Raw genomic sequence first — 72,089 nt, 5'->3', positions numbered from 1 at the left:
GCTCATACTTTTTGTTTGTAAAAATGTTTTGTATCCTGGATCTGGACGTAATGTATGCAATGTAAAAATGTTTTCGTGAGAGCCCTAGTGATCATAGTCTAGACTCGAGAAAGAATCCTAGTTCGCTATGATCAATACTCTGATACCAAGCTGTCACACCCTGGCTTTGCGGAAGGGTGGGTTTATTTGGTGTGACTTCTTAATACCATAGCATAATCACAACAATGCTATATGAAAATAAAACCATAATGTTCATCCATTAATTCAAGTTTAAAAAGTAAAACACGACAACATAGTTTTCAAAAGACGACACATGCAACGGATTGCAACATGACATAATAAAAATCTTGTTTGTGACACCCCGTTGAAACATTCTCACTCATACTAGCTTGACAGTGACTGCCTTAACTTTCGGGACGAAAGTTCTTAAAACTTGGGGATAATGTGACACTTCGGGTTTTCCCGGACAACCTTCTTGATGTAACATTTCGTGTACGTATATTATTAAATGAAATCTATGAATTATCTGTTTTTACGTGTTGCATGTATGTATATTATATATATATGTGTGTGAGTTACAAGTGAACCGAGACCCCAATGATCCGACTCGAGACCACTCCCGGTCTCGAGTGAACAATGAACATTTAGGCCGGATGGGCAAAACCACTCGGAACCAAACCCACTAGGGGTGTACCGGCTTGTAAAAGGGTATAAAAACCCAAAACCCTCACACTTTCTCCTTTACACTCTCATTCATTTCACTCCCACACTCTCACACTCTCTACCTCTCACGAAAACCCTAAACCCTAACAAATCAAGATCACCCTCTCCTCCTCTCCTTCTCGGATCCAACCGGCAACAAGAACATCTTCGGATCGGCTTGGAATTGTCACTCGGGGACTCCACCTCATCACTTTCTTGCACACCTTTTGAGCTACACAACAACCGGTTAGTGCTTTAAGCACCTTGCTAGATGTTTAAGTGTTTATTAATGTCACTAGAGTGAATGAATAGCATGATGATTGAGTGTCTTGAATGAGAAAATGGGTGTGTTGTCCGGTTTTGTTAAGATGAGTTGTTAAATGGCTTTGTTATCTGATTAATGTTAGAGGTTTGGTTAGATGGTTTTGACCGAATGATATGCAAGATTGTTGATCTTATGGGTTCTTGGTTGCTAATGAAACATGCTAGACTTAGGAACCGAGAATGATGATACCGATTATGTCCGTTTATGTTAAGATGATTGTGATAAATGTGTGTTCTTTGGTCTTAATAATTCATATGAGGAACTTTATGATTTTGTGTTTAAAGTGGTATGAACATATGAAGAACAACATGAATGTCATGAAATTATTTGAATATGCTTGTTTTGATCTGTTTTGATTGTAATTTGGACAAGAAAACATGTTTATGGCATCTTATTGGTTAGTACAAAATTTCATGAAAACATAATTCTATTGGTTAGTACAATAGGACAGGTTCTAGAAGGATTCAGGTGCACGTAACTGAGGTTGCGAGTCGGAACCCTTGGTTGCGACTCGAGACCAAACCAGGTGCACGTAACTGAGGTTGCGAGTCGGAACCCTTGGTTGCGACTCGAGACCAAACCAGGTGCACGTAACTGAGGTTGCGAGTCGGAACCCTTGGTTGCGACTCGAGACCAAACCATGATGAACCGAGACAGGCTTCAGGGACTCGAGACTGGGCTCGAGACTTCTGAGATTGCGACTCGCAAGCAGCACACTCGAGACCAAAACATGATTCTTCGAAATCTCCCGGTTGCGACTCGAGACCGAGTATTCTCGAGTCGAGACCACCCTTGTCTCGACTGGGCCGCCTAAGTGTTATTGGGCCAAGACTTGTTGGACTATCTGTTGACTGGACTGCATGTGTTTCTGTTACTGTGTGTTTGCGAAGATGTTAGGGCAGGTCCAATAACCCAACTGTTGAATGTATGCATGCTAAGTGTGTCTCTACGTGTTTACTATACGTGATTACTTGTACCCCAACTTGACTTATATTTGGTAACCATGCTAGGACGTGGTGACCAACGTGTTTGACCAAGTAAATAATCTACCGAGCAACCCAAGGTGAGTTCACAACCTAAAGCATGCGTTCCCGATGGTTTGGGAAACGGAACTACAAACAACCCTGTCCCCTTATGAGGGATACAACTTACTTTCTTCCCTTGTTATTGGGAACCTTTAGTTAATTACTGTTTATACGGATTGCAACAAACGGCACTAAACGTAACTCTATCACTCAAGTCCCTACTACATAATACCGATTAGTCGCCGGGGCCAGGCGAACGGGTTATTAGTTGATAGCGCTATTTAGGTTTTACCAACCTCACACCGTGCCATGGTTTGGGATCGGTCGTGAACTAATGTACTCAGGCATCCGTCAATGATGATAGAACATTGACATCGGGGCATACTGCGGAAACGCAAACGGTTACCTAGTGTTCGGTATTGGAAAAACAGTTTAGTCGCTAACTTTTGGGGTAGCTCCCCATGGCATGTATAAACGAGTAAATTAACTGGTGAAACAAGTTTTTGGTAATTAAAACTGGACAACTAGTGAACTCACTCAGCATTATTGTTGACACCTTACTGCATGCTTTGCAGGTAACCAGTGACTGAGGAGCTGCTGCTTGGGAATGTGTAGTGTTCGTCAAAACCCGTGTGTTGGGTTTTAATTATCTTGAACTTTGAACTATCCTTTTGGTTTATGCTTCCGCTGTTTTTGTTTAAACTAATTATCGAACTTAAACTACGATGTTGCTAACTACTTTGGATAGCAATTATTTTACTATTAACCAATGCTTAGTATAATTGGTGGCTGGATCCTGGTCAGTCACGCCCTCAAGCGGATGTTACTCCGCAGGTGGAATTTGGGGGTGTGACAGATTAGTATCAGAGCCATTGGTTATAGTGAACTTGGTTTTAAAAAAAAAAGGGGGGGGGGAATCTTTTTGAGAAAAACCAGACTATAACCCGTGACTCGTGACGACACTACACTCCAAGTGCAAGGCTCGACTTATCTGACCTCATAGCTCGGACCCATATTTACTTGCTTGTTTGTCTTATGCTTTCTGCTCTACTATACGTACTAGTTTGCCTAATTAGATAGATACACCTACCCTCTTCTATCTCATTCTCGCTATGTTACGACATCACACTCATACTATGTTTTCTGGTTATGAAGACAATGAGTGGACGCGGATGGGGAAACGTCAACATGACTCAGGCTCAGTTCACTAACCTGATCAACACGGTGGCTGCAGCTTTCGCAGCTCACCCAGGAGGTAAGCTCGTTGTTTTAGGATGTTTCGACCCTACCGCCACATCGTCTTTTTACCGCTAAACCTATTCGTATCGCTCCCATAACAGGTCAGCATGCGCCTGTGCAACCACGTGTCTGTACTTTCAAGACCTTCATGGATTGCAAGCCTCTTCCATTCAATGGCACTGAGGGTGCCATAGGTCTTCTGCACTGGATCGAGAAGGTCGAAGCTGTCTTTGCTGTCTGTGAGTGTCCCCCTGCTAATTGGGTGAAGTTTGCTACTGGTACTCTTGAGGGAAGCGCGCTTTCGTGGTGGAAGGCGCAAATTCAAATGCTTGGTTTGGAGACTGCTAATGCTACTGCATGGGAAGATTTCAAGGATATGATCAAGGAAGAGTACTGTCACCGGGATGACATCCACAAACTCGAGGACGAGTACTATGGTCTCAAGATGGTTGGGTCAGAGATTGAGACCTACACCAAGCTGTCCAACGACTATGCTGCACTTTGCCCAAACATGTCCCGACCCATGTATCGAAGGATCGAATTGTACATCAAAGGCTTAGTCCCAGAGATCAGGAGCCATGTGACCTCGGCCAACCTCACTACCATACAGCCCGTGGTTCGTCTTGCCCACAAACTCACCAACCAGGCTGTGGAGGAGGGCAGGTTGCCCAAAAGGATCAGTGCTGCGGAAGGAACTTCTAGTGATGGCAAACGAAAGTGGGATGGAAATCAGGGCAAGGATGCTAACTCTACTCAGGCCCCAGCCCAGCAAAGGAAAACTGAAAACAACAAAGGCACTCAGCAACAGGGTGGCTACCGGGGAAGCTACCCTAAGTGCAACAAGTGTAACAGGCACCACAATGGGGCATGTAACAAAGGTCAGTGTCAGCGATGCAACAAGATGGGGCACGAAGCTAAGGATTGTAGAAGTCAGTTTCCAGCAAGGCAGAATCAGCAACAACCCCAACAGCAACAGCAGCAGGGAAACAACCGCGGATGTTTTAAATGTGGGGCAACAGGGCACATGCGAAAGGATTGCCCTGAACTGAATCAGAATCGTAACAACAACCAGGGAGCTGGGAACAATGAACAAAACAACAATGCTGGGAATGGTGCTAGGGGAAGAGCTTTTGTGATTGGAGCTGGAGAAGCAAGGAACGACCCCAACGTTGTGGCGGGTAAGTTCCTACTTGACGATCATTATGTTTCTGTGTTATTTGATTCCGGAGCCGATGCTAGTTATGTATCCCTACGTATTAGTAAGAAACTTAAGCACCCGCCCGCATTATTAAGTTCTAAGCACATCGTCGAGATAGCTAATGGTAGAAACATCGAGGCCTCTCACGTAATCCACGGCTGCAAGCTAGAATTGTCTGGTCAAACGTTTAGTATCGACCTTTTCCCTGTCAAACTTGGAAGCTTCGACGTCGTCATCGGCATGGACTGGTTATCCAAACATCGCGCTGAGATCCTCTGTCAAGAGAAAGCGGTTCGTATTCCTCGCTGTTCTGGCCAACCCCTCATTGTTCAAGGTAACAAAGGCGGAGAAGTCACCGGAATTATCTCGCTTCTAAAAGCCCAGAAGTGTTTACAAAAAGGGCACACTGCTATCTTAGCACTCGTCACCGACACCCACGAAAAGGAAAAGAGGATTGAAGATTTTCCAGTAGTACGTGACTACCCCGAGGTATTTCCTGAGGAACTACCTGGACTCCCTCCCCACCGTCAGGTCAAATTCCAAATCGAGCTAGCTCCCGGAGCAGCGCCTATAGCTCGTGCGCCTTATCGTCTAGCCCCTGCAGAACTGAAGGAACTCTCTACGCAATTACAGGAACTATTGGATAAAGGATTTATCCGTCCTAGTTCGTCGCCCTGGGGAGCGCCAGTACTCTTTGTTAAGAAGAAGGATGGCACATTCCGAATGTGCATCGACTATCGTGAGCTGAACAAGGTTACCATCAAGAATCGTTACCCTCTCCCGCGCATTGACGACCTATTCGATCAGTTGCAAGGATCGAGCTACTATTCTAAGATTGACCTGCGATCAGGCTATCATCAGCTGAGAGTTCGTAACGAAGACATCTCCAAGACTGCGTTCAGGACTCGTTATGGTCATTACGAGTTCCTTGTCATGCCTTTCGGAATGACTAACGCGCCTGCAGTTTTCATGGATCTCATGAACCGAGTGTGCAAGCCTTACCTAGATAAATTCGTGATTGTGTTTATCGACGACATCCTGATCTACTCGAAAAGTCAAGAAGAGCATGAACGACACCTACGCCTTACCCTCGAACTCTTACGCAATGAGCAATTGTACGCCAAATTCTCGAAGTGTGACTTTTGGCTTCGAGAGGTCCATTTCCTTGGGCATGTGGTCAATAAGGACGGGATTCACGTCGACCCCGCTAAGATCGACTCGATAAAGAATTGGCCTACGCCCAAGACCCCAACCGAAGTTCGCCAATTCTTGGGATTAGCAGGATACTACCGCAGATTCATCAAAGGATTCTCAAAGATTGCTCAACCCCTCACGACTCTTACTCAGAAAGGCATTGCTTACAAGTGGAATGAAGCTCAGGAGTCGGCCTTTCGAAGGCTAAAGGATAACCTCTGTAGTGCTCCTATTCTCTCGCTGCCTGAAGGCACTGACGACTTTGTGGTTTACTGTGATGCGTCTATCCATGGGCTCGGTTGCGTGTTGATGCAACGCGAGAAAGTTATTGCCTACGCTTCTCGACAACTTAAGACGCATGAGAGAAACTACACTACACATGACTTGGAACTGGGAGCAGTGATTTTTGCTCTTAAGATATGGAGACATTACCTGTACGGTACCAAGTGCACTATCTACACCGATCACAGGAGTCTCGAGCATATCTTTAGGCAAAAGGAGTTGAACATGCGACAACGCCGATGGGTCGAACTCTTGAATGACTACGAATGTGCCATCAAGTACCATCCGGGCAAGGCCAATGTCGTGGCAGATGCCCTCAGCCGAAAGGACACTATACCAAAGCGCGTGCGAGCATTGCAACTTACTATCCAGTCTAACCTCCCTACTCAGATTCGAAATGCTCAGGTTGAAGCATTGAAACCGGAAAACATCAGGGCTGAGTCTCTGCGAGGATCGAGACAGCGACTAGAACAGAAAGAAGATGTCGCTTACTATGTAACAGGGCGCATTTGGGTTCCACTCTATGGAGATTTACGTGAACTCGTGATGGACGAAGCCCATAAGTCCCGCTACTCAGTACATCCTGGCTCGGATAAGATGTACCACGACTTGAGGACTACATACTGGTGGCCTGGCATGAAGGCACACATAGCAACATATGTCGGCAAATGTTTGACTTGCGCAAGAGTCAAGACAGAGTACCAGAAGCCAGCAGGCCTACTCCAACAGCCAGAAATCCCGAAATGGAAATGGGAGCAAATTTCCATGGACTTTGTTACAGGGCTACCTAGGTCTCAACGCGGAAATGACACTATTTGGGTAATAGTAGATCGATTGACCAAGTCCGCACACTTTCTGGCTATTAAGGAAACAGACAAGTTTTCTACCTTGGCGGAGATTTACTTAAAGGAAGTAGTTTCGAGGCACGGGGTGCCAACCTCAATTATTTCCGACCGAGACGCTCGTTTTACTTCGGAATTGTGGCAAGCTATGCACAAATCCTTTGGCTCACGTTTGGACATAAGCACCGCCTATCACCCACAAACGGATGGACAGTCCGAACGCACCATCCAAACCCTAGAAGACATGCTTAGAGCATGTGTGGTCGATTTTGGCAAGAATTGGGAGAAGCATCTATCGCTAGTGGAATTCTCCTACAACAACAGCTACCACACTAGTATTCAGGCAGCACCTTTTGAGGCATTGTACGGTCGTAAATGCCGGTCACCTCTCTGCTGGGCGGAAGTCGGTGATAGTCAAATCACGGGCCCAGAGATGGTGGTAGATACAACGGAAAAGATTGCCCAGATCAGACAACGCATGGCGGTAGCTCGTGACCGTCAGAAGAGTTACGCTGATAAGCGTAGGAAACCACTAGAATTCCAGGTCGGTGACCGGGTTCTACTTAAAGTCTCACCCTGGAAGGGTGTGGTTCGCTTTGGAAAAAGGGGCAAGCTTAATCCGCGATATATCGGACCATTCGAAATTACCGAGAAAATCGGTAAGGTTGCTTATAGATTGAACCTGCCTGAAGAACTAAGTGCGGTACACAACGTTTTTCACGTATCTAATCTGAAGAAGTGTCTATCAGATGAAACGCTCGTAATTCCTTTCAAGGAACTAACCATTGATGAACAGCTACACTTTACTGAGGAACCGATTGAGATCACGGATCGAGAGATCAAAATCCTCAAACGTAGCCAGATACCTCTTGTACGAGTCTGTTGGAACTCGCGACGTGGCCCAGAGTTTACCTGGGAGCGGGAAGACCAGATGAGGCACAAGTATCCCCAGTTGTTCCCAAACGAAAACCCCAGCACTGAAGCTACAGCCGAATTTCGGGACGAAATTCCAAACTAACGAGGGGATGATGTGACACCCCGTTGAAACATTCTCACTCATACTAGCTTGACAATGACTGCCTTAACTTTCGGGACGAAAGTTCTTAAAACTTGGGGATAATGTGACACTTCGGGTTTTCCCGGACAACCTTCTTGATGTAACATTTCGTGTACGTATATTATTAAATGAAATCTATGAATTATCTGCTTTTACGTGTTGCGTGTATGTATATTATATATATATGTGTGAGTTACAAGTGAACCGAGACCCCAATGATCCGACTCGGACCACTCCCGGTCTTGAGTGAACAATGAACATTTAGGCCGGATGGGCAAAACCACTCGGAACCAAACCCACTAGGGGTGTACCGGCTTGTAAAAGGGTATAAAAACCCAAAACCCTCACACTTTCTCCTTTACACTCTCATTCATTTCACTCCCACACTCTCACACTCTCTACCTCTCACTAAAACCCTAAACCCTAACAAATCAAGATCACCCTCTCCTCCTCTCCTTCTCGGATCCAACCGGCAACAAGAACATCTTCGGATCGGCTTGGAATCGTAACTCGGGGACTCCACCTCATCACTTTCTTGCACACCTTTTGAGCTACACAACAACCGGTTAGTGTTTTAAGCACCTTGCTAGATGTTTAAGTGTTTATTAATGTCACTAGAGTGAATGAATAGCATGATGATTGAGTGTCTTGAATGAGAAAATGGGTGTGTTGTCCGGTTTTGTTAAGATGAGTTGTTAAATGGCTTTGTTATCCGATTAATGTTAGAGGTTTGGTTAGATGGTTTTGACCGAATGATATGCAAGATTGTTGATCTTATGGGTTCTTGGTTGCTAATGAAACATGCTAGACTTAGGAACCGAGAATGATGATACTGATTATGTCCGTTTATGTTAAGATGATTGTGATAAATGTGTGTTCTTTGGTCTTAATAATTCATATGAGGAACTTTATGATTTTGTGTTTAAAGTGGTATGAACATATGAAGAACAACATGAATGTCATGAAATTATTTGAATATGCTTGTTTTGATCTGTTTTGATTGTAATTTGGACAAGAAAACATGTTTATGGCATCTTATTGGTAAGTACAAAATTTCATGAAAACATAATTCTATTGGTTAGTACAATAGGACAGGTTCTAGAAGGATTCAGGTGCACGTAACTGAGGTTGCGAGTCGGAACCCTTGGTTGCGACTCGAGACCAAACCAGGTGCACGTAACTGAGGTTGCGAGTCGGAACCCTTGGTTGCGACTCGAGACCAAACCAGGTGCACGTAACTGAGGTTGCGAGTCGGAACCCTTGGTTGCGACTCGAGACCAAACCATGATGAACCGAGACGGGCTTCAGGGACTCGAGACTGGGCTCGAGACTTCTGAGATTGCGACTCGCAAGCAGCACACTCGAGACCAAAACATGATTCTTCGAAATCTCCTGGTTGCGACTCGAGACCGAGTATTCTCGAGTCGAGACCACCCTTGTCTCGACTGGGCCGCCTAAGTGTTATTGGGCCAAGACTTGTTGGACTATCTGTTGACTGGACTGCATGTGTTTCTGTTACTGTGTGTTTGCGAAGATGTTAGGGCAGGTCCAATAACCCAATTGTTGAATGTATGCATGCTAAGTATCTCTCTACGTGTTTACTATACGTGATTACTTGTACCCCAACTTGACCTATATTTGGTAACCATGCTAGGACGTGGTGACCAACGTGTTTGACCAAGTAAATAATCTACCGAGCAACCCAAGGTGAGTTCACAACCTAAAGCATGCGTTCCCGGTGGTTTGGGAAACGGAACTACAAACAACCCTGTCCCCTTATGAGGGATACAACTTACTTTCTTCCCTTGTTATTGGGAACCTTTAGTTAATTACTGTTTATACGGATTGCAACAAACGGCACTAAACGAAACTCTATCACTCAAGTCCCTACTACATAATACCGATTAGTCGCCGGGGCCAGGCGAACGGGTTATTAGTTGATAGCGCTATTTAGGTTTTACCAACCTCACACCGTGCCATGGTTTGGGATCGGTCGTGAACTAATATACTCAGGCATCCGTCAATGATGATAGAACATTGACATCGGGGCATCCTGCGGAAACGCAAACGGTTACCTAGTGTTCGGTATTTGAAAAACAGTTTAGTCGCTAACTTTTGGGGTAGCTCCCCGTGGCATGTATAAACGAGTAAATTAACTGGTGAAACAAGTTTTTGGTAATTAAAACTGGACAACTAGTGAACTCACTCAGCATTATTGTTGACACCTTACTGCATACTTTGCAGGTAACCAGTGACTGAGGAGCTGCTGCTTGGGAATGTGTAGTGTTCGTCAAAACCCGTGTGTTGGGTTTTAATTATCTTGAACTTTGAACTATCCTTTTGGTTTATGCTTCCGCTGTTTTTGTTTAAACTAATTATCGAACTTAAACTAAGATGTTGCTAACTACTTTGGATAGCAATTATTTTACTATTAACCAATGCTTAGTATAATTGGTGGCTGGATCCTGGTCAGTCACGCCCTCAAGCGGATGTTACTCCGCAGGTGGAATTTGGGGGTGTGACATTGTTCATACGACACAACCATAAGACATGAATTAAAAACACAGTTTAAGACTTGTGACTCGTCCAGGCAAAAGTCACAATCCTTAAACTCGGATGACATCATTCCTCCTACGTAGCTTGATGACATAGCATACCTTGCCAGATCCCTAATTTCCTGAAATACATGTAATTTTGAAAAATCAACAAAAAGTTGAGCGAGTTCATGTAAAAGTGAGTATGTTTATAAATCGTTAGAGTACATCCCAAAGTATAAATGTTCCTGGTATGTAGCAATTAAGGAAAAAGAGATCACCACTGGGTTGCAAAGCCACTGGTATGTGTGAAGTGATGCAGGAAAACTCAAACCTAGCAAATTTGTACCGGGCCTTGGCTGTAAGACACAGTCACCTCTATGGGCCTCCCCGGCCTCACGGGTGTGGGCTCGCTACACCCAAATAGATCTATCACTCTTGTGTCCCTCGGTCCTAACTACGAGGATTAATGGCTTTAAGTGTTGTACCCACCACTCACATGATCTATACGTCCTAACCCTCATTAAGCTAACCATACCATGTATAAAAATGTTCTAAATAATTGCAACATGTATTTCACCCCCGAAGTTATAAAACTGAAAACAGTTAAGAGAAAAGGGGGACATGAACTCACAGAAGTGCGTCTCGAAATAGTCGATCCCAAATCAACCTGATGCGTGACGACCTACACGTACTAACTTCTATTAGACAGACGACCGTGCCTTGGCTTAAGGTTTAACGTTTTTGGGAAATAGTTAGACAACTATTTCGTATTTACACTCCTTAATTATTTAATAAGTATATTCCTTCCCAAGGATGGGGGTATTAATACATGTGTGTTTTATACTTTGTTTAAAATGTTTTAAATTTCCAAAATATATATGTTTTTCCCAAAAATATTATATTTTATTCCTTAAGTTTTCCCAAAATAATATTTCACCAAAAATATTCTAATAAGAGTATTTTTCCAAAAAATACATAAGTTACATTTTTAAAGTTCGCGTTGTATTACGATACTTGTATAACTTAAATATTTATTTTGTGAGAGCATTGATATTATTTTGGAGGTCGTAATTTCATGATATTTCAAGTAATATTATTTTTACCCTAAAATAATATATCTAGTTCACCAAATAATCACATAGTCACATAAGCGTTTTACTATAAAATATATATATTCTAAATATATATTTAACAAGTTTTATTTACGAAAATCCACCTTCGGTACTTGGTTATTTTTGTAATAAAAATCATGGCGAAGTTTATATTTGAAAAACAAGTTAAAAATAGATTTGTAAATATTGGATAGAAAAATATTTCTAAGTGTTATATTTCTGGAAAAATTTCGCCAGAGTTTCCTCTGTAACTGGAGGTGTCCATGCTTTTAGCATATCATTTTCTTTTTGTAAAATCAATCAACCAATTTACCAATCAACAATATACAATATTTATTCATCAAATCTTGACAGAAATAAGACTAAACCATAACTCATGAACTTGAAGGTTTTGTAAAAATATGTAGTAAATCACCATCACATTTAGTTGGTCTTGTTATCCTTAAAAACATGATTAGTTTCTTGTAAACTTCATTTTTAAAGAACTTGAAGTTTCACAACTTCTAGTCAAGATTTACAAAAATATTTCTTTATGAAATTTCATTGTTACACAAGTGTTTACACACTTGTTTAGTTACTATAAATGCTTCTTGTTCATAAAATATCCGGGTTTTAACAAAACTAGTATTTTCCGCTTGGTTCTTCTGAAAAACCACTTGTAGATCTTTAGATCCACAAGTTTACAACTTCATTTTACAAGAAAAATTATGTTTATTCAAGTTTCAAGTTCATGGTGGATGGTTTCATCATCTTTCACATTTCTAACACTAACATACTACTAGTTCATGTTCTTGAACATGATCTAGTATGTCTAGATGATGATCCATCCCACTTTTAGTAGCAAACAACATCAAATATTCACAACTATACAAGATTCACATGATTTACCCTCATATCTTTTCTTTATCCACCTTATTCATCTTATGTTCAAGACTTTAAGTTATGTTCATTAGTGTTTCTTAAATTTTAACCATTAAATCAACTATTAACCACCATAAATAAGATCAAGATGTTGATTAGAAGCACTTACTACTAGCACAAGGCTATGGAAGAAACAAGATGTAAATGTGGTGGATAAAAGAAATCTAGAGCGGTTCTTGAACTTTCGAGAGCACCGAGCTTGTTTGTATGTCACCTTGCTCCTTTGGATGTATGAGAAATGATTGAACAAAGTTTGGAAGTGGTGGCGGTGTGGTGGAAGGGTGGCGGCCGTGAGGTGGTTATGGAGGGAGAGAAAGTTGTTGTTTGGTGAATGTTTGAATGAGAGAGAGTGATTAACTCTTGATCAGATTTATAAACCAAGTTTCTTGTTTGTCCACCATATAATATGCTCTCTAGATATCCAACAAAACAATAAAATAATCAAGGAAAACACAAGGGTGTGTCCCACCCTTGTGACCGTCGCAAAGAGGGGGGGGGGTAAGGGTTGGGGTGTAATGGTTAAGTGAGGATCTAGTTGAAATCAAATGGTTTAGTTAGTATGTTAAGTGTTGTTAACTAATATAAAGGGTGTTAGGGTGTTCGGGGACCCTAACTAGCTCAGAAAAGCAAAAACAATGTTTTGGGCAATATTTTTATGTTCCGGGTAAAGTCCGGTTGTTCGGTTGGATATTGATCCGTTAAAGTGCTAAGTAAAGCTTTTAAGTGTCGTTTATATTATTTTTAGTGACACATTAAATTCTCGACACTTTGGAAAGCGTCTAGGAATATTTTACCAAGTTTTTGCACTTTACTAATTATGTTAAAAGCTGAATTTTTGTTTGTAGTGTAGAATTTTGTAATTAAAGTGTATTTTAGGCACTTCCGGTCACTATAACTATCACCTAGTGACACAGTTCTATGGTTCTCTCCTCCCTACACTCCCTACTAGTGTACTAATCTATTCCCGGCTCATACTGGCCTCAAAACAATGTCTGTCTAGTGCTGGTAATGTCAGCATGTTTACTGGGTTATCAGCTCACTGTGCTAACTGTGCTTTTGTACATCAAGTTTGTCACTATTGTTTGTGTATAATAAATGAAGTGACAGTAATAAAGTATGATGCATGAGTATGTATGTATCAGAAAACAGAAAGAAGTTTATTCATAATTGTAATCAAGCACAGTAATTAAGCACTAATTAAATATTAATTAATTTGTACGGATACCTGGATTTGTGAGGGTTGTCACAACATTTCAATCTGTTTTGGGGCCTAAAGTAGGGATGAGAAATTTGGTACAAAATACCGGTTATGTACCTGTACTGACTGAACATATAAGGAAATTAGTTATGTTGATGCCAGGAATGGACCTAAAACTGGTATTCACATGTTGAAGTCACAAGAGGCTCAAGTAGTTTTTACTTAGCCAGGTAAGAAACCACATCATTCAAGTCCATTTACAAATGAAACATTTAATGCAAAAGACTTTAGCCTTCAGCCCTCTTTACATACAAGTTTAGGTTGTTAAGCACTCAATAGTGATGAGCCCAGAAAAAAGATAAATTAAGAAGAAAATACGCTACTGATTGCTAAAATACGAAGATGATAAGAATGTTCAAAGATAGTTCATTCACCATTTATCTTAAATTTCAACCCATCAACTATATAGGGGTGATGCCTCCCTTTTATTGGCTATGTTGCATCCAATTTGTACTGTGGGATTTGTTGCAACAAAGGATGTGTTGCAGTGCGTGATCTGGACCGCCATTGGTGCTTCAAGGTCTGGTTGTTTCAACCGGAGGTAGCATGCTCTATCGTGAGTAAGACGGGAGTGTCTATAGAGACATAAAGTATTATAGGTGTATACGTAGAGAGAACACGTAACAGTTTCCATACCTTACACGCTGAGAGGAGTATTTATTAAGGCCTTGGAGTTAGAAAGTGCAAGGCGGGCTGGGACAATAGGGTTCTCAAAGCCAAGGTGCAAGTCGAGCGCATCTTTTGTAGAACAATTATGAATTTAAATAAAGAGTCGGGTCAAATATACAGTATAAATACAAGTTACTTTAACTTTCGCCACCGCCGCAACGCGCGGCGGGTCACAATCCTAGTTGTTTTTAAAATCAAATGTTTTTAACCCTTTTTCAAAACTGGCTATCTTTTTAAAATTGTTCCTTTTTAAACCGTTTGTTTTTTAAATCATTCTTTTTAAATTAATTTCTTATTTAAGTTTTTTTTAAATGATTCATTTATGCCGTTTTTTTTAAATCGTTTGTATTAAAACTTTTACATTTCGCTTTTTTAAGTCGTTCTTTTCTAAATTTAAAAAAACGACGTGTAAACAAAAGAAATGGAATATTTGAAAAAAGATAAACCATTTTAATAAAAAAAATTTAAAAGATTGTTCATTTTTCAATATTTTTATAATGGTTTTTTTTTTCAAATCTTCCATTCCATTTCTTTGAACCGATTGTTTGTTCAAATTTCGTTATTTTTTTTAACCATTCGTTTATTAGATTCGTGTGTTTTTAGAAACTTACACCTGTTAGCTTATTTTTTTTTGTAAGGTTTTGTTTTTATAAATGTTGGTTTTTTAAAATCTTCGTTTGTTTTAACCACTCGTTCATTTAAAGTCGATCGTTTTGAAATCCCTTCAATTTCTGAAAGCGTTAATTTTTGAAGTTCTTTGTACCTAAAGACTATAAGTGAACTCAATAAAAAGTTTCAAAAGATTTTAAAACGGTTCTAAAAGGAACAGTTTAAAAAGAAATGCTTTTAAAAATAAACGACTTAAAAAAACAAATTGTTTAAAAAGGTTAAAAATGATTTTAAATAAACGGTATAAAATGAAATGTTAAAAAAACTTTAAAGGACAAGCGACTTTAAAAAAATGATTTTAGAAAAACAAAAGTTTTAAAAAGGAATTATTTTTAAAACTATAGACGGTTTAAATAAAAGGTTAAAAACAAATGATTTTAAAAACGACGTTTATAGAAAAACAAACAGTTATTGAAAATACACATTTATTTGTATATTTAAAACGTATTTTGTTAAATAATAATCGTGAAAATAACGAAATAATAAAAAAAACTTGAGTAATTGCATTAATATTCTTTTAAATATTAAAAGAACCATAGTTATTAAAGGCGTTAGGCGCACCCAAGGCGCATAGGCCTCGCCTGGGACCTAGGCGCAAGGCACAAAAAAGCGTGCTTGAGAAAAAAAGCGCACAGTAAAAAAAATTAAAATATTTTTGTATGAATAGAAAATTAATACTATTCTTCAAATAAAATAAACTAAAGCTATTATATAACATTTAATATCCTCTATTTAGTACCAAAATTTATAAAATGCTAGTTTATTACTGTAGAATAGTAGTTCCATTAGATAAAAGTAGAAATCTAGCTGTAATTTTTCCAGAATTTAGAGAAATTGGTCGGAATCTCCGCATGAACCATCACATGGAGAATTAAAGCGCAGTTGCATTGACTTAAGTCGCAATTACCTCGCCTCGCTAAGAAATTGGGCTTAGGCACAATAGGTGATGGCTTTTAACAACTATGAAAAGAACTTTGTAATTATAAAAAATAACCCTTGAGGTATATAATAACCTAATTACCCTTACACTTAAATGCAAAAAAAAAAAAATAACAAAGTTAGTGTCAGGGGCTAAAAACGTTATATAATGCAATATCAATGTCTATACGTTAAAAAATGTGTTTCTAGGTTGGAAGTGTTAAACTGACTAAACCACATAGGTCAAAACACTAATTTACTCTATGCGATTTTAATACTATTCTTTGGATTGGTGTTTTTCAATTAGTTTTTAGTAATTTACATATACATAGTCCCTAAATATAGTTAACTACATAAACGTTCCCTCTAATTAATTTATTTGAAAATGAAACGACATAACTTCTTCATTTCAACTCTGTTTTCTTCACCGTTTTCGCTTATGGGTTCATAATTAAATTCTCTATCTTTTCATCTTATCAAATATAACTTTTCATTTCATGAAAATCCTTCACTAAGCCCAAATCTCCTCTCGGGTGCTTGTTTCTTCAACGTTTCAACTCGTTTTTGCTCCCGTGACCCTGCAAAGCACAGAAGGCACCATAATATACAAAACCAATCATAAAATGACACAAAACAACTCAAATTATTATACAAACTATACATGGAAACTAATGCGTCCCGCGACCTGTATAGGGGTCCTCCGTAGCGTGGCGCGACGGCCCTGCGTACCAAGAATACGGTTTTGGCCTTAACTTCTTGGTTTCAACTCTGTTTTCTTCAACGTTTCGCTTACGGGTTTGTAATTAAATTCTCTATCTTCACATCTTATCAAATATCCCTTTTCATTTTATGAAAATACTTCACTAAGCCCAAACCTCCTCCCAGATGCTCGTTTCTTCAACGTTTCAGCTCGTTTTCACTCTAGGGACCCTGCAAAACACACAAGACACCATAATATACAAAACTAATGATAATGACACAAAACAACTCAAATTATTATACAAACTATACATAGAATCAAATGTAATTTGCATTACACCAATTATCCTTTTAGCAATGAAATGAAATTTTGATTATCAAATACTTGTCGCAAATACTCGTTATGAAGTCTATTACACAATCGGTTGGGGTGTGACACATAATACGTCCATTTCACTGATAATTATATGTTATCATTTTTAAAAAGAAATCAGAGTCAACCGTTTCAATAGCAAAATCATTTTTTTACTTTTATTTTATAGTTTTCACTAGGTTAGAACCCTGTGTATTACACAGGTTGAATAAATGTAATTTTATATATTAAATAATACAAAGTTATATCTTTATGAACCACGTATATTGTACGGGTTAAATAAATGTAATTTTATATATCAAATAATAAAAAAAAGTTATATCTTTAAAAACCATGTGTATTACACAGATTAAATAAATGTAATTTTGTATACTAAATACTAAAAAGGTCGTATCTTTAAAAAACCCGTGTATAATTAGGTTGAATAAATCTACCAAATAATAAAAAAAATTACATCCTTAAAAACCCCGTTTCTTACACGTGTTGAATAGATCTAAAAAAGAGTTATATCTTTAAAAACCATGTGTATTACACATATTAAATAGATGTAATTTTATATATTAAATACTAAAAACGCCGTATCTTTAAAAACCGGTGTATAGTCGGGTTAAAAAATCTACCAAATAATAAAAAAAATTATATTCTTAAAAAATCTTGTGTATTACACGTGTGGAATAAATCTAATTTTACGCAACAAATGATAAAAAGTTATATCTTTAAAAACTTGGTGTATTACACGGGTTATATAAATGTAACTTTGAATAGTAAATAATAAAAAAATTATTGTTAAAAACCCACATTTTACACAAGTTGAATAAATATAATTTTGTATACCAAATAATAAAAAAAAAATTATTTTTAATAAATTAGGATAACATTTAATATTAATTTATTATTTATATATTTAATATAAGACAAGTAGGAAAGAGAGGTATTTGTTTTAAAAATATATTAAATTAACAATTTAGATTTGAGGATAATATTTTATTAAAGTATGATAAGATTTAATATTAATTTATAATTTATTTAGTTAATATAAGATACGTATAGATTTGAGGATACTTTCAATGAATGACATGTGTTCAAAAGTTGGTTTCTTTTATTATAGTAGATAGATTTAGTTGATATATTACTTTATTATCAAAATAAAACTAACAAGAGCCTCTGATTACATATATGGTAGTTTAATTGTATCACCAAGTTATTTTATATATATATATATATATATATATATATATATATATATATATATATACATAGAAACGGGATCGGGAGAAAACGCTCAAAAATGTGAGAACGGTGAGAATGTATCTTGGCCCAATACGTGTCTCGCGGCATAGAGAAGGGCGGAGTGGCTTTTTGTCTTTTCATTCTTCTTTTATTTTCACAACGCGATATAATATTTTCTTGCGTCTAAGTTTTTTTTTTGGCGTTAATTGTATTTATTAAACTTTTTGGCGTTGAAGTAATTGTTTTTGTGTCACATATATAATTTTTTGGCGTTATATTGTTTTCTGGTTATTTCTTTGGCGTTTATGGCATTTTATATAATAATTCACTACGAGTAATTAATATTTGCATAAGATTAAAATAAGACCAATTTTTCTTTTGGCGTTATTGAATTTTTTGGCGTTTTAATACCCTTTTACAAGGTGCTTTGCCAGCAGCTGTTCTCCCAGTTTTCATTCTACTAGCGTTTTTGTGTTTGTAGTTTTTGGCGTTTTATATATAATGTATTTTATTTATAGAGAATTAGATAACAAAACAACATATAATTTGATATCAATACAATATAAAATGAAAACAAAAATAACTAAAAATGGTAATCTAGTTTTTCTTTCCAATTTTCAATGTCATCAGCCTCTTCCTTCTTGAATTTGTTTTTGGCGTTTTGAACCTTTTCTGAATAATTTAGCTAGATGCCAACTTTCCTTCATGAACCCCGTCTTTTTCAGAAGAACCTGCTTAGTGGCATCCTGTTTTTTGGTGTGATATTCTTGTTTGGTGGCATGTCATTAAAGATCAACTCTTGCTTGATGCTATTTGAAATAATGGAGTTGTTGGGATTGAACCCTACAAAGGAACAGATAATAAAAGCCAAAACTGGATCACAACAGTAGATTCAAAATAAGCAGATGTTTGGTTGCAAGTCTCTCCCCTTGAAAGTGGTTTTAACATCTGCTGACCTCCTATCCACTGATCATGCAATCTGCTGACCTACAACTACTGACCAAGACAAAGTCTGATAGAAGAACTAAAGCTCTGCTGCTCAATCTACTGCCTTGGATCAAGCACTGCTGATCATGACAACATCTGCTGGGCTCACAGCAGTGGAAGGATGCAGCAGCAGTTTATATTTGGTTTATGCATTGTAATGTAATATCAGTAGTTAGCATAAGCAGTATTTGTATAGATCAGTTGTTAGAGTTTGTTAGGAGGTTAGATGTCACTTTCATGGTGACGTCAGCTTAGATGCTCAGAGGTTTGCAAGTGCCTATAAATAGAACAGTACTCTGTACTGTTCTATTTAGCTCATTCACCATCTTCTCTCTGCACGAACAAACACTGAGCTCAGGCTGAGGGGGGGTTTGCATATCATACACACATTGTAATCAGAGTTTAAAAATAAATTTAATCATTTGATTCAGTGTTAGAAAATGTATGATTGATAGCATTTCTTCTGTTTGATTGTGAAAAGTTTGGTTCCATTAAATTCCGCTGCACTACTCTTTCATTTGTCCATCTAAATTCAAACACAAATCACAATCAATCCAAACTCAGATCCTAACAATTGGTATCAGAGCTAGGACAGTCAAACTTGATCTAACAATCATTTTGACGTAAATAGTTCAGCTCGAAATTGTTGATACTGATCGTTTGTTCGTTGTGTTGAAAAACAGAGTAAGGTTTAATCACCGATAAAGTTGATTAATCAGTACCTGTAAAACAACCAGAAAGATGTCGCAATCTCAAGATGATAAAAATAACATTGGCTCTTTGTTTAAACCACCTATGCTGAAAAGAAATGAGTACAACATCTGGGAGCGAAGGATGCGTCACATCCTCGCTCAACAAAACACTGGATGTTGGAGGTCTGTCGTTTTCGGTCCTCATGTTCCTATGGTGCCAAGCGCAGAGGACGCCAAAAAATCCGTTCCTAAACCATCTGAAAATTACACTGAGTTGGATTTTCAGAAGTTTGAACTGGATGCCAAAGCGTTTAGCATCATAGCCTCTGCACTCCCCAATGAAATCTATGCTGGACTGTTACATTGTGACAGTGCAAAAGAATTGTGGGATGCATTGAAGGAACAGTTCGGAGGAACAGAGGAGGTTATCGAAAACAATAGGGAAATTCTGAATCAGCAGTATGAAACGTTTTGTCACATCAAAGGGGAATCACTAACCCAACAATTTGAACGTTTCAGCTGTCTCATCAGTGAACTAAGGCTTGTTAAGGTTACATTTCCAAATGCAACCCAAAATAGCAGGTTCCTTAGATCACTGCCAGAAAAATGGGACACAATCGTTTTTTTCACCAGGAATTCAGCTGAATTCAAAGATCTGACCCTAACCCAACTCCATGGTAGACTCCTGACCTACAAAAGGGAGTGGAACCAAAAAAGGAGGTTGCAAGAGTCTGGTAAAGTTGCTGATGATTATTCATTCGGCAGCACAGCTCTGTTTGGTCAGGAAGAATCTGGCAGTAGTAGTAAGGATCAGAGTTATGATCATTTTATTGACATAACAGCTGGGGGGACACTTCGTCAACTCTGATTCTCACTCTACAAATTATGCTTTCACAGCAAATACTGAGAACCAGATGTCAGATAATTTGTGTTTTGAGCTGAATGATTTGCAACATTTTGATCCCACTGACTTAGAGGAGATGGACATATTGCATCAGTTGGCCTTGCTTAGTGTAAGAACAAGCAAGTTCTATAAAAGAACAGGGAGAAAATTTCCAGGGCTTCATGGAAATTTAAGGGTGGGGTTGGATAAATCTAAAATCAAGTGTTACAAGTGTAGTAGGCTAGGTCACTTTGCTAGAGAATGTAGGAGTCAAACTACTGGTCCCATAATAACTCGCCCTAGCACAAATCCTAGACCACAACAATAAAACACTGTGCACTATACCCATTATGCCCCTGCAGCACATGTTAACACTGCTCATTATGCTGCAACCCCTTGTGCCGGTGCATTATGTTCAAACCACTGTTCCACAAATTCAGTATGTTCAAGCCCCTGTCCCTCAGGCATAAGTGCAACCTGCTGCACCTCAAACAACTGCTCCAACTGTGACACAACCATATCAGCAAAGCTTTTTCACACAAGGCTTTGTTGATTGGAGCAGCATGCCTGAGGAGCTTAGTGATGAAAATTTTGCTCTATATGCTTCTAATGATGCTTGTAATGATGAATTTTGTTTGATGGCATTAGAGTCAATATCAGAAGGGGATGAAGCTGAAGGTGAACAGCTAAGTGCTGAAACAGTGGATGAAGTTGCTGAAGCAGTGGTTATTGCAGTTGCTGGTGAACTACTGCTGGAAGAAAATTCAGAAATCCTGATTGAACCACTGACCGACCCCTAATCCAAAGAAGACAAAGAGGAAGAAGAACCAAAGGAAGCTGGTGATGAAGAAGAGAGAGCTGATGAAGACGATAATCATCGATGTGATTGTGCCATGATGGCTGCTGCTAAGGTATCACCTCAAGTTCTTGAAAAACTGTGTTCAGACAACTGTATTATTGCATTTGCTAACATTAAAGAGGTGAATGAAAACCTTAGAGATAAAATCTTGTCTGATGAGGTCAAATTTGAAAAGTCATTGAAAGAACTGAAAAACAAATTGACTGAAAAAGATAAAGAGATCAGCAGTTTGAAAGAAGAACAAAGCATAACCAAAACTCAACTCCAAACTATGGTAGAAAAATACCAAGTTTGCAAAAAGGAGATAGAGTCTACCCAGATCACCTGTGAAAGGTGGGTGGAGTCTTGCAAAGGGTATGAGGTTATGCTTGAGAAACAGCTTAAAAGCAATGTCAAGTTTGGTATAGGTCATAGAAAATATGATGACATTGCAAGCACCGCTGCAATACAAGCTGTTTCTTCTGAAATCATACCAACCAACAAAAATGGCCAAGAGGTTAAAATAACCGACAAACTTGGTAACAAAATTACTCTGGAAAGATCTGTGGGATCCTCAACTTTTGAGGAAATTGAGAAATACCAATTTAAACCCACATGGTCTGATGAGTGTGATATCCTTGAAAATTTCAAACCAATGCATTTCACAACCACTGATGGTGTCAAAGCTCCAAAAGCAAGAGTCATTCCTATCAAAGATATCCCAACAGAGGTTCAAAACTCTGTTGCAAAGGAATCTGAGAAAAGGAAGAAAAGAGAAAAGATCAAAAACTTGTTTTGTGAATTATGTGAAAAGAAGAATCATCTAACAAAAGATTGTTTTCATCTAAAAGCATATGATATGAACAAAACAAGCAATATTTCACTTGCTGCCAGCTGCACCATCTGTGGTAAAAATAACCACAAAACTAAGGAATGTGTGTATCTCAAAAACTTTGATGAAAAGAAGAAAGAGTAGACTGTAAAAACATCCTTAAGTTCATCAGCATCATCTGTTAAGTTCACCAAGAAACAACCACTGTTCATCCCTGTCCAAACTGCTGTCACAAAACAGCTGAACCAAACATCTGTTCAAAGGGATGTACAGGTGACAGATGCACCTCCAGCCAATCAATTCAGAAAAGGCAAGGAAAAAGCATCATACCAAAGGGTTCCACACGTTTATGAGACTTACAAAAAGCCCTCTAAACCAAAAGTGATCAGGCATCCTTTTGGTTATCAACAGATGATAGGTCAAGACCCCCAACAGTGGTTAGAGAAATACATTCCCAAAAATGTACAAACCCCTGAGCTAACCACTGTCCATGCATCTGCCTCCATCCCAGACACTGTTGAGACCCCATCCAAAGCCCTATTGGCTTTGGAAACGTTTTTGAACTAATCCTTTACTTCATGTGCAGGGAGCTTCTGCATGCTTAGATAGTCTTTGGTATGTAGATAGTGGAGGCTCCAGGCACATGACAGGATGTAAAGCCCTTCTTCAAGATTTCAAAATCCATGGAGGGGGTGATATATCCTTTGGTAATAGTAGTAAGGGAAAGGTTCTGGGGTCTGGTACTGTAAAGTCTGGAAATGTAAAATTTGAAAATGTCAATCTTATTGATAATCTGAAATTCAACCTCCTGAGTGTGTCTCAAATGAGTGATAAAGGGTTTGGATCATTCTTCACAAAGGATTGTCGGACCAGAAATGGTTAGTAAGATTGAAGCAATAATCAAGAAAGGCTCAACAAAACTTGTTGCTCAAAGAAGTGGCAATGTTTATGTTGTTGACATGTCAAGAGAGTGTCCCAGAGCTGATGCCTGTCTGTTCTCAGCTGCCTCAAACAAAGAGACAGAGCTATGGCACAAAAGACTGGGATACACAAATCTCAAAACAATCAATGAAATTTCAAAAAATGGCTTAGTAAGAGGCTTGCCACAAAAAATGTTTTCATGTCCTGAACACTGTGTTTCCTGTTTAAAAGGAAAATAGCACAAGAGCTCTTTTAAGTCCATTGAAGAGTCCAGAACAACCCAGTGCTTGCAGATGCTGCACATGGATTTGTTTGGCCCAGTGCAAGTCATGAGTCTTAAAAAGAAAAGATATTGTTTGGTTATTGTTGATGACTTCTCTAGGTTTACATGGACCTTCTTTTTACACTCTAAAGATGAGACTGCAGGCATTTTACAAGACTTTGTGATACAGGTTGAAAAGCAATTTGACCTTCCAGTAAAAGTCTTCAGGAGTGACAATGGCACAGAATTCAAAAATAAGGAGTTGGATGCCTTCTGTGTGAAGAAAGGGGATTGTAAGGCAGTACAGCATCCCTAGAACACCAGAGCAAAATGGAGTTGTTGAAAGAAAAAACAGAACATTGATTGAGGCTACCAGAACCATGCTTGCAGATTCAGGTTTGCCATTAACTTTTGGGCAGAGGCAGTAAACACTGCTTGCTATGTCCAAAACAGAGTGTTAATCAACTCTAGGCACACAAAGACTGCTTATGAAATTCTGTATAAAATAAAGCCATTAATCTCATATTTCAAAGTTTTTGGTTGCCCATGCTTCATTTTGAACTTAAAAGATTCTATATCAAAATTTGCAGCCAAAATCGATATGAGATATCACTTGGGATACTCATCCACTGCTAAGGCCTACAAAGTGTTTAATACACGGACCAAAGCAGTGGAAGAGACTTTGAATGTAAAGTTCAATGAACTTTCATCACTGAAAATCCCTGCAAATCCTGCAGAATTGTTTGATCTTGAAAAATTCACCTTTGAAAATACTGCTGTCAAGACTAACACTGCAGGTCCATCAGAGGATTCATCACCAGAATATGGATATGAAATCATCATTCCTCAAAAGTCTGCCTCAAGAGGGGAGCATCAGTTGTCAAAGCTTAACCACTGCTACCTCAACAGTTGTTGACCAAAGTAGCCCCTTAACCACTGCTTCCACCTCATCAAACACTGCTGACAAAAGTCCTCAAACAGTGGATCAAAGTCAGCAGATGTTCACACCTTTACCTCCAATGCCTCCACCTTTGAAGCCACTACTGGGTCATCAAAGTCACAAGCAGTGGTTAGCTCAGATGATACACATCTGCAGCCTTCACCATAAAATGCCATCATTCCCTACCAAGGAGAGCTAATCTTCTTGAAATCTCATCCACCAGATCAAATCATTGGCATCATCAATGAAGGGGTGCTCACAAGAAAGCAGTCCCAAAACATTTGTCTTTTTGTTGGCTTTCTATCACTCTATCAGCCAGTCAAGTACCAAGAGGCACTGAAAGACAACAGCTGGGTAGAGGCCATGCAAGAAGAACTCCAACAGTTCAGAAAACAACAAGTATGGGAGCTTGTACCACTGCCAGAGAATGTAAGTCCTATTGGCAAAAAGTGGGTCTTCAAAAACAAAACTGATGAAAGGGGTATTGTTGTCAAGAACAAAGCCAGGCTTGTGGTTCAAGGCTACAGACAAGAAGAGGGAATTGATTATGATGAAACTTTTGCTCCTGTTGCAAGACTTGAAGCAATCAGACTCTTTCTGGCCTTTGCTGTCAACCACAATATCAAGGTGTATCAAATGGATATAAAATGTGCATTCCTCTATGGTAAGATTCAAGAAGAGGTATATGTCTGTCAACCTCTAGGTTTTGAGGATCCATTTTATCCAGATCATGTCTACAAGCTAAACAAAGCTTTGTATGGCTTGAAACAAGCACCCAGAGCCTGGTATGAAACTCTTTCCACCTTTTTACTCTCCATTGGTTTCACCATAGGCAGGATTGATAAAACACTGTTTTTAAAATGGAGAGGAAAGGATTTGATGATTGTCCAGATTTATGTGGATGACATCATTTTTGGAAGCACATGTAATAAAATGTGTGAAGAGTTCAGACAACTCATGACAGCTGAGTTTGAAATGAGTGCAATGGGTGAACTTCAGTGCTTTCTTGGTCTCTAAGTAAGGCAGCTGCAAAATGGAACTTTCATCCATCAAGGCAAATATGCCAAAGAGCTCTTAAAGAAATTTGATATGGATGATTGTAAGCCATGTAGTACACCCATTGCAACCAACAAATTGGTCATGTCTGAAGACAAGGATGATTTGGTTGATCAGACCTTATATAGAAGCATGATTGGGTCTTTATTGTACCTAACTGTATCTAGACCAGATATCATGTTTGCAACATGTGTCTGTGCAAGATCTCAATCAGCCCCTAGAAAGTCAAACCTTATTGCTGTAAAAAGGATATTCAGATACCTCAAAGGTGCTCCCACACTTGGTATCTGGTATCCAGCTGATGGTAAAATTGAGCTTTCAGGTTTTTCAGATAGTGACTTTGCTAGATGTGATAAAACAAGGAAGTCCACTTCAGGAGGGTGCCAATTCCTAGGCAATTGCTTAGTGTCTTGGCAAAGCAAAAAGCAAGCAGCTGTTTCCACATCCACTGCTGAGGCAGAATACATAGCTGCTGCAAGCTGTACAGCCCAACTGCTCTGGCTTCAGAATCAGTTACTGGATTTTGGTATCACTGCCTTGAAGACACCACTCATGTTGGACAGCCAGGCAGCAGAAAATATCATCAAAAATCCAGTTTCCCATTCAACCACCAAACATATCGACATCAGACATCACTTTGTGAGGGATTGCTATGAAAAAGGTTTGATTTCTCTGCATCATGTTCCAACTAAAGATCAGCTGGCAGATGTGCTAACCAAAGCATTAGACACATCTACCTTTGAAAGCTTGATCTCTAGGATTGGTATGCTCAACATGGAATAACAGGCAAAATCCTGTTTTTCTATGAATAAAAGCATCAAAATGTTTTCAGAAAATCAAAAATCCATCCTTAAAAATAGCTAAAAATGAATTTTTCATTACAATCCTAAAAGTCTGCCATAACCACTGATTGGGTTCAAAAGTCTGTGCTACTACAAAAGTCTGTCCACTGCTGCAAGTCATCCCCTGTTCTCATTTCTCTTGATAACCACTGATGATCATAATCAGTGTTGCATCCACTGCTGAGCTATCTACTGATAGTGAAAAGTATCCACTGTCCTCCATTCCCATTGTAACTACTGCTTTCACCAGTTGTTTTCACAAAAAGTACTGTTCAAAAGTACCGTCCTTCACTTCACCAGGGGATGGCATGCGGACAGTACTTAGTGGTCAGACCTTTTGTAACTGCTGCCACGTCAGCATTCACTCTTCCTCTATAAAACCCCCTTTCTACACCCAAACAAGGTTTCACTATCGAATTGAATTCTCAAAAATTCTCTTCTCAAAGCAGTTTTCATCACATTTCTTCAAATCACTCCACAATCTCATCTTCGATCCTCATCTTCAAAATGACAAAATCGAAATCTTCCGCTTCAAAAGGTGCCTCTCAAAAGGTGCCTCTCAAAAGGCTACCTCCAACGACATCCCATACAAACCATCTCACAATCTACTGGGTCTTCTCACAAAACCCGGCAATATCGATACATTTGATTCCATCCTCGATATTATCAACGCTTCAAAGTACAAAACTTTGTTGACCGCTGATGCACCAATTTACCTGCAAACTCAGAGAGAGTTTTGGAAAAATTGCATCCTTGAAAAACAAGGAAAAGATGTCATAGCCATTAACTCTTCTCTGCAGAAGAATGCAGTCCGAATAACACCGCAATCCATATCTGAAGTCTTTCAACTCGATGATCTGCAAGGTAAAGACTCTTTCCCTAAAAACGAGTTAAAAATTGACTTCACTGAGAGAGGGTATGCAGACACAATGATGAAGAGGGATACCTTAGAAAAAGGTTTCTTCCCTTCTGCAACCAGATTTTTATTTCATACCCTTCTCATGTGTGTTTCAAACAAAACCACTTCTTTTAATGAAATACCAATGAAAATTCAAAACATGGGGTATGCTATTTTACAAGGCGAAAATCTTAACTACTCCAAGGTAATTTTCAATGCTTTGGTTAAAAATGTTGAAACAAAATCATTCTTACTGTTCCCAAGATTTTTAAGTTATTATTTTGAGAAAATGTTCAGTAAGGATGATATTGCGGTAATAAACCAAGGTGACTCTTTTCAAATGAACAGCTTAACTGCTGAAACTTTTTCAAGAATGTCAACACCTTGTAAAACACGAGCAGAGGTGCCTGAGCAGATTTTAGCAGCAAACACTGCTCCTCAGGTATCTGTTGTTGAGCCCACTGCTCAAGGTGATCAAGGCAGTCAAACAACTGTCTTGAAACCCACACCTAAAATCACCAAACAGCCACAGAAAAAGAAAAATCAAAAACCCACCAAACCCATCAAAAAGGCAACTCTGGAGGATGAGATACCAGAGCAACTGCCTGTGATTGCACAAAAATCACAACAAACCACTGCTGCTACTTCCTCACAGCAGTTGGTAGAAATATCTCCACCTATACCTGAAACTCCTCCTGTCTCTTCACAAAAAGAACAGGTTGTACAAACAGGGTCACCACATCATGAGGCTCTGGAAGCACTCGTTTCCATCCTCCACAGCCCAATACCCGGGGCAATTCCTCTTTCTAAGCCTACCCTCACATCCCCATTTCCACCAAACACCAAACTACTGTTGGATGCAATTGATTTGAACCTAGCACAAACCAGTCCTTCGCAATCACCTGTTTATGAGAAAATACCTCAACAAGAGACTGGTCTTGATGTATCAATCTTTGCTAACCCACCAACACAACCTGAGGAGGTTACACCCCTTGAGTTACAAGTAACTCTTGGTGGTATTCCAAGTGAAGCAGCCACTACAAGTGTTGAACCTATAGGTTTACACTTGGACAGTGGTTACATCAATAAGACTTCCTTGGAGGCAATTCCTTCTATAACACCTCTGTTATCTGCCAGTGAGTTTGCACTAACCACTGGTAACATCAAAAGATTATCAAGTGTTGAAGGAAGAAGACCCCAGTACCAAGAAAAAGGGGCATCAGTTGTTGATGTTTGGAGTACACTCCCTACCTCAACTTCTGATAAAACCACTGCTAGTGGGAAATCAGATGATCCCATTAAATTGGGTGATGGTTTAAAGTACCAAGAATTGACGGCACGTGTTGAAAAATTGGACACATCTGTTGCAGAAATTAAAGAAATGATGCAACAGTTGTTAACAATTCAAAAGGTACCATCCACTGTTGTTCCATCTCAAACACCTGCTCCACCACCAGCAGATGTTACAAATGAGCTCTAGAACCTCTTTCAACCTTTTCTCCATCAACAATTTCAATTGGCCGAGCAACAACATGAATAACATGTTCAAGAGGTCAAAAAGGCAATGGAGTCTAGGTTCCGGGATACAAATGATGACATCAAGGCTCTTAAGGCCCAATTGCTAACAACCACTGGCAATGCTCCTCCGACTGTACTTTATATTGATGACCTCCCTGCATATAATGCCAAAAAGGGGGAGAAAATTAAGGAGTGGATAAAGAAGGGGATTGATAATGGGCTGTATCTTGATACAACAACAGGTGCAATGCTCAGAGATATTCCTTTGCCAGATGGTAGTAAAAAGGTTGATGTTACCAGGAATGCACTTGATGATGCTGTCATAAGTGTAAAAAGGGATAGACTGGCAAAGGCCTTGTCAAGGTGGAATGAGGAGAAGAAAGCTTTCATAAAGCTGAATGCGCAGGGTTGTTCTGGTGAAAAGGATGATCAAAATCCGATTCCAAAAGGAAAGCTTACTAGAAAAGTAAGGAAACCCAAATCCACACCATCCAGCCTTTCAAAGCACTCTCCAAAAACACTGTCCAAAAGCCACCTACATCAAACCTCCACCCAAACAGTTGTTACAACAACTGCTCCCATTCAAACACACACCACTTCAACGCACACCACCACCACTGCCTTATCATCACCATCTGTTCCTGCCCTAAAGCAGAAGACAGCAGATGACAAAACATCTGCTGTAATGACAACAGTGGTTGAAACACCAGTTGTTTCAACAGCTGTTAGTCAAACACAAACCACTGATCCACCTAAAACATCATCTGCCCTTCCTAAAATAAAAAGGAAAAGGGTTGTCATATCAGATGATGATTCTCCATCTCCACCACCAAAAGCTTCAAAATCCCAAGCACTTGTCACAGTTTCAAAACCCATTCCTCTCTCTTCAGCTCAACTATACAAACCCTTACCTCCTGCAGGTGTTCAATTTCCTCTTGAACTTATAACAGTCAGAGAAGAGATTAAGTCCTTCTACTATGAGGATGACCCTGCCAAAAAGGAGTTTGCCATCGATTGAAGGATATCCCAGGCCAACCAATATTGAAGAATACTTGAAAATCAAGGCCAAGCAAGCAGAGGATATCTCAATCAAAAACAAACAAGGGAAATCTGATAGAGAGTATCAACAAAACTATCAGTTTCTACTTACACAGGTCAAAGCTTTGGAACAGTTTGCAAAGAATGTATGTCAGCAAATCTCAGAAAAGGCAGATGAGTCCTTGAGAAAAGACTACATTGAAAACATCATGACCTACAAGACATACAAGGGGGAGAAGCACATGTTCAGAAACTGGACTATTCCTGAGCTTGAAAAGGAAGTAGCCAGGATTCATGAAATGATCAAAAATAAAGTCAAGCAGACTCCCCTAGAAAAATTCAAAAGGGTTGAAGCTGATAAAGCTTTAGAGCTGAAGAGAATGAAAGAGGAGCTGATAATTGCTGAATATGGGTCAAAGAACTCTGTGTCTAAGTGGGGAGAAGCGAGGGTTAGGGCCACCTACAAGAGCTTGGAAGAGCTAAGGAAGAAAGATCCAAAAGCTCCACAAAAGCCTGACTACTCCATAGCAGAGGTTTCGAAAGGATCATCAAAGCCACATCTCAAAAGAACCACTGCTCCTGCTGGTACTGCCATCTACAAAAGAAGGAGACAAAGCCAGTTAGGTTCTGAAACAGTTCAAGAAATTCTTACTGGAAAAGCCATTGTGCAAACGGGCGCGTTGGTAATGTTGAAAGAAGAATTTGAACTGGAAAAATCTGCACATACTGCTCAGCCAGTTATGAATAGGCCAGCCTCACCAAACTCCTCAACAAATAAAAATCTCCCAAGAAACCCATCTCGCCTAAAAATACAAGAGTGGAAAACTGACAAACAGAACCACGTATTGACTATGGTCAGGGCAGATGGCGAAGTGAAGAAATTTACAAGGGAACAAGCTCTTGGCCTAAGACTTGAAGATTTGCAGGATCTCCTTGATCTTCCACTTAGCAGGGATGAAGATGATACAGATGCCTTAACCTTCGAACTACAATTCAAAGGGCAAATAAGGGAAGTGTTGTTGAGGCAATAAAAATCTACAATAATGGAGAGTTTTGGCATTATCTGTTCCAGGGGGAGATTGTTGGGATTGAACCCTACCAAAGGAACAGATAATAAAAGCCAAAACTGGATCACAACAGTAGATTCAAAATAAGCAGATGTTTGGTTGCAAGTCTCTCCCCTTGAAAGTGGTTTCAACATCTGCTGACCTCCTATCCGCTGATCATGCAATCTGCTGACCTACAACTACTGACCAAGACAAAGTCTGATAGAAGAACTAAATCTCTGCTGCTCAATCTACTGCCTTTGATCAAGCACTGCTGATCATGACAACATCTGCTGGGCTCACAGCAGTGGAAGGATGCAACAGCAGTTTATATTTGGTTTATGCATTGTAATGTAATATCAGTAGTTAGCATAAGCAGTATTTGTATAGATCAGTTGTTAGAGTTTGTTATGAGGTTAGATGTCACTTTCATGGTGATGTGAGCTTAGATGCTCAGAGGTTTGCAAGTGCCTATAAATAGAACAGTACTCTGTACTGTTCTGTTTAGCTCATTCACCATCTTCTTTCTGCACGAACAAACACTGAGCTCAGGCTGAGGGGGAGTTTGCATATCATACACACATTGTAATCAGAGTTTAAAAATAAATTTAATCATTTGATTCAGTGTTAGAAAATGTATGATTGATAGCATTTCTTCTGTTTGATTGTGAAAAGTTTGGTTCCATTAAATTCCGCTGCACTACTCTTTCATTTGTCCATCTAAATTCAAACACAAATCACAATCAATCCAAACTCAGATCCTAACAGGAGTCCAAAATAGCATTTTACACTTGTGTTGAACCCTTTATTCCATCCATATAATCATCAAGAACAAAGCTCACATGATGGCATATAATTGTCATCGGTCTCTTTTTCTTGAATATTTGTCCATCTCATTCAGCAAAATATTATTGACTTAACCCCCTCAGAAAAAGGATCCATTTCAGTGAAAGCTTTGCCATCTGTGGCGTTTTAGAGGTAGTGGGTTCTAGAGGATATGGCGATTTTGTGTTTTCTAGTTGTGATTAATTTCATTGTGTATAGACCCCTCTCTTATAGGAGTTTTTTGGCGCGTAGTTTAGGCGGGACTTTTTATTGTAATAAATGATAGTAATAAAGTAACTGTCTTTTCAGTTACTTTTTTTGTATTTACTGTGTTGATCAGCTTTTATCAATTTTATAGGTTATAGACGTCCCATCTTCTAATTTTGGCGTTTTTTTTTAAATGGCGTTATGCAGACCAAAATGACAAAATACAATAACGGAGTAAATAAAATATTAAGCAGGAAAAATATTTTTTGTTATTTTTGGCGTTTTGTTAGGGTTAACCATTTTTAGTATTTTTTTGGCGTTTAGCTAATAAAGATAGAAATATATCGTTTAATTTTCTTAAGAAAAAGAAGATTACATAGAAGAAAAAAAAGAGGAAAAAATTAATTTCCTTCGTCAGAAGGTACTTTATCCGAATAGTATCCATCACTTGCGTCATCTTCTTCCTCCTCGGAGTCTTCATCTGGATCTTCATCCATGTCATCACATTCACCTTCATCAGCTTCTTGTTTCTGAAGATTCTGAAGCCTCCACCTGAACATGTCTTGCATTAACTGCAATTTTGAGTTTATTTCAGTGTTGGTACAAGTGGCGTTATGCAATTCTTCCATGAAACCCAGTCGCTGCTTTGTCATGATGTTCTCTAGCCAGTAGACTTCCTACTCTCCGCTGTCGTATGTAACCGTCACCATGTCTGTTTCATCATCAAAACGCCATGATGTCATGACAGGGTCTGGCTTCACATCTCCTTTGATTGGTCCAAATTTGCTAATTTGCTCGTTAATGCTTTCATAAGCATATGCGCTTCATGGCATTTGTTGTCTAGAGATGTCACACCCTGACTTTTGCGGAAGCGTATGATGTGCGACTTGTTTAATACCATTGCATTCAATCATAATAAACAACTATATGATCAAAACGATGTTCATCCATTCATTAAGTTTAAAGTATTACAAGCACCATTTATTTAAGTCTTAAACACAACATTCGACTAAGTTACAAATCGACGAAAGTGGATGAAATCTAAACTTGGAATTTACTTCTAGAAATAACACTAGCGCCCAAGATCCAACTTGTTACCTGAAATACATGTAATTTTAGAAAACATCAACAAAAGTTGAGGGAGTTCATGTGTTTCGTATTAGTACTGAAAACCTTGTAAACTTTGAGCAACTCCTTTGAAAACAGGTATGAAAAGCATTTATGAACAAATTAAATTAAAGTTTTGCAAGGACATTAAAACATGTGAAGACATAGGGAGCACTCAAGATGAGTAGGCTTATACCCTTGTTGATTCCCTCGACTATGTCGAATTCCCCTTCGACTATGTCAATTCACCTTGACTATTTCAATTCACCTTGACTATTGTCGATTTACCTCGACTACTTCGAATTCCCCTTCGACTATGTCAATTCACCTTGACTATTGTCGATTTACCTCGACTGGGACACCGAAGCACTCAAGTGGTCACAAGTACCATGAGTGGGGTTCGGCCGTACCCGTTAGATCTAACCTTCGTCCCTAATTAAGAATTAATGGCATTTCAAATTCAATCTATGCTCACATGATCTAACAGTTCATTTCCTAGTCAATTCATACCGTTTAAACAATCGTAACGTGTATTCCACCCCCGAGAGTTATAAAACCAAAAACAGTTAAGAGAAAAGGGGGACATGAACTCACAGTTTTGCGTTCTTCAATCCGACGTAACTCAAGCCGCTACTAGTGTGCACGACTACCTACAACGTACTACGGTCTATTAGACGTGCGGGTCGTGCCTTGACTTAGTATTAATTAGTGTCTTTGAGTTATGTTTCTTTGTGTCCTGGATATTATTCCAAGTTATATAATTATTTGTTAAAATAATAAATACTTTAACTTAAATTATATTTATGAATGTTGGAATACTAGTTAAAATAACACCTTTTAACTTGTCAAGTTTAGGTTTCAATTTAGTATGTAGGCATTGTTAAATCATGTCATTTGAGTTCCAATAACTCATTTGGTTTACAAGACCTCATCCTATCCGATCCTCCGACTTAGGTCCGGTTTATTTATATAGTTATTAGGTTGCCGATTGATTCCGTGCTCCCTCTAGCTTTGCTTGGTTGTTGTTCAAAGACCACTAAGCATTCTCAGGCGAGTACATAATTCCCCTATTCTACTGTTTTCGATTGTTTTGGGGTGATCCATATGTGTTAAATGATTTCAACGTTTAAACAATGTTTTTTTAAAAAAACCGATTAAGATGGTTTATATTAAAACTAATAACGATTTTGATAATATGAACAAGCTTGTTGGTTGTAATTACATAACGAATAACATCCATTAATTTTGGCCAAACCGACCAATATTACGTTATGGTACCATAGGATCTGACAAATCCCGCTATCAGACTGCACCCATGGTTATGTGTGGGTTAGGTGGGTAGCGACCGAATCTGTAATTGTTAACTTACCCTTTGGTGGTTAGTTAATGCGAGATGATTGTTAACTTACCCGTTGGTGGTTAGTTAATGCGAGATTGGCGATTGGCGAGTCACGAAGGTTTGGATATTATTAGCGAGGCGACCAAAAGTAGTTTTCACAAATTAAAACGAGGATGATTTAAACGATTTTAAACGAGTTAACGATTTTGAAACGATCTTAACGAGTTAAACGATTTGGGTAAACGATTGGTTTTCGGTTAGTGTTTAGATAACGAGACAGGTGTAATATGTTGAAAGCATGGTGGATACGCCGTTGAAAGCATGGTGGATACGCCGCTGGTACTTCCTATATATAAGTGTTTTCAACATATTACATACCGTGGCATTATTTAGTTCACTTGGGTAAACGATTTTGAGACGATGTCACACAAACGAGGTTTTTGAAATGATATAAACCATACGAGTTTTGTTAACGAGTTTTTACGAGATTTTTACAAATTGCTTTAACTAAATGTTTTGGGTTAAGAATCATGGCTATGAGATTTTATAATAAACTATAACCAATTTGATTTGAGTTGGTTATTTATGTTGTAATACACTTTTCAAAACAAGGTAAGTATTTTGACTCTTTGAGTCTAACAAGGTACTACAACATATAAACTAGCCATGAATCCGACACTCTCATAAAACCTATATACTCGCCAGCATTTCTTTGCTGACTTTGTTTTCACATATGTTTAATGTTGATTGATAGGATGCACTCACATAGGACTGGACAAGGCCTTAGTGACTTAATAACAATGATAGACTATGTTTAACTTGTTTGTTAGATTTCAAGACGATGTAAATGTTTAATGTTTAATGAAACGAAACTTCAAATTTCCGTGTGTTTTGAAACAATGATTCTGTTACATAATAAAGAATGAACTGGTTAATCTTACTTTCAACTACGGGGTAACCCCCACGGCAATTACGCCAACGAAAGACAAACCACGTTTTCAGAAACAAATTAAAACTAAACAACTACACGTGAACTCACTCAACTTTGTTGTTGACTCGTTGTTACATGCCTTACAGGTTGTTAAATGCTTGGAGCTTGCACGAGGAAGGAGTCGTTGTGGGATACGGACTGTCATGTTCCGTAATAAACACTTAATCCTTATGAACTTATTAAATCTACGTTTTGGATTTTAAACTTATGGACTATGAACTTATATTTTGGTATCACGTATTATGCTTCCGCTGTTTAATTTAAAACTTGGTTAACTGGCTTTTGGTCACCAATTGTATTGTGGTTGGTTTTATTTACTTAAATACGTTGTTCAATGATGTTAGGGCTTCGACAGAGTATCCGAAATAATATATGGGTGAACCTTGGAGATGGGGTGAACACATGTGTGACAACCCGAACTTTCAAGGTTTGTAACGTTAATCTCGTGATTCTAACTCCTCGTTAACTGTTTCTCTCCAATGAGCTGCGTTGTGGTTATAACTCGGTTAGTTATCATGTTCGTATACTTGGCCACACACATTTGAGCCAACACACACACTCACGCATACTCGGGGCCCAAATCAAACACCCGTATTCGAAAACCTTAGTGTTGGGCCTATTATATGTTTAATTTCTTAGAGTTGGACCTAGTATATGTTAGTTGCTTGGACTTGGGTTGCTTCTTGGCCGGTTTCGCAAGCCCAAACAATCCGGGCCTTTTTCCTATTTAATTTGGTTACGTAAAGTGTGTATAAGAGTATGTGTAATATTGGAAACCTTCTAGATTGCACCCTACCCACTCCGGCCCAGATATCATAAGCCCAAGCCGGGCCATTCCCAAACCCATTAGTGGTTCGTGTTAATCATTGTTCAGCACTTATATTAAGAGTCAAGGATACGTAACTAACAAACCTATTTCTTTCCTTGTTCCACTCGGCGACAACAGCAAGGAAACCCCTCTCTCTTATTTACTTATAACTTGTATAAGATTACCCAACTACTTGTAAACCCTATGCCCCCTAAACTAGCGACACAGTAGATCTCAGCGAGGCATCATCTTCTCTAGTCGAGCCCCTTGGTTAGTAGTTTCTTATCTGTTGAAATTCTTAATTGTTTGATCTTGATTCATGTGTGAACTAATTAACAAAAATTGTATATGCATGAATATGAGTTAATATAATACATATATGAATCAGATTGTATGTGTGAATAAATGCATGATGACATAAATAAGAAAAGTCTTGTGTGCATGTGATAATTATGGATTCCCTTGTTTGATGTGTGCCTCTCAAATTGACCAATGATAAGAACTGATCCATGTAGTAATTGTTCAAACCCACTAAGTTATCTTTGGTCCTATCAAATTAGTCCACTAAATTTAAGTAACCGATGTGTTATATTAGTTGTTATTTAGGTCCAATAGAATTGTAGATTAATGGTAGTCTTGATCAAATAACCATGTGCACATGTCAGGGATATTAATGTTATGAGAATTAATGGATGTGATGATTTTTGTTGATAAACTGATTATTAATAAGTAACAATAAAAGAAATAGTGAAAACCATATTTTAACTGTATTCCATTTTTCTCTTTCGATTATATAAGGCTTATATTGATTATCACAGTTTCTATATATAATTGGTTATATATTATTTTAAAATTTGTTACATAACTTACGTCGTAATAAGCAGCTAAGTATCGTATGGGACCATGGGTCTCGAACGAATAATCTTCAATATTGAATAATGTGGGCTGTAGTAAACACTTTATGTTGTACTGAATTTGGAATGAATAATGTAGGCCGACTTTTGAATCCCATAGTGGGCTGATTGGTGGGCCGATTAAGCTGGGTTGGGCTCTAGGGGGGCGGCCTACGAACTGGATTTAATTAGCGGGCTAGAAACATAAGTTATACAAACTGAGTTGGGTCGTTAGTTTGGTTAAGTAGCACACTAGGGTGATCACTGAATTAATCTAGTTGCCAAGAGTTGTGTGGACTGATAACATGGGTTTAGGAACTGGTTATATGCTACTCGATGATGTTGAATTTGTATGTTAATTGCCATGATTGAACTATAAGGGTGTTATTTAAATATTAGAGATGTATGACATGTGATTGAGTAATATGTGATATTATGATGTATGTTGCGGATTTCATTGAATGGTCAACTGTTACAGTACGTATAATAATATGTGGGTGTCATATGCACGGGATTGCGTGATATGTGATTAGGGAGTATGTGCGTTAAAAGTGCATGAAATATCTAGAATATGTGCATTCAAAACTAATTGTTGTCGGTAACCGTGTTAGGACGTTTGTGACTGACTGTTAAACGGATAATTAATCTTACCGAGCAAAACTAAGGTGAGTTCATCTTTCTTGAGCATGCGTCCCGGTGGTTGGGACAGTCAGTGGGTATTCCTGGGAGGGACAAGTCTTTTGGGTAAAAACGGGAATGTTGGATAATATACTCTTCCTATCACCTTTAAAGTCCCTCCGTGTTGTTTGGTTACCAGGAAGGTAACATGGTATTAGTTAGTAGCGCTACTTAGGTTTGGCAACCTCACCCCGTTCCTGGGAGGACGGGTGTTGAACTAATGACCTAGTCATGACCAATGCTTTGATAGGAGCATTGGAGAAAGGGCAAAATAATCAGAAGTCGTCTTGTATTGGGGTATTATCAACATTGTTTTCAAAATGGTATTCAATGAACTGGATTAAACACTTGGTAACTAACGTTTTCGTAAAACTATGAACTCACCAGCGTTGTCTGATACACTTGTTGCATGCTCGCAGGTTGTTAGATATCTTGGACTTGGGAACTTGCTGTCTGGAGTAGCTGGAGTGGTCATGGGTCGACTGGGAGGATTTATGCGATTGATTTCATGAAACTATACTTGGATTTTGAAACAGTTTAACTTGGTTTACTATTTGCTTCCGCTGAACTTATTGATTTTCGTTTAAACTTGTTGAAGATGTTCTTATTAATAATGGGGATTTTACTTATAACTTGTATGGGTTCAATGTAATTGGTGGCTCGTTATTGGTATGTCACACGCCTAACAGGGACACTCCCTATGTGGTAATTTGGGGGTGTGACAGTTTGGTATCAGAGCCGCTGGTTATAGTGAACTTGGTTTTAAACGTTTCATAAAACCAGACTATAACCGAACAGTACCGAAATCGACCATGACACTCAGCTCCAGACTGCAAGGTTCGTTTATCATTTACTATTGCATAGTATATCTAGTGTACACTTATGTATAACATTACACGTGAATGCACACTTGGCACAACTGCATTAGCCCTTATATTACCAACCCCTATTATGTGAACTGTTAGTGTGACACTACCCTTCGACCATTGTGATTCTTGATCCTATAAAACCTTTCGCTTGCTATTTGAATGTGGGGAAACCTTTAGCGCAAGTTAAGAGGCACTGAGATGAGCATGCAAATTACCTTATTACTATGGGTGCACACATAATAATAACGTGAGGTGCATGTAAGTCCCAGTGAGGCTTGACGAGCGTGAGAAGGGTTCTGCCCTATTGTGTGTAAACTAGGTAGTTTGTAGATTTCAATGTGATACTCGACTTTTACCTCATTTCGACCCTTAAGATTGTTCCCTTCTCTTATATAGAACCATGAGTGGACGTGGAGGAGGCCGAGGTGGTGGACGTGGTCACATTGCTATGACCCAGGCCGAATTAACCGACTTGATCAACACTCGTGTAGCTGAAGCCCTAGCGGCTTACCAGGCTGGTACGATATGTTGCCAATTACTCTCTATCCTTATGACGTATACTCGAATCTTACTTGTGTGTTGCATGTCCCTTCGTTTTAGGCCAACCTGCGAATCAAAACAATCCGCCTGCTCCACCTGCTTGCACGTACAAGATGTTCATGGATTGTAAGCCACAGACCTTCAGTGGGACTGAAGGGGCTGTAGGACTCCTACGATGGTTTGAGAAGGCAGAATCGGTATTTGCAATGTGTAACTGTCCAGCTGGGGACATAGTGAAGTATGCTACGGGCACACTCGAGGATGGTGCCCTTACATGGTGGAATGCCCAAGTTCAGATGTTGGGTATTGAGATGGCAAATGCCACCACTTGGGATGATTTCAAGGAGTTGATGCGAGAGGAGTATTGTCCTCGTGATGAGATTCAGAAACTGGAGAACGAGTTCTACAATCTGAAAATGGAGGGATCTGAGATTGAAGCATACACTAGGAGGTCTAATGATTTAGCAACTTTGTGCCCTAACATGTCTCGACCCCCACCTCGGCGAATTGAGTTGTATCTCAAGGGCTTAGCACCAGCTGTTAAGGGGTACGTTACTGCTGCAAACCTAGACAATCTGCCCCGAATCGTCCGTTTGGCACATAAGATTACTGACCAGGAGGTCGAACGTGGCAACCTGCCGCCACGCGTTTCTGCTACTACCTCGACTGCTACAGCTACCACACCTGCTAGTGATCACAAACGAAAATGGAACGATACTGAAAAAGCAACCGGTGCCAGCCAATCTCATAAAAGGGCAGACAACAACATCCACCGTAGCTTCAGCCAGTCGTCTTCTGTGAACCAGAATCAAAGCAACAATTCAAATCAGGGTTCTTACGCGGGAAAGCTACCAAAGTGTGATAAGTGTATGTTCCACCATCGCGGGCCATGCACCCGGGTATGTCATAGGTGCAACAAGGTGGGTCATATGGCTAAAGATTGCAGGGTCTGGCTTCCAAAGCAGCCGCAGCAGCAGCCACAGCAACAGGAGAGGCAACAGTCTCAACAGAACCAGGGAAATCAAAAGGGGTGTTTTCAGTGTGGTGATGAGGGTCATTTTAAGAGGGATTGCCCTCAGCTTAATCAGAATGCTGGCAACAACAACAATACTGGGAGCGGCAACAATGGGAACAATGGTGGGAACGGAGCACGTGGAAGAGTATTTACTATTGGGGGAGACTCGCAATGATGGCAATGTTGAGACCGGTACGTCTTCTTGAATGATCTTTTCTGCTCCTGTTTTATTTGACTCTTGTTTCGATTGGAGTTATGTGCCTTAGGGTTCAGTCGTCAGTTAGGACTGACTCCCACCTTTCTTGTGAATAAGCATGTAGTAGAATTAACTGATAGTAAATCGATAGAAGCTTCTCACGTTCTTTTTGGTTGTAAACTTGCTCTCGTGGGTTAAGTGTTCGACATTAACCTACTTCCCAATACTCTTGTAAGTTTTGACGTGGTCGTTGACATGGACTTGGTTATCTATGTATCAAGCAGAAAATTCTCTGCAAAAAGAAAATCGTGCGTTCCCTCTCCCCAGTGGGGAAATCCTTATCAGTTTAAGATCATCGCAGTGGTGCCATTGTTGGCATTGTCTCAGTCGTGAAAGCCAGAAGTGTCTACGGAAGGGCTACTCTGCTATACTAGCTCTTGTCACCGATTCGCCACTTTAAGAAAGGAAGATAGAGTATCTTCCAGTTATTCGTGAATTTTCTGACGTGTCTTCTGAGGAGTTACCTGGTTTACTTCCACATCGTTAGGTAGAATTTCAGAATTGACCTTATGCAAATCCTGATTTCCTTCTGGGATACAGCAATCCCTTGGATTCGCTGGATACTATCACAGAATCATCACGGGATTTTCGAAGATTGCGTAGCCTTAACCTCGTTAGCACTGCGGGGAGCGGTGAACTCTTGGGAATCAAATTAGGAGGACGTCTTCTCAGCTTTCTCAGCTTAGGGAAATGGTGTAGGCGAAGCACATGGGCCTCGATATCCTATTCACCTGAGTTTTGATAGGATGCATTGAAACCTGAAGACCATATGTGGGTGACCGGGCCTGAAGGCCCAGATATCCACGCACGGGAACGAAGTTTGACATGTGAGAAAGTCAAGGTAGGATATTAGCAACCAGAAACACATATATGGAAATGAGAACCTAGTCATAGATCCAGGATTTGTACTTGAACCCCTTGGGAAGCTGTTAAGCTTAAGAAATAGTGGAAATTCGCGGTGGGAGAACGCAAAGATCAGGTGAAGCTCTGTTATCCCCGATTATTCAAACGGTGGGACTAACTTTCAATATCATTGGCGAATTTCGGGACGAAATTTCTTTCAAGTTGGGGATGATGTGGCACCCAACTGACCTCGCAATCCTGTTTTACAATTTGGTTAACGTAGTGTCCGCGTAGCTATCTGGATGATTAGTGATTGTGTGTAATGCTTGATTATTAATTGTGATTATTATTTGTGTAGTATTACATATAGTTTAATTAGAGTTTCTATCGCTTCACTCTTCTGTGCTTACTTGTCAAATTTCGGGACGAAATTTCTTTCAAGTTGGGGATGATGTGACAACCCGAACTTTCAAGGTTTGTAACGTTAATCTCGTGATTCTAACTCCTCGTTAACTGTTTCTCTCCAATGAGCTGCGTTGTGGTTATAACTCGGTTAGTTATCATGTTCGTATACTTGGGCCACACACATTTGAGCCAACACACACACTCACGCATACTCGGGGCCCAAATCAAACACCCGTATTCGAAAACCTTAGTGTTGGGCCTATTATATGTTTAATTTCTTAGAGTTGGACCTAGTATATGTTAGTTGCTTGGACTTGGGTTGCTTCTTGGCCGGTTTCGCAAGCCCAAACAATCCGGGCCTTTTTCCTATTTAATTTGGTTACGTAAAGTGTGTATAAGAGTATGTGTAATATTGGAAACCTTCTAGATTGCACCCTACCCACTCCGGCCCAGATATCATAAGCCCAAGCCGGGCCATTCCCAAACCCATTAGTGGTTCGTGTTAATCATTGTTCAGCACTTATATTAAGAGTCAAGGATACGTAACTAACAAACCTATTTCTTTCCTTGTTCCACTCGGCGACAACAGCAAGGAAACCCCTCTCTCTTATTTACTTATAACTTGTATAAGATTACCCAACTACTTGTAAACCCTATGCCCCCTAAACTAGCGACACAGTAGATCTCAGCGAGGCATCATCTTCTCTAGTCGAGCCCCTTGGTTAGTAGTTTCTTATCTGTTGAAATTCTTAATTGTTTGATCTTGATTCATGTGTGAACTAATTAACAAAAATTGTATATGCATGAATATGAGTTAATATAATACATATATGAATCAGATTGTATGTGTGAATAAATGCATGATGACATAAATAAGAAAAGTCTTGTGTGCATGTGATAATTATGGATTCCCTTGTTTGATGTGTGCCTCTCAAATTGACCAATGATAAGAACTGATCCATGTAGTAATTGTTCAAACCCACTAAGTTATCTTTGGTCCTATCAAATTAGTCCACTAAATTTAAGTAACCGATGTGTTATATTAGTTGTTATTTAGGTCCAATAGAATTGTAGATTAATGGTAGTCTTGATCAAATAACCATGTGCACATGTCAGGGATATTAATGTTATGAGAATTAATGGATGTGATGATTTTTGTTGATAAACTGATTATTAATAAGTAACAATAAAAGAAATAGTGAAAACCATATTTTAACTGTATTCCATTTTTCTCTTTCGATTATATAAGGCTTATATTGATTATCACAGTTTCTATATATAATTGGTTATATATTATTTTAAAATTTGTTACATAACTTACGTCGTAATAAGCAGCTAAGTATCGTATGGGACCATGGGTCTCGAACGAATAATCTTCAATATTGAATAATGTGGGCTGTAGTAAACACTTTATGTTGTACTGAATTTGGAATGAATAATGTAGGCCGACTTTTGAATCCCATAGTGGGCTGATTGGTGGGCCGATTAAGCTGGGTTGGGCTCTAGGGGGGCGGCCTACGAACTGGATTTAATTAGCGGGCTAGAAACATAAGTTATACAAACTGAGTTGGGTCATTAGTTTGGTTAAGTAGCACACTAGGGTGATCACTGAATTAATCTAGTTGCCAAGAGTTGTGTGGACTGATAACATGGGTTTAGGAACTGGTTATATGCTACTCGATGATGTTGAATTTGTATGTTAATTGCCATGATTGAACTATAAGGGTGTTATTTAAATATTAGAGATGTATGACATGTGATTGAGTAATATGTGATATTATGATGTATGTTGCGGATTTCATTGAATGGTCAACTGTTACAGTACGTATAATAATATGTGGGTGTCATATGCACGGGATTGCGTGATATGTGATTAGGGAGTATGTGCGTTAAAAGTGCATGAAATATCTAGAATATGTGCATTCAAAACTAATTGTTGTCGGTAACCGTGTTAGGACGTTTGTGACTGACTGTTAAACGGATAATTAATCTTACCGAGCAAAACTAAGGTGAGTTCATCTTTCTTGAGCATGCGTCCCGGTGGTTGGGACAGTCAGTGGGTATTCCTGGGAGGGACAAGTCTTTTGGGTAAAAACGGGAATGTTGGATAATATACTCTTCCTATCACCTTTAAAGTCCCTCCGTGTTGTTTGGTTACCAGGAAGGTAACATGGTATTAGTTAGTAGCGCTACTTAGGTTTGGCAACCTCACCTCGTTCCTGGGAGGACGGGTGTTGAACTAATGACCTAGTCATGACCAATGCTTTGATAGGAGCATTGGAGAAAGGGCAAAATAATCAGAAGCCGTCTTGTATTGGGGTATTATCAACATTGTTTTCAAAATGGTATTCAATGAACTGGATTAAACACTTGGTAACTAACGTTTTCGTAAAACTATGAACTCACCAGCGTTGTCTGATACACTTGTTGCATGCTCGCAGGTTGTTAGATATCTTGGACTTGGGAACTTGCTGTCTGGAGTAGCTGGAGTGGTCATGGGTCGACTGGGAGGATTTATGCGATTGATTTCATGAAACTATACTTGGATTTTGAAACAGTTTAACTTGGTTTACTATTTGCTTCCGCTGAACTTATTGATTTTCGTTTAAACTTGTTGAAGATGTTCTTATTAATAATGGGGATTTTACTTATAACTTGTATGGGTTCAATGTAATTGGTGGCTCGTTATTGGTATGTCACACGCCTAACAGGGACACTCCCTATGTGGTAATTTGGGGGTGTGACAACATGTGTTTGGTTTGATAAATGGGATGCAATGTGTCCGCTTGGTAATTTTATTTCTCCTAGAACCATTGCTAATGCGGGTTTTGATATGAACTCTTGTGTAGCTGATGTTTGCATTAATGGCGAATGGGTGTGGCCGGAGGCTTGGTTTACTCGGTTTCCGGGTTTGCTCGATATGCAGGTTCCGGAATTAAATGCAAATGATCATGATAGGTTGGTTTGGTGTACAAATGGTGGTCGAAAAACTGATTTTAGTACGTCAACGTCGTGGGATGATTTGAGGCATTCGCATAATGAGGTTCAATGGGCAAGTAGAGTCTGGTTTCCGCAAGCTATACCTCACCACTCTTTTCTCTTATGGCTGCTTGTTCTACGAAAATTGAAAACCCATGATGTCATGAGTCGATGGAACTCGGGTAATATGAATCTTAACCTGTTATGTTGCTCGCTGTGTTCAAGGGGTCCTGACTCGCATGAGCACTTGTTTTTTGAGTGTGATGAAGCCAAGAACATTTGGTATGGGGTTCGGGGAAGAGCTGGCATGGGCGCTATTCAGAATTCGTGGAATGATATCTTTGAGTATCTGTTAAGTATAGCTAACTCAAAAAAGGCTGCAAATGTCATTGCGAAGCTGGTTGTTGGTGCAACAGTCTATTTTGTTTGGGAGGAACGGAATAGAAGACTATTCACACCGAAAAGGAGAACAAAAGAACAACTTATAGAGGTCGTCTTGTCTACGGTCCGAATGAAGCCACACACTATGAGGTTTCGGTATTCTGTCCACACGGAGCATGTTTTGCAGGAGTGGAGCTTACCCCGAGGGTTGCTAGTTGCGGATGACGATTGCGGCTGATTAGTTGTTTGTGTTATATTGTATTAGAGTTGAAAGGCTCGAGTAGTACTGATAGTGCGATTTGTTTGTTAGTGTCGCGTGTTTCTCTTGTATGGCATGTCATACTTGAGCACTGGAGGTGTTTTTTGCCTTCACTGGTTTTTATTTGGTTTTGGTGGTAATAAAATTTAACCAGCGTAACACAGGTGAGTGAGATCGGAGCGATCCTAATTTAGCAAATCCTCTGTTTTTTTACTTGATCCATTAACGCAATCCAAGAGGAACTCAAACCCCTTTACCCAAAAAAAAAACTTGTCAAGTTTATGTATTTGTACTTGTATAATTTCCCAAGGATGGGTGTATTTGTATTCGTATTCTTATCCTTCTATATTTTTGCCAAGTATCGATGGCGTATTCCGGTGTGTAATTATACGTACGAGAATACGTATTTTTATTGTGTTTATTAAGTATCTCATACTTAATTTTTATATTAACCTTTCTGGAATAATATTTCTAATAAAAATACATCAATATATATTTCCAAAATATATATATTTTAAGAAATATTACATAGAAAAATTATTTAGAATTTTTCCTTGGCAAAAATATTTGTATTTCCATATAAGTCTCAAAAATAATATATTTTCAAGTCCAACTTAGAAAATATATATATATAGATCTATTTTTCTCCCAAAAATAATGTATTTAATGTTTGTTTGAGAAAATATATATTTCTTTCAAAAATAATATATCTTCTATTAATTTCAAGAAAATATATTTTCATTTACCCAAAAATAATATATTTTCTTCTTGTCAAATATATGATATAAATTTGTAATAATTGTAAAAATTATATTTTTGTTCTCTTGGTGTCTAAAATATTATTACCAAAATATATATATTCATGAATAATATTTCCAGAATATTTTTGTGAGTTATATTCCTTGTTCGGTTTCTCCAATATTTTGGGTATAACTTGTATATTTATTCCTTGGAATTTTGGTAGTATTTTGGATTGTAATTTCTTGGTATTTTGGCGAGTTATATTATTTCAAGTCCTAAAATAATATAAATAATACACGTAATATACACTTAGCACAAAGTTTGGTGATCACTAAATATATATAATTTCCCTAAAAATACACATACTTAATATAAGTTTTAACTTGAAGAAATCACCATTCCTTATCTTGAAATTTTACACAAAAATTAGGGAAGCCTTGGTAAATATTTTAGGTGAATTTTTAGGGGATAAGCTTCACCAAAACTTATATTTTTCTAAGTGTCAAAATTTTATAAAAATTTTGACATAGTTTCCCCTAGAAATGGAGGTTTCCCATGTTTTCAAAACATGTGTTTATTTTCTTTTCAATCACCAAAACAATTTTCAACAACAATTATATTAACATACACTAATTTTCCATATGAAACATCATGGTGAACTTGATTCTTGTTAAAATGTGTAGTCTTTTAGATCTACACTTTACATTTGATGATATTTCCAAAAATAAGTGTTCTTGAGTATTTTAAACATTCTTTTATGAAACTTTATTTTATTATCCAACTCATCCATGAGTTTAATGGTCTTTAAAGTTTGTAAATCATATTCTAAGACCACTTTTATATTTATTAGAAAGATCATCATTTTTAACATCATGATTAACCATGGATCTTTCAAGATCCATGCTTAATAGCTTTAGATCTTTCATAAACAAGCTTTATGTTAACTTTTTAACAAACTTTCCATGTGTTTTAGTTTCAAAAATTAGTTCTATACAAACTTTATTACTTCAAGATTACAAGATTATGCATCAAAATTTCATTTTTCATGTTCACATAATGCTTCATATGTTCATCTTCAAGTTTAACCATGGATCCTTCAAGATCCATACTTAAACTTGTTAGATCCAAGCTTTAACATACTTAATCTAAACATAAACACAAGATATAACACCAACAACTTCATTACATACACTAAAAATTCATGTAATCACTTATTTTCTTCATGAATATGTTAGATCTTCTTATTTTTAACATTCGAAGTTAAGTTGTCTAGATGGTGAAACTTGTACATAACATAAACATGACTTATTTCAGTGATCAAGAAGCTTACTACTAGCTCTAATGGCTAGGGAAGTGGCACAAGAATGAAGAAGATGAACAAGGAAGAAATCAAGTTGTTAAAAGCTCCAAAGTGAGGTCCTTCCACTTCTAGCACCTTACACCTTCTTAGATGAGCTTCTTACACCTCTAGATCACCTTGGATTGTGAGATTGAAGCTTGAAAATGGTGGTGGTATTGTGGGAGTAGTGAGCCGAGACCAAGGGGAGTTAGGAGGAAGAAGATGATGAGTTCTTGGTGATAATGGACAATGGTAACTCACTTATGGTTATTTATAAAAAAAATCCAACACAAAATATTCTTTAGGATTCTCTTGCACTTAATTAAGGGACAAGATCAAATAAAATATTACAAAGCCATGTGGGACCCATAGGGGCCGGATTTGGTGAAAAGGGGGGGTAAAATGTAAATTTTTGGAAGTTAGGGGTTTAAAGTGCAAACTAGAAGGTTTAAGTATGTTTAAGTGTGTGTAGGTGTTTTTATGATTTTTAAGGTGTTCTAGCACCAATATTAGTTTAATATCATAAAAACATTACTTCTAGTCAAATTTTGATGTCCCGGTTATTGTCCAGTTGTTGGGTTCGTTACGGTTGGTTAAAGTGCTGAATTGCGCAATTTCACTAGGTATGAAGCACCTTTTGTGGCAGTTTCAATTCCCGACACTTTGTAAGTTATTTTGGACAATAAAACATTAATTCTTCATGATATTAAAGCTAATTATAGCTGAATTTATTTATTTTCTGCAGAATTTTTGCAGTTTTAGTGTTTTTCTGGCACTTCCCGGTACCTATGTCATCACTAGGAAGGCAGTTTTGTAATCCCTACTTTCCTACACACTATACTAGTGTAACACTTGGTCCTGGGGCTTATTTTGTGTCTTAACATCATGTCTGTCTAAGTACTGAACTCCCGTCAGTACTTCTAGTTTGTCTGATAGTTGTGCCAACTCTGTTCTATGCATTAATAGACTATATTGTGTTGCATGTAGTAATGATGAAAGTCTTGCAACAAGAAATGCCATTGTATGTATATAACAGGAATCGGAATTTCATTCGTCTTGTAAACTAGTTCATGCACAGTTATTAAAGCACAGATTACTGTTTAATTACTGTACGGAATGCTTGGAAAAGTGCCAGTTGTCACATTCTTCCCCCGTTAAAAGAATTTTGTCCCGAAATTCAAGCGATGCCATCAGTCGCAGGGGAGTTGTGAACTAAATGTGGTCACTTAGGCTTGATTTGGTCTTCATGTGCCCAAGTAAACTCTGGGCCATGATAAAAATTCCAACGAACTCTAACAAGTCAATTATGACTTCTCCGGGTCTTGCAGACTCCCAGTCTGCAACCTTAACAGGTTCTTTACTAAATTGGAGTTTCTCGTTGATGTGAATCCTGTTTGCGGGAATAACGACTGTTCCCAGAGTCAGGCTCCTCTAAAGACCAGACACGTGGAATGTGTCGTGATCACTACTGATCTCATCTGGAAATTCCAGCTTGTGAGCAATGGTCCCGATCCTTTCCAGAATCTCGAAAAGTCTAATATACCATGGGTCCAACCTCCCACGCTTTCCAAATCATACCACGCCTTCCCAAGGCGAGACTCTCATCAAAACCATACTTCTTATCTCAAATTCCAATGGTTTCCGCCGCTCGTCGACGTAGCCTTTCTGTATATCACGTGTTGTCTTGATATGATCACATATATGAACGATCTTGCCTCTAGTCTCCTGAATCAACTTGGGCCAGTAGATTGTTTACCTGCGGTCTTTGTCCAACACAACGGGGATTGACACTTACGTTCCATCTAAAGCTTCACACAAGGCGGCCTAAACGACGGTGTGATAAATGTTATTGTAGGAAAACTCCACTATGGGTAAGTGAGTATTCCAACTTTTCATCAAGGTTCATCACATAAGCACGTAACATGTCCATACAGTTTGTATCGTTCGTTTGCTCTGGCCGTCCGTCTGAGGGTGAAATGTAGTGCTAAGGTCCATTTGTCACGCCCCTTTCTACGGCGGAAGCACAAGGTGTGATCATGAAAGGTTCTCATTGCATACGATATATAAACATACTACATGCTCATAAAAATAACTTCAAATACCAAATATTCCATAATTTGAAAACATAAGTTTAGCGTTTACATCGCGAGATAGCATAAAACATTGTTTTAAAAGTTTACAACTTTATTTTAAGATAAACATAAGTGACATCCACAAGCATGAGTAAAGCCACGCGCGCATCCACTTCTAGTTACCTGAAATACATGTGAGTTTTGGAAAAACGTCAACATAATGTTGGTGTGAATTCATGCAGTTCTTGTATTGAACGTTTGTATACTTTGTGTGAAAACATAGTATGTATCTTGTGAAAATCAAGTATTCATGTATAAATCAAGTATTCATGTATGTATCAAGTTGTTAATGGGTTGCAAAGCCATTAAGATGTGACACGACATAGGAAGCAACCAAACCTTAGGCATTTCTCTAGTTGGCATATTCTGAGACACAAAAGCACTATTTGGTACTCGTTCTCACCAAGAGTGTGGCTGCTCGACACCCGTTAGATCTAACCTTTTGTTCTGCGGTCTAGGTATATTGTTGACTAATGGTGCTTATGGTACCCTATTTGTGACACGATTTCTCGTATCATGCATCATTTCTCATATCATTTCTCGTATCATCATACCATTTATAAACATTGTAAGATGTATTTCACCCCCGAAGTTATAAAACTGAAAACAGTTAAAAGAAAAGGGGGAGCATGAACTCACAACTTTGCGTTCCTTGCGTCGTAAACTTCACCGGATTTGCTTATATAGCGTCGTGACCTAAACGTGTTTTATTAACGTTAGTCACTAGACTTGTATCGCACAAGTACAAGTCACTATCTTTTATGTATGTATTCTTATGTTAAAAATATTTTATATTTTTAGCTAAGTGGCTTACTTATATTATTTTCTCAAAAGTAAATATAAGTTTCTTGTATTTTGCACCCGAATTATGTATCTTGTATGTTGTATGTGTATTTTGTGTTTTTGCTCCTCAAGTGTATTTAGTGTATTTTTAAGTCCTAATACACTATCACGTATAATACATACTACATACACTTAGCACAAAATTTTGGTGATCAATTAATATATATATATTTTTCTCAAAAATATACACACTTAATATAAATTTTTAGTCTTGAAGAAATCATCATTTCTTAACACAAAAATTAGGGAAACCTTGGTAAAAGTTTTTAGATACATTTTTTTAGGGAATAAGTTCCTTAGAAACTTATATTTTTCTAAGTGTCAAAATTCTATAGAAATTTTGACAGAGTTTCCCCTAAAAATGGAGGTTTCCCATGTTTTCTAAACATGTGTTTATTTTCTTTTTAAAAATCATCATCTACATCAACAATTAGTCTTCACACAACTTTTACATCACCAAGAGCAAAAATATATACGTTACACATTAATCATGAACTTGATATATCTCGAAAACGCATAGTAACTTGGTAAAGCCTTTAGTGGACTTAGTTACCTTCCCAAACGTATTTATTTCTTTAAAAATCATTCTCATGAAATGATTTAGTGTTTACATCTTGTAAACAATTTTTACAAAAATTAAACTCTTGAATTCTTCTTGTAATTAAAACATTCTCATACTTGTTTTATTTCTAAAAATAGTGTAAGTGTTTGTAATCGTCATGGTTTTCCCAAAAAACCGCTTTTCTAACTTGGTTTCTTACAAAAATCCTTTGTAAACCCTTGGATTTACAAACTCATCAACTTACTAGATAATTTATATTTTGTGAAAAATATCAAGTTCATTTCTAGTTAGAAAATGGCTTTTTTATGTAACACAAACCACTTTCTAGTCTTGTTAAATCGTACTTATCATTTAACAAGATTCACATGGTGATCAAAACTACATAACCAAGATTCAATAATAAACCAACAATATGATTACTACCACATCATACTTGTAACTTTTTACTTTCATCTTCAATTATCTTTTATGTTCAAGTTTCATGTAAGGTTTCATATTCATCATCTTAGTGTTCTTGTTCTTGTGATTTAAACATAATCATCATGCTACGTATTTTGACTAAGAAGCAAGATGAAGCTAGGTGTAAGAAGACTTACTACTAGCACAAGGCTAGGGTAGGATCTAGTGATGAAGATGATGAGAAAAAGATGATGAACAAGCAAGAAACAAGCCCTTTTGAAGCACCACAAGTTGCAACTTCCTTGTATCTCCTTATACACTTGAACAAAGTTTGAAGAATGGAAGATAATGGTGGTTTAGGGGTGGTGATGGGGGCGGTCAAGGTGAACCGTGAGAGAGGGAGAGAGAGAGTGAAGGTATGGTGTGATAATGAATAATGAGGATGGTGATCTTCCTACCACACTTATATGGATACTTCCACATATTTTGATCATGTTTACAAGCAAAAATATATTAAACAATTGAAGTAAAATCTTACCAAGATATGAGAGCATGGTGAAGATGATTTGGTGGGTCCATATGGACCGAATTTGGTTGGGGGGGGGGTTGGTTCTAAATATTTTGTAACTAGATGGCAAGAACTAGTTAGATTTCGAGTAATATGTTGATATAGGTTAGTTAGTTGCTTTCTAGTGAGTGTTAGGGTGTTCGGGGATCACGACTAGCCAAGAAATAAATAAACGATGTGTTTGGCAAAAAATTAGTGTCCCGGGTAATGTCCGGTTATTCGATTGGATACCGTTCCGTTAAAGTGCTTAATTATTCTTTAAAGTGTCTTTTATATATATTTTTGCAACATAGTTAATTCCGGGCACTTAGGAAAGCATACAGGATCATCCTGCCATTTTTTTATCCTACTAGCATGTTACAATGCTGAATTTTATTAATAAATGCAGAATTTTGCACTTAAAGTGCGTTTCGGGTGCTTTTTATTACGTATTTTAGTCTTCGGAAAGCCTAGGTGTTGACCCTTGTATGTACTCTTGGGTTTTAATGTATTCTTGTCATTGGACCTACACCTAGGCTCCAATTTTATTGTCTAACTGCTTTCTGCAGATTTGTTGACACAACGTGTCTTACCGGTGAGTTTACTAGTATTTTTGACGCAACGCTCTCGTAAATGCATAAAGCAATATTTTGTAGTATAAAACGTGCATGAATTCACTTGTATAGTATGTAATCAGAAAATGTTGACATTTAAGCACATATTTGCAGCCATTACATAATAATTAAAGTGTACAGAAATTATCGGTTTGGTGCCAGTTGTCACAGTCTCCCCCCGTTAAAAGAATTTCGTCCTGAAATTCAGGCCGAACTAGCTCTGACAGGAGTCTTCTTGAACAGGTGGGGATACTTTTCTTTGAACTGGTCTTCACGTTCCCACGTGTACTCAGGTCCGTGCTTAGAGTTCCAACGTACTTTGACAAGTTTAACACTGCTCCTTCTGGTCTTGTTGACTTTCCAGTCTGTAACCTCAATGGGTTGTTCTGTAAATCAGAGGGTGTCGTCAATAAGCACTTCATCCACAGGGATGATCACGTTTTCCTGTGTTGGACTCTTCTTGAGGTTGGATACATGAAACGTATCATGTACTCGATTAAGTTCTTCTGGTAATTCCAACTTATACGCCATGGTACCAATTCTTTCCAAAATCTTGAATGATCCGATGTATCGTGGATTCAGCTTTCCACGCTTTCCAAATCTGACTACGCCCTTCCAAGGTGAGACCTTTAACAACACTTTGTCTCCTACCTCGAATTCTAATGGTTTTCGTCTTCGATCAGCATAGCTCTTTTGTCGATCCCGAGCCGCCCTAATGCGCTCTCGGATCTGCATGATCTTGTCGGTTGTCTCTTGTACAAGTTCAGGACCAACCATTCTTTTGTCTCCAGCCTCTGCCCAACATAAGGGCGATTGGCACTTGCGGCCATACAGAGCTTCAAACGGTGCGGCTTTTATGCTTGTATGATAACTGTTATTGTAGGAAAACTCAACCAAAGGCAGGTGAGTATCCCAGTTGCCGCCTAGGTCCATGACACATGCGCGAAGCATATCTTCTAATGTTTGTATAGTCCGTTCGCCCTGGTCGTCTGTTTGTGGATGGAATGCCGTGCTTAGATCTAGTTGAGATCCAAAGGCTTCCTGAAAGGATTGCCAGATCCTTGAGACAAAGCGTCCATCTCTGTCTAAAATGATTGAGATAGGCACTCCATGACGTGCCACAATTTCCTTTAAGTATATTTCAGCAAGCTTTCCAGTGCTATCTTTTTCTCGGATCGGTAGGAAGTGCGCAGACTTTGTTAACCGATCAACTATCATATCGTGCCCTCTCGGGGTCCTGGGTAATTGCGTTATGAAGTCCATCGAGATTTGCTCCCACTTCCACATGGGTATCTCTGGTTGTTGTAGTAGGTCGGACGGTTTCTGATATTCAGCCTTAACCTCGGCACAGGTAAGACAGTTACTCGCATATGTAGCTATATCAGCTTCTACCTTGGGTCACTCATACTAATCCTTCAAGTCTTGGTACATCTTGTCGGATCCTAGGATGGATCGAGTACCTTGACCTATGAGCCTTGTCCTAAAACAGGCGTACATAAATTGTCGCGAAACGGAACCACAAGGTCGTTCCATGAAGTACAAGGTTCCGTCTTCCTTAGGCAACAGTTGCACTTTCATTTATGTAGCACTACAGCTTGAAGGTTCTCTAGTTTGAGTGCCTCTTGCTCAGCTTCACGAATCCAAGTGACGAGATTTGTCTGTATGGTCATCTCTAAGGCACGCGCCCTTAGAGGCTTTGCGCATTCCTTGCGGCTCAAGGCGTCTGCTACAACGCTTGCCTTGTCCAGGTGACACTTAATCTCTCAGTCGTAATCATTCAGTAGCTCATTCTATCTAGTTAAATATTTAAGTCCTTCTGATTAGCGGTGTGCTGCAACCCTTGTGATCAATAAAGATCGTGCAGCGTTTGCCTACACAAGTAATGACGTCAAATCTGCAACGCGCAATTACTGCACCTATTTCAAGGTCTCTTCTCATGATCCCTTAATCAACGTGACGCGTACGTGATGACTTGGTCTCGTTGCATCAACGCGCAATCGAGACCTTGTCGAGAAGCATCACAAGAACTGCAATTTTTATTGGTACTGTCAGGTGAAGACAAGATAGGTAATCAACTAGGTTAGGGTTGTTAGCGGTTGAGCAGCCCTTGAAAGGTTTTCTAGGGGTCGTCTGATACAGCCTACAATCCCCAAAATTCTTAGTTGTGTTTAAGGGACTCCTTAGTTCTTGATTGCAGGGTCGACATGAATCTCTTCCTTCTCCACCACGTATCCTAAGAATCTTACCTCGCGAGTCCAAAGTTCGCACTTCGACATCCTGGCACATAACTGTTCTTTCTCCAAAAGCTTCCAAGATATCTTACAGATGTTACTCATGACCTTCCTTGGTCTTTGAGCTTATGAGGATGCAATCAATGAATATAATCAGGATCTTATCCAGATATGGCTTACACGCCCAATTCATGAGGTCCATGAATACTGCCGGTGCATGTGTTAAGCCAAACGGTCACGACAAGGAACTCGTAACGCATCAAGGCGAGTCCTAAAGGTCGTTTTAGGGATATTTTCTTCTTGTATATGTAGTTGAGGACATCCTGACCTCAAGTCCTTCTTCGAGTAGTAACTAGGATCTTATGATTGGTTCAATTATATCGCCATTCCTTGGCAAAGGATACCGGTCCTTGATATCCAATTCTCTATTGATGTAAAATGGAAACTGCTAACTTTCTTCTCGTGTCTTTAACTAAGGACGTCATGTCCTCAATTCCATCTTGGAATAGTAGCTGGGATCTTGTAGTTGGTCGACAAGTCATCAATTCTCGGTTAGGGGTACCGATCCTTGATGGTTAGTCGTCTATCTCCATGTAACTTATGCGTATACTTTTCCATATTAATTCTTCTGAGTTCCTCTCAGATTAGGCTGTATACGCATGTGAAAACTGTCGTCCTACTTCCTAATGAATATCACCGGGGGCCTCCCACGGTGAGAGGTTCGGCCTGTTAGATTTCCTCTGTCTAGCAGCTCTTGAAGTTGCATCAGAGGCTCATGTATCTCGGACAAAGCTAGTCAGTAAGGCATCATCTATCTCCGGTGTCGCTCCTGGTACTAGGTTTATCCTAAACTCCTCTTGTTGCTGTGGAGGTATTCCCGGCAAGTCTTCAGGAAAGGCTTCTAGAAATTTCTCCACCACGGGGTTGTCTTCTAGCTCCAGCTCCTTGGTCTCCTTATCGGCAACATGAGCTGGGAAGGCTATGCAGTTTATTCGGAGGCGCTTCTGTGTTTCTATGGCCAATGTGAGGTGTCGTAGATCCACTGCCTTATGGGGCCTAGTGCCCTCGCATCTATTGCAAGAAGATTGTGTACTATAAGTGTTTCATTATTCGCAAGGGGGATGCGAATGATTTTCCTCATGCCGAACAACTTCAGTTCTAACCTTGGATATCCATTCCAAGCTAACTACAATATCGTGACTTCCCAAGTCAACGGTAGTGGAAGGTTCATGCCTCCTAAGTTCCGAAGGACAATCTTTAATTATCTCATTCGCTTTAACTAACCTTCTATATGCCAATTCTATGGAATACGGGGCGTCTATTCTACTTGAAACTAGGCCAAGTAGTTTCATAAGTTCTAAGCATAAAAGGTTAAAGTCGGTGCCAGTATTAATCCATGAATAGATGCATAGAGTTGGTCAATAGGGAACATACCCGTAACCGCATCTGGATCCTGGCGTGCTTTACGAGCTTCGATCGTGAAGACCTCTCCTCGCTTGGTTCTTCCTAGGGCAATCTCTCCTAAAGTGCCCTACTTCACCACATCTGTAGCAACCTGGAACTTTACCATTATTTCTTCCGTCTGGATCCTTCGCCCAACAGGCATCCTTGCTGTGCCCTTCTTTTCCACACTTTCCACACTTAGGCTTCAGACATCGGACTTCATGGTAAAAATTGCATTCCTTGCATCTCGGCTTATTCACCAAGTATACCTTACCACCGGCCTTATTAGTGGCTCCATAAGCTTTCCTGCCACGAGGCGGGTTCCCTTCCCTTCTTTTCTTTGCTTTAGAGCTTCCATAGCTGACTTGGGTGCCTATCTTTAGGTTTGAAGACTTCCTTTTCTTATTGCCCGAAGACTCCACATGAGTCTCTTTCTTGTTTGTCTCAGATTCCGAAAACGTTTCCGTACGTAGAGCTTCTTCAATAAGTGTGACACTTAAATCGATAGCCTCTGTGATGGTTGGAGGCTTTGAGGCAGTAACCATGCTCATGATTTGCGGTGCAAGTCCATAAATGAATCACTCAATCCTTTTGAATTCCGGCTTGACTAAGTAGGGAACAACCCTAGACAAGTCATGAAAGCGTTGGACGTACTCAGCGATCTTCGGCCCGTCCATTTTCAAATTCCAGAACTCAGTCTCAAGCTTCTGGATTTTGGCCCTAGAACAATATTTCTTCTCCATCATTTCCTTGAGCTCGTCCCAGCTCAGTGCATAAGCAGCATCTTCACCAAGGGTCTAAACCTGAAGGTTCCACCAGGAGAGTGCGCCATCCAAAAACAACCCTGAGATAAAGGTAACACTCCGCTGGGGCGAACAGTTACTCATTCTCAAAACGGAGTCAGTCTTTTCTGCCCAACGAACAAATGCAACGACGCCTCCTGTGCTGTCAAAGTTTAATGGCTTGCAGTCTAGGAACTGTTTATAAGTGCAGCCAGTTGGGGGGTTACTTCCAGAAGTGCCATCGCTGCGTCTAGAGCGGTGGGCTTCATACTGCGCTATAGCTTGGGAAATGCGCTCATTGAGTTCGGCCTCAGTTCTTGGTAACGTACTGGTGTCTGTGTGACGTCTGGGCGGCATTCCTTCTGGCAAAAAAGGTACGGGGTAGGTTAGACAACATTCCATAATTGTCTATGAGGTACATATTACCACAATCAAGTATGTAATCACCCAATATCACATGCATATATAATTAACAATGTATAAGTAAGGAAACAACCACTGAGCTTTCATATAGGCTTAACAACTTGACTTATTGTTTGTAATGGGTAAAACAAAATGAACTCGATGTTACATCACCTCGGTCATACAAGTTTCATAATATGAAAATGGTAGTTATTTTCCTTCTACATTGGTTTTTCTTGGGTCTTTAGCACCACAAGACGGGTATACTTTCCAAGAGATGGGGGTTGTTCAAGTAGGGGTGATAGAGAGTGTAACTTCACTGAATCTTTCCCGCATGTTAGCCATCTTCACTTGCTTAGAAACCGGTTCCCAAACGGCTCGTAGACGGGTAGAAGTGTCAGACACAAAGTAGGCAAAGACAGGTTTCCTACTTTGTAGGGTGCTAAGGCAACTCTCTAGGTATTGTTCTACCAGATGAAGGTATGAACACCTAGAGATTATTTTTGGAGGGATGCTGATCTTCAGCCTGACCTGCAGAGTCCACTAGGATTTCCATGCACTACAAGTCGTTATTACGTGGGCCCCCGTAATAATAAATTGTCTTGCACGGTCACCCCAACTTTCCCACATTCAAGCAGATGATCAACCAAAGAGGGGACACTGCTGTCCTTATACCTCTGACATGGAAAGGACCATTACGGTTGTCCACGCGCTAACATTCGTCATCGTTACGCGCGAATAGGCATGATGATTAATCGTAATAGGAATAAGGAGAACTCCTAGTAGTTGGAGGGGCACCTTCTAGATGAGTACTTCATCTTCCTAATCTGGACAAAAGCGTCTTCAATCTTGTTTCACAAAAGCCACAGGGACCTCGTCCCGCTGATAAAGGTGTTGTCCAAGGTTGCCGCCTCTGCCTCGCCGTCACTACTGTAGTTAGGCACCTTCATAATCGAGAGGGAAGAGCAGCCATCTTCTACGGAAGCCAGCTCGGGATCTCGTTTGGTAGTCACTCCAGCCATGAGCTTTGCAACAAACGCGAGGTTGATAGTCTCATCGTGCGAGTCAAGAACAATAATAGGATTCAAAGTCGAAGGTATCTCATTCACGTCAATAATTATTTCGTACACTTATACGCACATATATATATATATATATGTATCAATGGATAAATATGTTACTTAGCATAAACAAGAAATTAAATGTATCATACCACATATAACTCTCGTTTATCCTTTCAGGGGGGGGGTTCATTTTGTCTTTGGCAAGTCTATCTCACATAGACTACGCCTTAATTGGCACCGTAATTTGGGGTATTCTCCTCCCTACTAATGTCCTTGCCTCGTCTTTTCTTGGAAAAAAAATGTTTGACTCATGGATATTGACGCTTACGTGAATGCAATGAAAAACCTTTTTGTAAAATGTTTTCATGATAGAGTTCTAGTGATTGTAGTCTAGACTCGAGAAGGAATCCTAGTTCACTACAATCGAAGCTCTGATACCAAACTATCACACCCTGATTTTTGCGGAAGCGTATGATGTGTGACTTGTTTAATACCATTGCATTCAATCATAATAAACAACTATATGATCAAAACGATGTTCATCCATTCATTAAGTTTAAAGTATTACAAGCACCGTTTATTTAAGTCTTAAACACAACCTTCGACTAAGTTACAAATCGACGAAAGTGGATGACATCTAAACTTGGAATTTACTTCTAGAAATAACACCAGTGCCCAAGATCCAACTTGTTACCTGAAATACATGTAATTTTGGAAAACATCAACAAAAGTTGAGCGAGTTCATGTGTTTCATATTGGTACTGAAAACCTTGTAAACCTTGAGCAACTCCTTTGAAAACAGGTATGAAAAGCATTTATGAACAAATTAAATTAAAGTTTTGCAAGGACATTAAAACATGTGAAGACATAGGGAGCACTCAAGATGAGTAGGCTTATACCCTTGTCGATTCCCTCGACTATGTCGAATTCCCCTTCGACTATGTCAATTCACCTTGACTATGTCAATTCACCTTGACTATTGTCGATTTACCTCGACTATGTCGAATTCCCCTTCGACTATGTCAATTCACCTTGACTATGTCAATTCACCTTGACTATTGTCGATTTACCTCGACTGGGACACCGAAGCACTCAAGTGGTCATAAGTACCATGAGTGGGGTTCGGCCATACCCGTTAGATCTAACCTTCGTCCCTAATTAAGAATTAATGGCATTTCAAATTCACTCTATGCTCACATGATCTAACAGTTCCCTTCCTAGTCAATTCATACCGTTTAAACAATCGTAACATGTATTCCACCCCCGAGAGTTATAAAACCAAAAACAGTTAAGAGAAAAGGGGGACATGAACTCACAGTTTTGCGTTCTTCAATCCGACGTAACTCAAGCCGCTACTAGTGTGCACGACTACCAACAACGTACTACGGTCTATTAGACGTGCGAGTCATGCCTTGACTTAGTATAAATTAGTGTCTTTAATTTACGTTTCTTTGTGTCCTGAATATTATTCCAAGTTATATAATTATTTGTTAAAATAATAAATATTTTAACTTAAATTATATTTATGAATTTTGGAATACTAGTTAAAATAATACCTTTTAACTTGTCAAGTTTATATATTTGTACTTGTATAATTTCCCAAGGATGGGTATATTTGTATTCGTATTCTTATCCTTCTATATTTTTGCCAAGTATCGATGGCGTATTCCGGTGTGTAACTATACGTACGATAATACGTATTTTTATTGTGTTTATTAAGTATCTCATACTTAATTTTTGTATTAGCCTTTCCGGAATAATATTTCTAATGAAAATACATCAATATATATTTCCAAAATATATATATATTTTAAGAAATATTACGTAGAAAAATTATTTAGAATTTTACCTTGGCAAAAACATTTGTATTTCCATATAAGTCCCAAAAATAATATATTTTCAAGTCCAACTTAGAAAATATATATTGATCTATTTTTCTCCCAAAAATAATGTATTTAATGTTTGTTTGAGAAAATATATATTTCTTTCAAAAATAATATATCTTCTATTAATTTCAAGAAAATATAGTTTCATTCACCCAAAAAATAATACATTTTCTTCTTGTCAAAAATATGATATAAGTTTGTAATAATTGTAAAAATCATATTTTTGTTCTCTTGGTGTCCAAAATATAATTATCAAAATATATAGTCATGAATAATATTTCCAGAATATTTTTGTGAGTTATATTCCTTGTTCGGTTTCTCCAATATTTTGGGTATAAATTGTATATTTATTCCTTGGAATTTTGGTAGTATTTTGGATTGTAATTTCTTGGTATTTTTGTGAGTTATATTATTTCAAGTCCTAAAATAATATAACTAATACACATAATATACACTTAGCACAAAGTTTGGTGATCACTAAATATATATAATTTCCCTAAAAATACACATATTTAATATAAGTTTGAACTTGAAGAAATCAACATTCCTTATCTTGAAATTTTACACAAAAATTAGGGAAGCCTTGGTAAATATTTTTAGGTGAATTTTTTGGGAATAAGTTTCACCAAAACTTATATTTTTCTAAGTGTCAAAATTTTATAAAAATTTTGACATAGTTTCACCTAAAAATGAAGGTTTTCCATGTTTTCAAAACATGTGTTTATTTTCTTTCCAATCACCAAAACAATTTTCAACAACAATTATATTAACATACACTAATTTTTCCATATGAAACATCATGGTGAACTTGATTCTTGTTAAAATGTGTAGTCTTTTAGATCTACACTTTACATTTGATGATCTTTCCAAAAATAAGTGTTCTTGAGTATTTTAAACAATCTTTTATGAAATTTTATTTTATTAACCAACTCATCCATGAGTTAATGGTCTTTAAAGTTTGTAAATCATATTCTAAGACCACGTTTATATTTATTAGAAAGATCATCATTTTTAACATCATGATTAACCATGGATCTTTCAAGATCCATGCTTAATAGCTTTAGATCTTTCATAAACAAGCTTTATGTTAACTTTTTAACAAACTTTCCATGAGTTTTAGTTTCAAAAATTAGTTCTATACACACTTTATTACTTCAAGATTACAAGATTATGCATCAAAATTTCATTTTTCATGTTCACATAATGCTTCATATGTTCATTTTCAAGTTTAACCATGGATCCTTCAAGTCCATGCTTAAACTTGTTAGATCCAAGCTTTAACATAATTGATCTAAACATAAACACAAGATAAAACACCAACAACTCATACACTAAAAATTCATGTAATCACTTATTTTCTTCATGAATATGTTAGATCTTCTTATTTTTAACATTAGAAGTTAAGTTGTCTAGATGGTGAAACTTGTACATAACATAAACATGACTTATTTTAGTGATCAAGAAGCTTACTACTAGCTCTAATGGCTAGGGAAGTGGCACAAGAATGAAAAAGATGAACAAGGAAGAAATCAAGTTGTTAAAAGCTCCAAAGCGAGGCCCTTCCATTTCTAGCACCTTACACCTTCTTAGATGAGCTTCATACACCTCTAGATCACCTTGGATTGTGAGATTGAAGCTTGAAAATGGTGGTGGTATTGTGGGAGTAGTGAGCCGAGACCAAGGGGAGTTAGGAGGAAGAAGATGATGAGTTCTTGGTGATAATGGACAATGGTAACTCACTTATGGTTATTTATAAAAAAAATCCAACACAAAATATTCTTTAGGATTCTCTTCCACTTAATTAGGGGACAAGATCAAATAAAATATTACAAAGCTTCTAGCACCAGTATTAGTTTAATATAATAAAAACATTACTTCTAGTCAAATTTTGATGTCCCGGTTATTGTCCGGTTGTTCGGTTGGTTACGGTTCGTTAAAGTGCTGAATTGTGCAATTTCACTAGGTATGAAGCACCTTTTGTGGCAGTTTCAATTCCTGACACTTTGTAAGTTATTTTGGACAATAAAACATAAATTCTTCATGATATTAATGTGCTAAAAAGCTGATTATAGCTGAATTTATTTATTTTCTGCAGAATTTTGCAGTTTTAGTGTGTTTCTAGCACTTTCCGGTACCTATGTCATCACTAGGAAGGCAGTTTTGTAATCCCTACTTTCCTATGTGATAACCCTCACAATTACAGGTATCCGTACAATTAATTAATATTAACTTTGTGCTTAATGACTGTGCTTGAATTACAACTGACGAATTAAACTACTTTATGATTTCTGCATCATACATACATATGTATCACATTCATACTATCACTCCATTTATTACACACAAACTTTAGTGACAAACTTGATGCACAAAGCACAGTTAGCATAGTGAGCGGATAACTCAGAAACATGCTAACAATGCCAGCACATAGACAGACAATATATTGAGGCCAATATGAGCCAGAGTTAAGGTACTGCACTAGTATGGAGTGTAGGGAAGTAAGGACCATAAAACTGTGTCACTAGGTGATAGTTTAGGTGCCGAAAAGTGCCTAAAACCCACTTAAAATGCAAAATTTTGCATTTATTAACAAAATTCAGCATTTAAATATGCTAGCCACTTGCAAAAATATGGAGTGGTCTTGTATGCATTCTTAAGTGTCGGGAATTAAAAGGGTCACTAAAAGTTACATAAAGGACACTTTACGATATCACTTAGCACTTTAATGGAACGGTATTTAACCGAACAACCGGACACTACCCGGAACACTAAAATATTATCAGAAACATTGTTTCACTTTTTCTGAGCTAGTTATGGTTCCCGAGCACTATAACACACTACCTAATACATGAAAACACTTAAACACTAGACTTAACACTTTAACCTCCCACTAACTAGAATACTTACCATCAAAATAACACTTAAACCCCCCTTTCTTTTGCTGAATTTCGGACTAAGGTGGCCCCACCACAAGATTTTTCTAAATCTTGCTAAATCCTTTCCATAATCTCTTCTTGGGATTTGAAGGATTATGTGTGTACTACAAGGAACATTGTAACCATTGGGTATTAGAGAATATGATTATAAGGACCAACATACATCATCATCTTCACAACAATTTTTCTTCTTCTCTCCCCCCACAAAAAGCTACGGCCAACACCCCCTTCCAACATATCATCATTTTCAATCTTCATTCAAGTATTCCAAGCTTCTCACAAGGTGCACAAAGGTGAATCACGAAGTGTGGAACTCACGAATCATCAAGGACCTCTCTTGTGTGCTTTTATCCACTCATTTTTCCCCATTGATCTTCCCTAGCTTTAAGCTAGTTGTAAGCTTCTTTGATCCTTGTTTACTTCATGTTTGTAGTGGTTAAAGATTATTTTATGATGAAATCTTATGAACTCTAAAAGACTTGAATCTTAAATCTTGAAACATAAGCTTAGAGATGATGAAACAAGATGAAATAATGATAGTATGATGTTGTTTGAATGTGTTGATGATTTCATGATGATTACTAGTAATATGATGGTTAGTCATCATATGAAACTTGTTAAGTTATGATTAAAAACATGGTTTAACAAGTTAGAGATGATTATGTGTACATGAAATAATTATCCACTAGTGAAGACATGAACTTGAAAGTAGGATGATTTTTCTTGAAAAATAATAAACCAAGTAAACTAGTAATCTTGTAAATCCAAGTCTTGAGAATGATTTTTCTAAACAAACCAAGTTAAAAAGACGGATTTTGAAAGATCATGATTCTTACACTATTTTTGGAAAGAAATAAGAATATGGGTGCTAGTAAGACATGAAAATGTGGTAAATAAATATTTTTGTAAGATATGTTCACAAGTTGTGAACATCTAAAAATCCCGAGAATGAGATTTTAACAAAAGTAAACACACTTTGGAGGGTAACTAAACCCACTAAACACCCCACTAAGTTACTACGCGTTTTTATAAAACATCAAGTTCATGTTGTATATTAATAGGAATAGTTTTGCACTTGGTAAGTGTAATATTGCTTAGTGACTTGTTGTTGATTGATTTGAATGATTTTTCAAAAAGAAAATGATATGCTTATTAGCATGGACACCTCCATTTACAAAGGAGACTATGGCGAAATTTTCTAAAAATCCCAACACTTAGAAAATATTTTTCTAACAAGTGTTTACGAATATGTTTTAACTTTGTTTTCCAAAATAAACTTCGCCATAGGTTTTGTTACAAAATACAAAGTATCAGAGGATGATTTTATAAATAAAAATGGATATATACATATATATATATATATAGAAAAATATGTTTCATATTCCAACCCTTGTGTGAATATTTGAATGTGATGTGGAATAGATATATTATTTTAGGGTGAAATAATATTACTTAACAAAAATATCGTTACAAGAATATTATGAGGGATATTATTTTGATACGAAAAATATGATTTTATCACAAAGCAAAACATATTTTTGGACAAGTAGAAAATGTATTATTTTTGGGAAGTTATAATATATTTTCCTAACATATTTAGAAGATATATGATTTTTTAGAAAAAAAATATATATTTTCTTGGAAACACGTTATTTTTGACAAATAAGTTACTATATGTTTTTCTAAGGTGGGACTTAGGAATATATAATGTCAAGACTTTAAATTACAAAAATTCATAAAATACCCCCATCCTTGGTAAGGAAATACGCATATAAAATACTTGAGAAGTATGAACACGAAATAGTTGCCTAACTATTATTCCAAAATCCTAAAAACAAAATTTAAGTTAAAATAATTATTATTATTTTAACAAGAAGTTATAACTTGGAATAATATCAAAGTAACGTAACTCAAACCCGTAAATACGAAAGAAGGCACGGCCCGTTCGTCTAATAGACATTAGTACGGTGTAGGTTATCGTGTAGCTGAAAAGGTTTGAGTACGAGCACAGGAGACGCACTACTGTGAGTTCATGTCCCCCTTTTCCTTAAACTGTTTTGTTTACTTACTTCGGGGGTGAAATACATGTTACAAAGAGATACTTACAATACTATTGGTATGATTAGCCTAGGAATGAACCATAGATCATGTGATAGGGTAGGCGGATACTTGGGACCATTAATCCTCGTATCAGGACCGAGGGGCATGAGTGATAGATCTATTTGGGTATAGCGAGCCCACACCCCCGTGGCCAGGGTGGCCCGTTGTGTTGACTATGTCTTCCAGCCGGGAGCCCGGTACAACTTTGCTAGGTTTGAGTCTTCCTACACCGTCACACATATCAGTGGCCTTGCAAACCATTGGTGATCTTTTCCTCGTTTGCAATCATACCGGGACATACATACACTGTTTACAAAGGTTTATACATAATCGCATACACATGAACTCGCTCAACTTTTTGTTGATTTTTCAAACTACATGTATTTCAGGGAATTAGTGGATCTGGCGGAGTATGCATGTGTCAAGCTGCGTAGTGAAATAAAGATGTCATCCGGGGTTATTGAGTTTAGGAGGTGTATCCCTTTCCTGGACGGGATACATAATTCTAAACTCGGGTTTTTATTTACGTACTTTTGTTGAGTCCTTGTGAACTCAGTTAAATTTGTCATGGTTTGTAACTTGTTTTAAGTGTCGATGTTTCCAAACAATGGTGTTGTGGTATTTTCTCACTTTAATTAATGGATGAACATCTTGTGTTTTTATCATATAACAGTTTTTATCATATAACATTGTTATGATTGTTGCTATGGTATTAAGAGGTCACATCAAATAAACCACGCTTTCGCAAAAGTCAGGGTGTGACATCCTACACACTATACTAGTGTAACACTTGGTCTTGGGGCTTATTTTGTGTCTTAATATCATGTCTGTCTAAGTACTGAACTCCCGTCAGTACTTCTAGTTTGTCTGATAGTTGTGCCAACTCTGTTCTGTGGATTAATAGACTATATTGTGTTGCATGTAGTAATGATGAAAGTCTTGCAACAAGAAATGCCATTGTATATATATAACAGGAATCACAATTTCATTCGTCTTGTAAACTAGTTCATGCACAGTTATTAAAGCACATATTGCTGTTTAATTACTGTACGGAATGCTTGGAAAAGTGCCAGTTGTCAAAAGAGCGATGCCAATGGATAAGATTTGCCTCTGTATCTCTTCTTCCATCTTCAGAATTGCTCTGACCGTCTTAACATACACCCTCCTTCTGTTGTCAAAACAGAGGACGTATCACCTGATTCCCAGAGTGTATCTCCACGAAACGATTGTTGCCATTTTTGGCGTTTTGGTTAAGTTGGCGTTTTTGGTTAACTATTTTTTTTTTTTTGCAGAAAATGGATAGATTGAAGTGATTATGGAAGCTATGTTTTACCTTTGTTTATATAATGATGTATGTGGCTCGTAATTTAGAAGGGAATTTCTTCTAATAAATGTTAATAACTGAAATTCAGTTATTTTGTGTTGTTTCATCTTCCTGTAATACTCAACGCGTTTTATTACTAATTTTTGGCGTTTTGTTTTTAATGGCATTTTATTTTTTTTATATGGCGTTTTATCATTTGATGGCGTTTTGAATATGAGCGGTAAAAGACCCTTTTACCCTTAATGAAGCGCGTCCCATATAACAAAATTAATGTTATTTACGAAAACGCCACCGCACAATCTACTCCATGGATTGTTTTGATCGGACGATCCATAAGCGTTCTCACCGTTCTCACACTTTTCACCGTTTTCTCTAAATTCCGACCCTATATATATATATATATATATATAGGGTAAGGTTCATGCGAGAACCACCCTTATTGCGAGAACCGCGAGAACCAATGTGAACACAAAATAAAATCTAAAAAAAATCATAAAAGCACTCAAATTTTTTTTTATTTTTTTAAATATTTTTCTTCAAAAAATCGCTATATTTCGTTACCATAAAAAAATGTTTTTTTTACGAGTAACAGCTATCTATGCACATGTGCATATGTATCATTACTTCGACAAATTCAGTAATATGTTATCAGGAATAGACAATTGCACTTTAATTTACAATACCATTCGTAATACACTACTTTTTACATTACCAATATTCAAAATGCACATGTGCATCATTAGGTATAAACATGATATAACATGTTTTGGTACAAAAAGTTTGTGATTTTGAATGGAGAAGTAGGCCCATCTACATGTTTTTTGGTTAGTTATATCTAGTGGTTGATGATTTGGTTATAGTTGTCAATTTATGATGTAATATGTTGATTGTATCGTATAAATAAATGGTGTTTACATACACGTAATAAAGTGAAAATAATGGTAATGGTATTGTATTATGGATGGTAGGAGGTAATGGTATTGTATTATGGATGGTAGGAGGTAATGGTAGTATATTATGGATGGTATGATAGATGAAAGGGAAAGTGTATTCAAAGTAGTGTACCGAAACACCTTTTTTTATGTTGATACATATAGATGCACATGTGCATTTCTAATATTGGTAATGTAAAAAGTATTGTATTACACATGATAGTGTAAATAAAAGTGCGGTTGTCTAATAGTTGTAATGAATTACGGAATTTCTCAAAGAAATGACAAAAATGCACATGTGCATGTTTGTGTATTATGGATGGAATGATAGATGAAAGAGAAATTACTGTACCAAAACACCTTATTTCATGATACATATAGATGCACATGTGCATTTCTAATATTGTTAACGTAAAAAGTAGTGTATTACACGTGGTAGTGTAAATGAAAGTGCAATTGTCTAATATTTGTAATGAATTACGGAATTTGTTAAAGAAATGATACAAATGCACATGTGCATGGATAACTATGACTCAAAATTTTTTTTTTTTTTTGAAAATTTTTTTATTTTTTTATTGTAAAGGAAATATAGCGAATTTTACAAAAAAAAGTAGTAAAAAAATAAAAAAAAAAATTTGGGTGTTTTTTAGATTTCTTTAGGTATTACTGTTTGTGTTCACACTGGTTCTCGCGGTTCTCGCAATAAAGGTGGTTCCTAACGGATCTTTGTCCTATATATATATATATATATATATATATATATATTTTAAAAGGCTCAGCGGAACACACCCCTAATGAAATACCTCCACCTCCCGAGTTCGATCCCCAGGCTCCCCTAAGGTCCAGCCCCCCATTTTAACAAACTACTCTGGGTGAGAGTCGAACCCTACACGTCTCACACAAGAAACTCTCTAGAGTAAACTCCAGACCATCCCACCAAAGTGGAGATTGCACCAAATTATTATATGTAGGTGTGTTCCTCATGTATCATCGTTCAAACTTGAAAGCATTGTTTAACCCCACTTAATTATGAACCTATTATAAACATTGTCTATGTATATATTTTTGACTTAGTTTTATAAGCTGTCTAAACCTATTCATATAAGTAGTGTTTGGTATGCAGGAATGGCAGGTGGAATGGAATGAACTATTGTGAGGGAATGAAAAAAAGTATGCTTGGTTGGTCAACGTAATGGAATCACCCATTACATAAGTCATTCCATTCCCTCAAATTCATTCCATCCACTCCCCCTGTTTTTTTTCCATTCCATTCCCTCTCTCAGCCTACGTCACAAACACCGCCTATCACATCCACCATTTAGCACCACCACTTGCCGTCGTCACCACCCGCCACCAACCTCCGCGGACCACCACCACCGTCCTCAACCGGCACCGCCGCCCTCTGCCACTGCCATCGACTACCACCGTTGCCACCCGCCATCGCAAACCACCGCCACCCCGACCACTACCGCCACCCTCCGCCGACCACTACCATCATCCTCCGCTGCCACCACCCGCTACCGTCGACCACCACCACCCATTGTCTTCGTCGCAACCACGACCCATCGCTACCACCATCGAACACCATCGCCGCCACCCGCCACCACCGACCACCGCCACCCCGACCACTACCGCCACCCTCTGCCGGCCACCACCATCATACTCCATGACCACCTCCTTCTACCGTTAACCACCACCACCCACCGTCATCCTCCATGCTTGGTCGGATCCTAAAGATCGACCAAACGGGTCGAGTTCGAAAGTCTAAGCGGCGGTTTAGACCGCTTGACTTACGACTCTAAACAAGCACTAAACTAAAAGTGACGAGCTAAGCATGTTAAAACATGCTTACCTAAGTTAGAAAACAAGTTTTGATATCAAAACAAAGTGTTTTGATACCTAGAGTAGTTTGGTTACAAAATACGCTTAAATGCGCATTTTGACCAAAACTACGACTCGTCACTATGCCTAGTCAACGTGGTAATCAGTAGGTATAGTCACTAAGGACTATAACCATCGTGATTACGCTCACGTTGCGAAGTTCAAACGAACTTCTCGTTGACCATCTCGTGGTCAATGCTGAAAGTCAAACAAAGTTTGACTTTCGAGCTAGGAAAGCAATAAAAGAATGAAAGAGGACTTACAAAGGGTCCAAAGAGATTTGGTTCCAAGTATTCTCAGGTAGGAAGTGAAATATCACAACCACTTAGAGAAATCTCAGACCAAATGCAAGGAAAATGGAATGGGGGCATGGCCTATATATAGTTTTTTGCAAACTGTTAAGATCATTTCTTGGAGAGGAGGGCATGATCTAGGCCATACAAGTGTCAAGGAAGGATTGGGGGACTTGTTCCCCACACAAACCAGCCCATAGCATGAAAAACCATTGATCAAAACCATCAAAATCGAACTAAATGACCAGATTCAATGTTTCTGTCTGATAGGCTCACGCGCCCCGCGTAAGAATATGGTTTTGGGTTTACGCGGGCCGCCTGGCCATGTTTGACAGATTGACAGTTTCAGTCCCTGAACTTGCAAAACATGCATTTCGGCCCATTTTTTACACGTTTAAGCCCCGTTAACCTCATTTAATGGCTCTAAAATGAAGTTAAAATATTGGGAACTCAAAACATGCTCAAAAATTTCTCGGATGTCGGTTCGTTTGGTCGTACGATCGCGTTGTTCGATTAATTACGACGGAAGTCGTAACAAACGCAAAAACGATCCAAATTAAGCGACGGATGAAATTTTATCATGCCAATCACTAAAATATAATATTTTAATGATTACATAAATTTTTGGGTGTCCGGATATATACAGAACGTAAGATATGCGCGAAAATGCAAACTTGTGCACTTTTTGACGATTTTAGTCCCTGAATGACCAATAAGTTTATTTTTGAACACCAAACACCTCAAAGCCTATTTCTAAGCTATGTAAAGGATATTTAGGGCATGTTTAACTTATGATCAAGTTCCGAAATGTTCATTACAGTACGAATCGGCATACTTTCGCATTTTGTCGAAATTAGTCCCTGTAAGCGAATAAACTTGATTTCGACACACCAAACCTTCCAAAACTTATTTCTAAGTTATGTAAAGGTTATTTAAGGTATGTTAAGCCTATGTCACTATTCCGGAGTGTTTGTCGCGTTAAACTGATTACGTTTACGCATCAGTTCGCATATAACTTTCTAGAAAGCGATTTAGAGCTTGAAATCGAACGAGAATTGATATGTGCAAATAATACACATATTTATACAAATCCCAAGTATGAAATACAATATTTCATTTATTTGGTATTTGTTTGATGGCAGTGGAGGCACAGATGTCACAGTCTCCGCTACTTCAGGAAATTTCGTCCCGAAATTTTAACTAGAGGAAACTTGTGAGAACAATTGCGGATGTTTCGCCTTCATTTGGTCCTCACGTTCCCAAGTAAATTCTGGGCCACGCTTAGATTCCCAGCGAATCTTGACCAAACGAATCTATTTTGGGGATGATAAGCAGTGCTTAGATTTAGTTGGGTTCCCATAGCAAATTGCATGGCCTTCCAAAAATGAGATCACGATCAGATATGATGTCCAAAGGAACACCATGTCGAGATACAATCTCATCAACATAAATCTTTGCAAGTTTATCAGCAGATAGATCTTCGCGAGTCGGAATAAAATGAGCTGTCTTCGTTAATCGATCGATAACAACTCATATAGCATCGTGACCTTTAGATGTACGCGGAAATTTAGTGATGAGATCCATAACAACGTTCTCCCACTTCTAAACCGGTATCTCTGGTTGTACAAGCAAACCAGAAGGTCGTTGATGTTCAGCCTTGACTTTTGAGATAAGTTAGGCATTTCGAAACATGAAGTCGAAAAGATAAGACAGCACTGGTTAGGGTTCTGAACTTCTAGTAACTTTAATAACATTATGCTTACAATATAAGAGGGACACTTATATACAAGTATATGAAGTGTCATTGGTGCATCCACCGTACCTCCATTACATTGTTCACGTTCCGTTATTTTTGCCACTATCGGTTCTTACACATGATAAATCTTACTGTGGTTTCTGTGCATTGAATTTCATAATTATGTATGCATCCATAATTACGTGATTCCTTGCATAGTCCACACAGTGCACTTTATAATGTGTAGGGAAAAACTAAATGAACGAACCTGTGATGAGTGTGACTAGACCACCATAGAGTCCTTTAGATCAATAAATGATCTTTTAAAACAGACCACCAAGGAGTCTTTCCAGCTATATCATCACATGTCATTCCTAACCAGATTTGAATTAATCTTTTTACTAGACCACTCAAGGGGTCTTTTTCGAATTATGGAATGGTACTATAAAATCCAAGGGTCTTAACTACCACGTAGAAGCCCATCAAGGATTTAAGGTAGTACCTT

The 72,089-nt window shown here is 38.2% G+C and overlaps 1 protein-coding gene across 1 annotated transcript; it reads left to right on the top strand.

The window, feature by feature from the left end:
- Nucleotides 1-28,965: 28,965 nt before the first annotated feature.
- Nucleotides 28,966-45,377, top strand: LOC110881755. The gene is made up of 2 exons (XM_022129918.1): nucleotides 28,966-29,194; nucleotides 44,629-45,377. The coding sequence occupies exons 1-2, from the start codon at nucleotides 28,966-28,968 to the stop codon at nucleotides 45,375-45,377; spliced, it is 978 nt and encodes a 325-aa protein (XP_021985610.1).
- Nucleotides 45,378-72,089: the final 26,712 nt, after the last annotated feature.

This window comes from Helianthus annuus, chromosome 10, assembly GCF_002127325.2.
Source record: "Helianthus annuus cultivar XRQ/B chromosome 10, HanXRQr2.0-SUNRISE, whole genome shotgun sequence".
NCBI lineage: Eukaryota > Viridiplantae > Streptophyta > Magnoliopsida > Asterales > Asteraceae > Helianthus > Helianthus annuus.
Note: the sequence above shows the minus strand (reverse complement) of the source record. Positions and strands in the feature narration are given on the sequence as shown.

What these genes read in the sequence shown, in the direction of transcription:
- LOC110881755 (XM_022129918.1), top strand. Translation starts at nt 28,966, where the DNA reads ATGGAGTCTAGGTTCCGGGATACAAATGATGACATCAAGGCTCTTAAG. An exon ending in AGATATTCCTTTGCCAGATG is followed by an intron (nt 29,195 to 44,628) that starts GTAGTAAAAAGG and finishes ACTCTTGTGTAG; the next exon opens with CTGATGTTTGCATTAATGGC.